At 50.2% G+C, this 55414-nt stretch overlaps 3 protein-coding genes across 3 annotated transcripts; all 3 read left to right on the plus strand.

Moving 5' to 3' along the window:
- Positions 1-437: 437 nt before the first annotated feature.
- On the plus strand, positions 438-6772 carry LOC311189456 (TOG array regulator of axonemal microtubules protein 2-like; the record flags this gene model as incomplete). Its single annotated transcript, XM_084261120.1, has 10 exons — positions 438-577; positions 1269-1374; positions 1896-2131; positions 3547-3705; positions 4087-4204; positions 4808-4911; positions 5104-5254; positions 5466-5682; positions 6222-6308; positions 6531-6772. 10 exons carry the CDS (start codon positions 438-440, stop codon positions 6770-6772), a joined length of 1560 nt encoding a protein of 519 aa, XP_084117246.1.
- A 7303-nt stretch (positions 6773-14075) lies between these two features.
- Positions 14076-20409, plus strand: LOC311189457 (TOG array regulator of axonemal microtubules protein 2-like; the record flags this gene model as incomplete). Its single annotated transcript, XM_084261121.1, has 10 exons — positions 14076-14215; positions 14907-15012; positions 15534-15769; positions 17185-17343; positions 17724-17841; positions 18445-18548; positions 18741-18891; positions 19103-19319; positions 19859-19945; positions 20168-20409. 10 exons carry the CDS (start codon positions 14076-14078, stop codon positions 20407-20409), a joined length of 1560 nt encoding a protein of 519 aa, XP_084117247.1.
- A 5231-nt stretch (positions 20410-25640) lies between these two features.
- On the plus strand, positions 25641-43142 carry LOC311189459 (TOG array regulator of axonemal microtubules protein 2-like; the record flags this gene model as incomplete). Its single annotated transcript, XM_084261123.1, has 14 exons — positions 25641-25725; positions 27274-27441; positions 27713-27854; positions 28546-28651; positions 29173-29408; positions 30788-30946; positions 31327-31444; positions 32381-32484; positions 32677-32827; positions 33038-33254; positions 33793-33879; positions 34102-34304; positions 42294-42333; positions 42976-43142. The coding sequence occupies 14 exons, from the start codon at positions 25641-25643 to the stop codon at positions 43140-43142; spliced, it is 1983 nt and encodes a 660-aa protein (XP_084117249.1).
- Positions 43143-55414: the final 12272 nt, after the last annotated feature.

Consider the following 55414-nt stretch of genomic DNA (forward strand, 5'->3'; position numbering starts at 1 on the left):
TCACCTACCACCTATCAAGGGGGCAGTTTGCAGTGACCCCAGCACGAGCGATGCGTGCAAAGAGCAGAGCTCTCTTTCTGCCTCCAGGAAGGGTGTCACCAGGTGCCCACTCCCCAGCATCCCTGTCACCCACCAGCGTGGCAAGTTCCAGCACAATTCCTCAGGTGAGCCCACTCCACTGCAGCCCCACCACCAGCTCTCTCCTTGCACAAGAAGCACAAACTGCCTCATCCCAGAAACAACTTCTTTCCCAAGAGCACGCTAAAATGTATGTGCACTCAGCTCCCTGCGTTCTAGAACATTTGAAGCAAATGGAAACAGAGGCACTCTCAGATTCAGAGGGTGACACATCACACTGTGCCCTGGGAGCTGCTCCTCAGGTGGGATGCCTTGCCCCGGGGTATGCGATGCTGATGCCTGACCCTGTCCTAACAGGGATGTCGCAGCCTGCCACTGCTCTGGACTTCCTGGACTGGGAAGAGGAGGCAGAGGAGGGAAGTGCCTGGGAAGTCAGACCCTTTGCTGAACCACAGCAGGAGCTCCTCAATGCCCTGACATGGCTCAGCAGCGATGACTGGTAAGAAAACACCTTGTTTGCTCTTTCTCCCTGTCAGTGTGCAGGTAAATGAGAAGCTTTTTTCTAGTGCCTCCGAGGCCAGGCAGCTCAGATGTCCAAAAGGAACTAGTGAAACCACTCCAAAGCAGTCCCAGTATAAGCCTTTGATTTGCTTCCCTATGTCCTCCTGCAAGTGAGTCCTGCAAGTGAGCGCCTGCAGGGAGTTGCTTTTTCTGAGAAATGCACTAAGCCATGGTGCAGAGATGCCCAGCCTGTCATTTCCCCTGAAGGAGGGAAGAAAATTTTTTTAAAAAAGGTAGACACAGACAAGAGTAGAGTCCTGAGAATTCCAGAGGCATGTTGTTTGTCCTTTTGATTTCTGGGTCAGCATCGAGTCACTAGGGCTCCATTCACACTGAGATAACGGTGAAACCCCTTCCACAATCCTTCTCCTTGTGCAGCCTCTTTGTCTGGCCCCTCTCCCTTTTCTCTTCCCCCTTCCTTTTTGGTGCCCTGTGAGGTGCAGAGAACTGCTGCAAGTGTGGGAGTCTGGGTTAACACTCAGGGACCGCAGTGGGGAAGGGTCCCCAGTCCTGGCCTGCAGTCCCAGCGAAACAGTGAATGTATCACATGCCAGCTGACAGCCTGGGCATTTCACTGCCCAGTTCTTGGGTGGGGAGAAAAATGAATCTTTCTTGAAATGGCTTTTCAGGGAGCAAAAGGCAAAGGGACTCTTCAGCATCAGGTGCCTGGCTATCCGCCACTCCGAAGTCCTTCTTCCCAGACTTCGTGATGTTTCTTTGGCAGTTAGCAAAGAGGTAAGAACAATGTGTTGAACTGTGTCCCCTGTGCCTCATCCATGGGGCGTAGAGTAGACACGTGCTTCTTCCTTTACTTCTCTACTCAGTGTCTGCCTCGTAGCTATTAAGAAAATGAGGCCTAAAAATGGCAATATGTCACTTGTTCTGTAGGATCTGTCTGTACATATAGATATCCTGACTGGCACGGAGGGCATCTGTCTGCCTCCTCTTTGAGCTATTTAGCATCTTGTCCCTCGATCTTAAAACCCAACCCTTGCTTTAATGAATTTGCTTGTCTTCATAAAAGGGCCTAAAATCCAAGCAGTAAGCATTATGGGCTGAGCAGCACACTTTATGCTTAGGCGTTCGGTCTCCTTCAAATTGTATTGTAAAAGTGAAGTTGTTTGTGTCAGAGTAAGTGTGTTTCTGTGCCTGTGGTCTCTTCTGCTTGCTCTTACTGTGCTTCCTTGGCCTTTTCCTGGGGGGAAGTGAGTACCTTTACCGGGTGATTCTTACATTTCCCTTCATGACTTCCCCAGGTGAACAACCTGCGGTCCAAGGTATCTCGCTTTGCAATTGGCACACTCGGAGAGCTCTTCAGGACCTTGAAGAAGAAAATGGACCATGACGTTGATATGATATGTCAGGCCTTGCTCCAGAGGATGGGGGACTCCAGTGATTTCATCCAGAAAGGAGCCAGTCGATCCTTGGGGCTCATGGTGCAGAATGTGACTCCTGCACGAGCCATGACTGCTCTCATGGCGAGTGGAATCCAGTAAGTAGTTCTTCTCTTCATGCTATCGTTTGCCTTTGTGTGTGTGTGGGGAAAGGATGGGAGGCAGAAGGGGAATGCTGGTCGGGAAGGGTCCTTTCTCCTGCACCATGCGTGAACTCAGTGGTTAGGTTTTCTGGTACCCCTCACTCCCTTTCTCTTGTATCAAGTTGTGTCCTACTGCAGCCACTTTGTTTCCACAAAGGGGGGAGGGACAGTGGCAGTTCCAGCAGTGAGCAGCCTTGGACCTTTAGCAGTGCTAATCACAGAGGCACAAGTTAAAACCCAGCATCATTATCCCATTAACTTGAGAAATAAGGAGGTTCATTGCTGGCACACAGAGCGTGTGGGGGAGAACCTGCTAGGTGCAGCACAGCCTGCTCAACAGGCGGGGCCCCTGCTGAGAGAAGCCTGACCACCACTGTCGTTCCAGCTCCATTTTCTCTCCAAAGTGCTGCTGCAGGTTAGCCTTAACCTGGTAAGCCATTTTACAGGCAGCTTCCCAGGCTGACACCCAAGGGATAGCTGAAGCAAGTGCTGACCATCAGATCTTTGTGCCGGGCCTGTTTCAAACAGGCTCCCCACCCTCTGGAAAGGACAACGTGGCTAAAACAACTGCTACCCTTTCCTCAGCTTTGGAAAAGGGCAAAACATTGCAATGTACCTCTTGCCAAAGCTCAAAGCGGTTGCATGGCTGGATATTCTGCAGCTTCCTGCCCCACAGGGATTTTTCCCGCCATTTTTTGTCCTCGGCTGTGCAGATTTGCAGGTTTCTCTCTGGCGCCTGCAATGGGCCTCCCCACCCCTCTGCGGTGACTGTGGTGCCTGCAGACTTTGTTACGTTTTCTCACTCACTTCTCTGGGGGCAAAAAGCTGCTGCTTGTGGGGTTTTTTTCTCCTAAATGTGATTCCCAGAGGCACTGTGGCCGTTGTTCATGGGCTCGGCCTTGCTCAGCGGCACGTCCGGCCTTGCGCCCGGCTGGCGGTTGCTCTCTTGGGCCTGCAGTAGCAGCTTGCTGCTTCTTGCAGAAGCTGCCCCTGCTCCCTGCCCCTGCAAAAGCAGAGTGGAGATAAACAGGTGGGATAAGCCTGAATCCTGCTGCAGTTCTGTCAGTGTCCTGGGAGCCCCCTGACCGGTCAGGATGAATTGTCTTTCCCAGAATTGCCTCTCAGACAGAGGGAAATGAAAGGAACTGAGCTGTCACATAGTCCAGGGAGCTGGAATTCCTCCCTTTTCCTTCCTTTGTAAAATGCCAACGTTTGTATTTATCTGAGGCCAGGATCTTGTGCAGGTGGCAAAAGCTGCAGCGAGAACACATGCCTCCTCCTCAGCTAGGACAGGGAGCATGCTGTGAGCAAAGCCTGTGCTCCTGGCTTTCCCTTTCCCTCTGTTCCAGTGCTTGTTCTCTTGTTTGCAGGCACCGCAATGTCATGGTGCGGAAGTGTGCGGCTGAACACCTCCTGACGACGATAGAAACAATCGGGGCTAAGAAGCTCCTCTCAGGCAAACACATTAATACCGACGAGCTGGTGAACACGGTGGTGAGGCTCGCTCAGGATTCTCATCAGGACACAAGGTGGTGATCTTGATCAGTTACAATTTCATAGCGCCAAACCCAACCCCCCCTTACTTTGATTCTTAGTTTAAATTACTAGATGCTAAGAACACACAAGCAGCTAGCTGCCCCTCTGCATACATGTAGTACAGAATCGTAACTAGCAAGCGTGAGGCGATTTAGCCCAGTTTCTCCCTCAGCCAGAGAAGGGTGGCTTCCTTGGCAGTGGCAGTAAGTGGAACTAAGTATCTCTTTGCTGAATAGGTAATAGGCATTACACGTGACGAGTTTAAGATCTCAGCTTATTTCATGGGCGCGTTTTCCTGGCTTATTGCCAGGGGAGAAGAGAGAGGAACGCTCAGATGCAAAAGCAGCCATTCCTTTTTCTCTTTCCTGTGTCAGGTATTATGGACGGCAGATGCTTAATGTATTGATGAGTCATCCAAAGTTTGCCAAGTATTTGAACCAGTCTGGCCCCTCACATGATTTGAAACAAGTCATGGAAACAATCAAGAAGAAAGTAAGTACTTGGCAGGAGAAATGCCTCTTTTCTGCAAGAAGTGAGAATACTCATGTGAGATTATAGATACCCGATCTTATTTCTTCTTCCACTGAATCGTTTTGATCTTGGGAATGAAGTGTTGCACCTCAGCCTGTTTATCAGCCCCAAACAGGAAAGGGAAGGAGAAATTGCAAATATACAAAAGGTGCACAGGGCAATCACAATCCTGCTGTGTTGTCATGTGCTGTGGAGCTGGAAGAAGCTTCATCAATTCAGCATCCAGAAGAAACTCTCTCCCCTGCCTCCATTTTCCCCAACCCTCACCCCCATTCCTTTCGACTTACTCTGCAGGAACAGGGAGAGTGAGTGTGAACCAAATTCCTCTTTGTGCTCAAGACTAATGAATTCAGGATTTTCTACTGCTGCTCATTATGGTAGCCCTTACAGCCTTGGGTTTTTGGAAACAAAGAGCAGACATCCCTGAATCGCTGGCATCTCTCCCTCTCTCTATAACGTGTTTCCCTAAGCATGTCTTGGTAGCCTTGATCCTGGTTTTTACTTGTGTTCTAAGCAAATACTTTAAAATTTGATAGTCTATAGCTTCATGTTTTTCTTCTATAGGGAGTGGAAAGTCCTAAATGTGCGGCTCCATCTGACAAGGTCCACAAGAATCCTAGGAAGAGCAGTTCAATGATGCCTCAGGACGAGCTGCCTACTACTGGAGGGTACTGAGCACTTCCATTCTATCCGACAAAGCAGATGACAAGCTTTACCAGCCTGTTCCTCAGGAAATTCTTTCTGGTAGAGATGAGGCGGGACAGAGGTTGTTGCCTTGTCCTACACATCTTCCTTTTATTTTTCAGCTTGAGATGTGGCTCTGACAGACGCCTCTTACCCCGTCGGGCTGTGTGTCACAGGTCACTTCAGACTGCGGAAGAAACCAACCAGCTGCAGGAGCTTTACAGGCTCCTGTCAGACAAGGATTTTGAATCAAGACTGGAGGGAGTGGGGCTCCTACTAGAGTACTGCAAGAGCAGCCCCCAGCTCCTTTCCAACAACATTGTCCAGGTACATAGGGGATCTCTACTGCTCCTTCCCCCTTAAGGCCCTTCCCAGCCCTTAGTAGCCCCCCGGGAAAGCAGTGACATTGTGCTAGCAAGTGCTGCCCTGACAGGAAGGATTGAGTTACCCGGTTATCTTGCTGGGTACTTGTTTCTACATCCCTTCTTGAAAGAAAGACATTTGAATCCAGCTTTCATCTTCTTTGTTTTCTGAACAGATTTTTGATGTGTTTGGCCTGAGACTTCGGGATTGCAACAAAAAAGTGAACCAGCAGGCACTAGAGGTCCTGGCTTTGATGATACCCATGCTCAGAGATGCCTTACACCCAGTGCTGGTCTCCCTGGTGCTAGCGGTCACTGAGAACCTGAACTCAAAGCAGTCGGGGATTTATGCTGCAGCCACGAAGGTGCTGGAAGCATGCATTGCTCACCTAGGTAAGGCTGAGCTCTGACTCCTCTGCCTCGGAGCCAACTCAACCCCGAGTCTGCTGATAGCTTGTGCTGTCTGTGAAAAAAGTTCTGATGCTGCAAGGAAAACTTTGCTTGGCTGATCAAACTGGTGAGGCTGGACTCTTGCAGACCAATGCAGGCAACAGTTATGGACATGGGGACGTGTCAGCTTTCTCACCCTTGTCCTTTGAGGAGAGAGAAGGTTGCTTCTGCAAAGCTCCAGGAGGTTCAAGCTCTTCACTGCTTACATGTGATTTCAATTGTGAGGGCTCTGATGTGCAATGTTTAACACAGCTGCTTGTAGAGCACTCAGGTTTGGATTGACAAATGTGAAAGGAGAAATTTTCTTTTTTAATTTCATAATCCTCAAAGTAAGCTTGAGGAAAACCAGAAGAAAAGGACTCAGAAACTGGAAGAATTTTATTGTAGAAAGTGCCCTTACCCTTGCCCTCCCTTCCCCCCTCTTTATATTTGGTGCCTTAGAACCTCAGAAGAGTGAGCAGAAATGACTGTTTCTCTTTCAGATAACACGCTGATGCTGCAAGCCCTGGCCCAACGAGTGCGGTCGCTCAGTGGCCAAGCTCTGCTCGACGTCACAGCACACATCTCAGGTATCACCTGCTGCAGCTGCTCTCCCCTTCTGAGTCAAGAAGTGTTGGAGGGACTATTTAGAGGGAATGCCTTGTCATAGTGGAACAGCTGATAAAGCGTGTCCCTCCTGCAGAAGGCATATACCAAAATGTATTTGGCAGGGGTTTGTCTGTTCTGAAGTGGGGTATAATACTGTTGTTTGCTTTAAGGTTGTTAAGAAGCTTTTCTTTCTTGCCCGACAGAGCTTGTGACATGGGTTTATCCCCGGAGACCCCAAGCTGCCAAGCTCTACGGCCTGCCCACTCTCTGGTTCCTCTTGGGAAGAAGCGTCCTGCCTCTGTGGAGTGGCAACATCAAGGCTGTGGTGACCAAGCTTGCAGTGGCCCTCTACCGGCTGATGGGCTCCGAGCTGCAGGAGTGCGCTGCCAGCCAACCTCAGCATGTGGCAAAAAGCCTCACTGACATCTTAAGAGCTGAATGCTGAGCAAAGGCTTGGAGTGCTCAAGCAGCGACGCAGAGGTGTGGAGAGCGGGACGTGAAGGCAACGGCAGATGTGCTGGTTTTATTCTGCCTGCCTGAGGAACAGAATTTATCCAAGAGTTTATAGCTTTTGATTTGAGATATTTTTTAAGGATAGTATTTAATATTTGTAGTCATTAAAAGGCTAATATTTTCCAAAAGTTTTGTACCTTGAGTTCCTCTTCCTGAAGAAGCTGCAGAGACACCAAAGAAATAAAACCCGTGCGTAAACGCAATTTGTAACTGTGAAAATGAAAAGCCTGTATTTGAATGCAGACTGAGAAAGCAAGAGACATGCAAACACACCTACATGTTTATACTGACACACATTTGCCCGTGAAGTAAGAGATGGGTTTTGGAAGCGCTGGAAGTAAAGGATTAGGCGGCTTCTTGAGCCAGACAAGAAGCAGAGACCTGCCAGGTGGGCCCTTTCCAAGTCTCTGGGAGCTGCGGGTGCACTGGCAGATACCTGAGATGTCCTGGCCAAGCTCAGAGTCCCAGTCTCATGACAGGAGAAATCACCCCCTCCCTGGAGCTGAATTTCTCTTCCCATTTCAGGAGATGTCTCTTGCCTGTTGTCCCTTGTGTCCCTCACCCTATGCAAGGGACTGGTGAGGCGCGGTGACCAGTGCCATTGGATTGCCTCCCAGTGCTTTGGGGCAGCCCTGGAGAGGTGAAGGAGAGGGGCTCAGGGCAGCGGGTTTCAGGGGGACATATGGGGTGCCGGGCAGTAAGTGGGCAGAAGGTGTCCTACAGAAGCTGTGGAGAGGTAAGCTGTGGCCTCATAGGAAAGGGGATATTGGAAAAATAGAAAAGAAATGGTTTTCGTGCCCATGTTGTGAGAAATGAAGGGTTTGCCTTACATGGGGACCGAGAAAGCACTTCTGACCCTGAGATTCAAGGAACAGAGGGAGGGAGGCACATGCCAGTCCCTCACCATACAGAAGGGAGAAGTGATGAGAGAAGAGAGGGAGGGCTGAAAGCAGCAGGTGTTGGTGCATCCCTACACTAAGAGGTGAGAACCGAGCAGCCTGATCTAAACCTTCTGAAGCTTTTTTTAGCAGGGATTGTTTGCTTGCTTGTTTTTAACTCCTGCTTTTTGGTAGCAGGGCGCACTCAGGGACTCATCTCTCTAGATTGCATGATCTTGGGACCTGGCTCTGGAACGCTGGTGTCTGGGGATCTTGCAGAGCCTGGTGGAAGTCGTAGTCCTTGCAGATGTGCTGGATCATTTGAGTTTCCCAGCTCGAGAAAGTTTTCAAACAGCTTAACAGGAGCAGCGTGGGACCATATAGTTGTTTTGTGGGCAGGATGGAGCTGCACAAAGTGTGTGTGTGTGCACCCAAATGCTAAGGCTCAATCGCTCAGAATGTCAGAGGGTGCTGAGGTTAAACATCAGATCTTGAAGCCTGTCACTTCATCATGACCTGCAGTTTGCTACCACCTGAGATCTGTTTTACCAGATGTTGTAGTTTTGTGTGGCTGGGTTCTGGTGGAGAAGGGGGGCTGCAGGGGTGGCTTCTGCAAGAAGCAGCTAGAAGCTCTCTGCAGGCCCAAGAGAGAGAAAACACCAGCCGAAGGGAGTGAGAAGATGTAAGCAACCGTGCAGGCACCAAGGTGAGTGAGGAGGAGGGCAGAGACACTACAAGCACTGAGGAGACAGATTGCCCTGCAGCCCATGGAGACAAGCATGGTGGAGCTGGTGTTGGTATTTCTAGTGCCAGTGGGAGAGCTGCGTGTACCTGCTCTCCTCTGAGAGCAGAGTGCATTGCTTTAGCTCTATTGTGCGCAGCAGTGGCAGGAAGGTGACCACACACCTCACTGGCATGGTTAGGATCTCCCCATGCTTACGGCAGAGAGAGATTGATCCAAGAGCGTATCTTTTATCTGGTATTTTTGCCACCTGCCGTGGACTGATTTGTTCTACAGCAATAACTGAGCGGCTGTCCTCAACTACTGAAGGGTCCATCCCTGGAGATACTCAAGGTCAGGCTTGGTAGGGCTATGAGTGACCGGATCTAGTGCAGATGTCCCTGCTCACTTAAAAAGTCCCTTGCAACCCAAGACATCCAATGAAAGGAGAGGAAAGAAATCTTGTGGTTGTGGATGGGCAACTAGCAACACACATGCAAATTTGAGTATGTTGTGGTTGTGCTGTAGTACTGTGAGGTCACGTAAGGCTAGGGCTTAGAGCCCCAGGGCACCACTGGTGTCTCAGTCTTCCTCTTTGCTGTGGTGAGGAGAGGAGTGTGTTTTCACCTCTCGGTATCAGATCCCGCAGATTTCAGCAATTTGTGCTGTCCTCATTTGGAAGACAAGTACCACGCCCCAGTTGCTGTCTACCGTGGGAGCATTCCCAACTTCCAACCCAGATACACAGCTCTGCGCGGCGGAAGCACTGACTCAGACTTGCAGTTTTGTGGCAGTTGTTGGATCCCTGAAGAAGGAGGTAAGGATGGGAAGGGCTGGAATATGCACTGATGGCCCAGCCAAATGTAAAAAGCACCTTGATTTCAGAGAGAAATGGTTCTTGGAGGCTGGTCCTCATGTGCTGGCTCTGTGTCAGTGTAGGTTGGCTTTATGAAGGATACAAACAAGCTGAGCTTCCTTGACTGACTGAAGAATCTTGAGTGCCCGGCTCATCAGATGGGTTGATTGTAAAGGCGCGAGGTCAGCTAACTCAGCTCTTCCCTTCGACCTCACCTGCAGCTTCTTCTCAGTCCATATTCACAACCCGGGTGATGGAGCCTCTGAGTTCGTGGGCTGGGGATGGAGCACTTGTGGTGCAATCCCTGGGAAGTCACTGAGTGAGCCAAGGAAGGGCTCAGCGCGACAGTGCGCTGCTTGAGTTCTAGAGCCACGTCCCCCTGCACAGTTCTCTCTAGTACTGTTTCTAGGTTTCAGAGACCCCCCTTCATTCTCTTCGATGGATCTGCCCAGGAGCGAGTGATGGGAAGGGGCAATTCTGGTCCTGATCTGGCTCTCTGTCTGTGACAAGGATGTTGGGATAGTAAGGAAGGGTGCACGTCACACCCTGCTCCCTCCACCCCCCTTCCTAGCAATGGCATGGGGAGCCTGAAGTGATTTCATCAGGCAGAGGGTCCTTACACAGAGCAGTAGGGTAAGGAGCCAGCCAGATAGATGCCAGGTGGGAGTCGAAGGGGGCAGGCTGGATGCTCAGGCTGAGCGCTGTGTTCTGGTCTTTCCAGGCATCTCTGCTGTGCTGCAGAAGTGGGCCTTGGGAGAAGTGGCCGCCTTTGCTCTCCGCTATCCCTGTGTCACCAGGTCCATCTGACAGGGCTCCTGGCAGCACTGCAGTGCCTCCCCACAGGGCTCAGCACCTGCCTTGCCAAGAGACCCTGAAGATGTGGTAAGTCCAAGCGCCTGATCCTCCAAGAAGCCGTTCACCTCGCACTTATTGTCCACAGTCAGCTCTCCAGTATCTTTAGGGAAACTTCTCTGCATGCACCATTTTGTGTATCTCTGTGGATCCAGCACGATGTCAAAACCTGCCTCAAACGCTCTTCAGATCAGGGCTGGTGGTGGGCAGGAGGAGGCAGGATTTAAGAGTACCTTAAAAGCAGGTCCTCACTGGACTCCAAAACCCCTTTTTCTTTGTGAAAGAGCAGCGAGCTGTAGTATTACTCTCGGGAGACAGCAGTGGTACTACCACGTGGAACAAGATACTGTCATCAGTTTAAGGCGTGGGCAGACAAAGGGAGGCTTGTGGAGCAGCATAAAGGTAGTCGCCCTCAGTGCAGACTCCGGACTGCCTTCCCATCTCTTGCTGCTTCAGAGGGGATGTATGTAACAGCGTGAGGCGCTTGGCTGCAAAAGGAGAGAGAGCAGAATTGGATAGGTAAGGCCCAAAGTGAAAAATGACTCCTGTGTTTCAGCTAGAGCTTGGTGAGCAATCAACAACTGGAAGTGTAAAGGCAATTAATCCGCCTCGTATAGTGTTGGTTTTATGGGTTGCATCCCCTCCTTCATCAGAATGGCCATGCTAAGAGAGGTTAGCTCCTTGAATGCTGTACCCCGCTTCTCTTTCTCTCTCCTCACATATTCTTTTATCCTTCATTTTCTTAAGGCCAAGATCAGGCAGGAGAAATGAAGAGAAGACCCTTCAACCTGGTGGTAGGTACAGGGAGTGGCTGTCCCAAAATGACCCATGGGTGGCACTGTGGAAGTTTGGTTGGTTGGTTGAAACGCATCCTGTCCCTGTGCAGCTGCTGAAACTGGAAAGCAAAAGAAAGAAAAGCCCTACCGAGTTTTCCTAATGCTTTCTGAGGGAAAGCATAACTGCACTGGAGGTGTTGGAAGTCAGGTTAGACAGAGCAACCTGATGTAGCTGAAGATGGACTAGATGGCATTTAAAGGCTCCTCCCAACCCACAGTGTTCTACGATTCAACGATTTTTGGGGTCAATCTCTCATGTTAGTGTGCACTTGGAGTTGTTTGGGACGACAAAGGGATTGGACCCAGCTAAATCTGGGAGGAATTATATATATAAATATTATATTATATATATATAATTATATATATATATATATAAAATAAAGCGCCTCTCACTGTATTGATAAACATTCTTTGCAATCACTCTGCCCTCAGAGGTAAGAGCAGGAGTCAGCCTGTCAGTACCTCAGCACTGCTGCTTCCAACTGATTAAAAACTAAGGAAAAATAAAAAGCCCTTTCTAAGCCCCCAGCCACCCTGCCCACCACTCTCCACTTACAAGGTCCTTTTTGGTCTCTGCAGGCATTCACCTACCACCTATCAAGGGGGCAGTTTGCAGTGACCCCAGCACGAGCGATGCGTGCAAAGAGCAGAGCTCTCTTTCTGCCTCCAGGAAGGGTGTCACCAGGTGCCCACTCCCCAGCATCCCTGTCACCCACCAGCGTGGCAAGTTCCAGCACAATTCCTCAGGTGAGCCCACTCCACTGCAGCCCCACCACCAGCTCTCTCCTTGCACAAGAAGCACAAACTGCCTCATTCCAGAAACAACTTCTTTCCCAAGAGCACGCTAAAATGTATGTGCACTCAGCTCCCTGCGTTCTAGAACATTTGAAGCAAATGGAAACAGAGGCACTCTCAGATTCAGAGGGTGACACATCACACTGTGCCCTGGGAGCTGCTCCTCAGGTGGGATGCCTTGCCCCGGGGTATGCGATGCTGATGCCTGACCCTGTCCTAACAGGGATGTCACAGCCTGCCACTGCTCTGGACTTCCTGGACTGGGAAGAGGAGGCAGAGGAGGGAAGTGCCTGGGAAGTCAGACCCAGAAGTGGGCCTTGGGAGAAGTTGCCGCCTTTGCTCTCCGCTATCCCTGTGTCACCAGGTCCATCTGACGGGGCTCCTGGCAGCACTGCAGTCCCTCCCCACAGGGCTCAGCACCTGCCTTGCCAAGAGACCCTGAAGATGTGGTAAGTCCAAGCGCCTGATCCTCCAAGAAGCCGTTCACCTCGCGCTTATTGTCCACAGTCAGCTCTCCAGTATCTTTAGGGAAACTTCTCTGCATGCACCATTTTGTGTATCTCTGTGGATCCAGCACGATGTCAAAACCCGCCTCAAACGCTCTTCAGATCAGGGCTGGTGGTGGGCAGGAGGAGGCAGGATTTAAGAGTACCTTAAAAGCAGGTCCTCACTGGACTCCAAAACCCCTTTTTCTTTGTGAAAGAGCAGCGAGCTGTAGTATTACTCTCGGGAGACAGCAGTGGTACTACCACGTGGAACAAGATACTGTCATCAGTTTACGGCGTGGGCAGAAAAAGGGAGGCTTGTGGAGCAGCATAAAGGTAGTCGCCCTCAGTGCAGACTCCAGACTGCCTTCCCATCTCTTGCTGCTTCAGAGGGGATGTATGTAACAGCGTGAGGCGCTTGGCTGCAAAAGGAGAGAGAGCAGAATTGGATAGGTAAGGCCCAAAGTGAAAAATGACTCCTGTGTTTCAGCTAGAGCTTGGTGAGCAATCAACAACTGGAAGTGTAAAGGCAATTAATCCGCCTCGTATAGTGTTGGTTTTATGGGTTGCATCCCCTCCTTCATCAGAATGGCCATGCTAAGAGAGGTTAGCTCCTTGAATGCTGTACCCCGCTTCTCTTTCTCTCTCCTCACATATTCTTTTATCCTTCATTTTCTTAAGGCCAAGATCAGGCAGGAGAAATGAAGAGAAGACCCTTCAACCTGGTGGTAGGTACAGGGAGTGGCTGTCCCAAAATGACCATTGGAATCCTGACCCATGGGTGGCACTGTGGAAGTTTGGTTGGTTGGTTGAAACGCATCCTGTCCCTGTGCAGCCGCTGAAACTGGAAAGCAAAAGAAAGAAAAGCCCTACCGAGTTTTCCTAATGCTTTCTGAGGGAAAGCATAACTGCACTGGAGGTGCTGGAGGTCAGGTTAGACAGAGCAACCTGATGTAGCTGAAGATGGACTAGATGGCATTTAAAGGCTCCTCCCAACCCACAGTGTTCTACGATTCAACGATTTTTGGGGTCACTCTCTCATGTTAGTGTGCACTGGGAGTTGTTTGAGATGACAAAGGGATGTGACCTAGCTCCATCTGGGAGGAATTATATATATACATATAAAATATGACATATATATATATAATGTTATATATATATATAAAATAAAGCACCTCTCACTGTATTGATAAACATTCTTTGCAATCACTCTGCCCTCAAAGGTAAGAGCAGGAGTCAGCCTGTCAGTACCTCAGCACTGCTGCTTCCAACTGATTAAAAACTAAGCAAAGACTAAAAAAAGCCCTTTCTAAGCCCCCAGCCACCCGGCCCACCACTCTCCACTTACAAGGTCCTTTTTGGTCTCTGCAGGCATTCACCTACCACCTATCAAGGGGGCAGTTTGCAGTGACCCCAGCACGAGCGATGCGTGCAAAGAGCAGAGCTCTCTTTCTGCCTCCAGGAAGGGTGTCACCAGGTGCCCACTCCCCAGCATCCCTGTCACCCACCAGCGTGGCAAGTTCCAGCACAATTCCTCAGGTGAGCCCACTCCACTGCAGCCCCACCACCAGCTCTCTCCTTGCACAAGAAGCACAAACTGCCTCATTCCAGAAACAACTTCTTTCCCAAGAGCACGCTAAAATGTATGTGCACTCAGCTCCCTGCGTTCTAGAACATTTGAAGCAAATGGAAACAGAGGCACTCTCAGATTCAGAGGGTGACACATCACACTGTGCCCTGGGAGCTGCTCCTCAGGTGGGATGCCTTGCCCCGGGGTATGCGATGCTGATGCCTGACCCTGTCCTAACAGGGATGTCGCAGCCTGCCACTGCTCTGGACTTCCTGGACTGGGAAGAGGAGGCAGACGAGGGAAGTGCCTGGGAAGTCAGACCCTTTGCTGAACCACAGCAGGAGCTGCTCAATGCCCTGACATGGCTCAGCAGCGATGACTGGTAAGAAAACACCTTGTTTGCTCTTTCTCCCTGTCAGTGTGCAGGTAAATGAGAAGCTTTTTTCTAGTGCCTCCGAGGCCAGGCAGCTCAGATGTCCAAAAGGAACTAGTGAAACCACTCCAAAGCAGTCCCAGTATAAGCTTTTGATTTGCTTCCCTATGTCCTCCTGCAAGTGAGTCCTGCAAGTGAGCGCCTGCAGGGAGTTGCTTTTTCTGAGAAATGCACTAAGCCATGGTGCAGAGATGCCCAGCCTGTCATTTCCCCTGAAGGAGGGAAGAAAATTTTTTTAAAAAAGGTAGACACAGACAAGAGTAGAGTCCTGAGAATTCCAGAGGCATGTTGTTTGTCCTTTTGATTTCTGGGTCAGCATCGAGTCACTAGGGCTCCATTCACACTGAGATAACGGTGAAACCCCTTCCACAATCCTTCTCCTTGTGCAGCCTCTTTGTCTGGCCCCTCTCCCTTTTCTCTTCCCCCTTCCTTTTTGGTGCCCTGTGAGGTGCAGAGAACTGCTGCAAGTGTGGGAGTCTGGGTTAACACTCAGGGACCGCAGTGGGGAAGGGTCCCCAGTCCTGGCCTGCAGTCCCAGCGAAACAGTGAATGTATCACATGCCAGCTGACAGCCTGGGCATTTCACTGCCCAGTTCTTGGGTGGGGAGAAAAATGAATCTTTCTTGAAATGGCTTTTCAGGGAGCAAAAGGCAAAGGGACTCTTCAGCATCAGGTGCCTGGCTATCCGCCACTCCGAAGTCCTTCTTCCCAGACTTCGTGATGTTTCTTTGGCAGTTAGCAAAGAGGTAAGAACAATGTGTTGAACTGTGTCCCCTGTGCCTCATCCATGGGGCGTAGAGTAGACACGTGCTTCTTCCTTTACTTCTCTACTCAGTGTCTGCCTCGTAGCTATTAAGAAAATGAGGCCTAAAAATGGCAATATGTCACTTGTTCTGTAGGATCTGTCTGTACATATAGATATCCTGACTGGCACGGAGGGCATCTGTCTGCCTCCTCTTTGAGCTATTTAGCATCTTGTCCCTCGATCTTAAAACCCAACCCTTGCTTTAATGAATTTGCTTGTCTTCATAAAAGGGCCTAAAATCCAAGCAGTAAGCATTATGGGCTGAGCAGCACACTTTATGCTTAGGCGTTCGGTCTCCTTCAAATTGTATTGTAAAAGTGAAGTTGTTTGTGTCAGAGTAAGTGTGTTTCTGTGCCTGTGGTCTCTTCTGCTTGCTCTTACTGTGCTTCCTTGGCCTTTTCCTGGGGGGAAGTGAGTACCTTTACCGGGTGATTCTTACATTTCCCTTCATGACTTCCCCAGGTGAACAACCTGCGGTCCAAGGTATCTCGCTTTGCAATTGGCACACTCGGAGAGCTCTTCAGGACCTTGAAGAAGAAAATGGACCATGACGTTGATATGATATGTCAGGCCTTGCTCCAGAGGATGGGGGACTCCAGTGATTTCATCCAGAAAGGAGCCAGTCGATCCTTGGGGCTCATGGTGCAGAATGTGACTCCTGCACGAGCCATGACTGCTCTCATGGCGAGTGGAATCCAGTAAGTAGTTCTTCTCTTCATGCTATCGTTTGCCTTTGTGTGTGTGTGGGGAAGGGATGGGAGGCAGAAGGGGAATGCTGGTCGGGAAGGGTCCTTTCTCCTGCACCATGCGTGAACTCAGTGGTTAGGTTTTCTGGTACCCCTCACTCCCTTTCTCTTGTATCAAGTTGTGTCCTACTGCAGCCACTTTGTTTCCACAAAGGGGGGAGGGACAGTGGCAGTTCCAGCAGTGAGCAGCCTTGGACCTTTAGCAGTGCTAATCACAGAGGCACAAGTTAAAACCCAGCATCATTATCCCATTAACTTGAGAAATAAGGAGGTTCATTGCTGGCACACAGAGCGTGTGGGGGAGAACCTGCTAGGTGCAGCACAGCCTGCTCAACAGGCGGGGCCCCTGCTGAGAGAAGCCTGACCACCACTGTCGTTCCAGCTCCATTTTCTCTCCAAAGTGCTGCTGCAGGTTAGCCTTAACCTGGTAAGCCATTTTACAGGCAGCTTCCCAGGCTGACACCCAAGGGATAGCTGAAGCAAGTGCTGACCATCAGATCTTTGTGCCGGGCCTGTTTCAAACAGGCTCCCCACCCTCTGGAAAGGACAACGTGGCTAAAACAACTGCTACCCTTTCCTCAGCTTTGGAAAAGGGCAAAACATTGCAATGTACCTCTTGCCAAAGCTCAAAGCGGTTGCATGGCTGGATATTCTGCAGCTTCCTGCCCCACAGGGATTTTTCCCGCCATTTTTTGTCCTCGGCTGTGCAGATTTGCAGGTTTCTCTCTGGCGCCTGCAATGGGCCTCCCCACCCCTCTGCGGTGACTGTGGTGCCTGCAGACTTTGTTACGTTTTCTCACTCACTTCTCTGGGGGCAAAAAGCTGCTGCTTGTGGGGTTTTTTTCTCCTAAATGTGATTCCCAGAGGCACTGTGGCCGTTGTTCATGGGCTCGGCCTTGCTCAGCGGCACGTCCGGCCTTGCGCCCGGCTGGCGGTTGCTCTCTTGGGCCTGCAGTAGCAGCTTGCTGCTTCTTGCAGAAGCTGCCCCTGCTCCCTGCCCCTGCAAAAGCAGAGTGGAGATAAACAGGTGGGATAAGGCTGAATCCTGCTGCAGTTCTGTCAGTGTCCTGGGAGCCCCCTGACCGGTCAGGATGAATTGTCTTTCCCAGAATTGCCTCTCAGACAGAGGGAAATGAAAGGAACTGAGCTGTCACATAGTCCAGGGAGCTGGAATTCCTCCCTTTTCCTTCCTTTGTAAAATGCCAACGTTTGTATTTATCTGAGGCCAGGATCTTGTGCAGGTGGCAAAAGCTGCAGCGAGAACACATGCCTCCTCCTCAGCTAGGACAGGGAGCATGCTGTGAGCAAAGCCTGTGCTCCTGGCTTTCCCTTTCCCTCTGTTCCAGTGCTTGTTCTCTTGTTTGCAGGCACCGCAATGTCATGGTGCGGAAGTGTGCGGCTGAACACCTCCTGACGACGATAGAAACAATCGGGGCTAAGAAGCTCCTCTCAGGCAAACACATTAATACCGACGAGCTGGTGAACACGGTGGTGAGGCTCGCTCAGGATTCTCATCAGGACACAAGGTGGCGATCTTGATCAGTTACAATTTCATAGCGCCAAACCCAATCCCCCCTATTTCGATTCTTAGTTTAAATTACTAGATGCTAAGAACACACAAGCAGCTAGCTGCCCCTCTGCATACATGTAGTACAGAATCGTAAATAGCAAGCGTGAGGCGATTTAGCCCAGTTTCTCCCTCAGCCAGAGAAGGGTGGCTTCCCGGGCAGTGGCAGTAAGTGGAACTAAGTATCTCTTTGCTGAATAGGTAATAGGCATTACACGTGACGAGTTTAAGATCTCAGCTTATTTCATGGGCGCGTTTTCCTGGCTTATTGCCAGGGGAGAAGAGAGAGGAACGCTCAGATGCAAAAGCAGCCATTCCTTTTTCTCTTTCCTGTGTCAGGTATTATGGACGGCAGATGCTTAATGTATTGATGAGTCATCAAAATTTTGCCAAGTATTTGAACCAGTCTGGCCCCTCACATGATTTGAAACAAGTCATGGAAACAATCAAGAAGAAAGTAAGTACTTGGCAGGAGAAATGCCTCTTTTCTGCAAGAAGTGAGAATACTCATGTGAGATTATAGATACCCGATCTTATTTCTTCTTCCACTGAATCGTTTTGATCTTGGGAATGAAGTGTTGCACCTCAGCCTGTTTATCAGCCCCAAACAGGAAAGGGAAGGAGAAATTGCAAATATACAAAAGGTGCACAGGGCAATCACAATCCTGCTGTGTTGTCATGTGCTGTGGAGCTGGAAGAAGCTTCATCAATTCAGCATCCAGAAGAAACTCTCTCCCCTGCCTCCATTTTCCCCAACCCTCACCCCCATTCCTTTCGACTTACTCTGCAGGAACAGGGAGAGTGAGTGTGAACCAAATTCCTCTTTGTGCTCAAGACTAATGAATTCAGGATTTTCTACTGCTGCTCATTATGGTAGCCCTTACAGCCTTGGGTTTTTGGAAACAAAGAGCAGACATCCCTGAATCGCTGGCATCTCTCCCTCTCTCTATAACGTGTTTCCCTAAGCATGTCTTGGTAGCCTTGATCCTGGTTTTTACTTGTGTTCTAAGCAAATACTTTAAAATTTGATAGTCTATAGCTTCATGTTTTTCTTCTATAGGGAGTGGAAAGTCCTAAATGTGCGGCTCCATCTGACAAGGTCCACAAGAATCCTAGGAAGAGCAGTTCAATGATGCCTCAGGACGAGCTGCCTACTACTGGAGGGTACTGAGCACTTCCATTCTATCCGACAAAGCAGATGACAAGCTTTACCAGCCTGTTCCTCAGGAAATTCTTTCTGGTAGAGATGAGGCGGGACAGAGGTTGTTGCCTTGTCCTACACATCTTCCTTTTATTTTTCAGCTTGAGATGTGGCTCTGACAGACGCCTCTTACCCCGTCGGGCTGTGTGTCACAGGTCACTTCAGACTGCGGAAGAAACCAACCAGCTGCAGGAGCTTTACAGGCTCCTGTCAGACAAGGATTTTGAATCAAGACTGGAGGGAGTGGGGCTCCTACTAGAGTACTGCAAGAGCAGCCCCCAGCTCCTTTCCAACAACATTGTCCAGGTACATAGGGGATCTCTACTGCTCCTTCCCCCTTAAGGCCCTTCCCAGCCCTTAGTAGCCCCCCGGGAAAGCAGTGACATTGTGTTAGCAAGTGCTGCCCTGACAGGAAGGATTGAGTTACCCGGTTATCTTGCTGGGTACTTGTTTCTACATCCCTTCTTGAAAGAAAGACATTTGAATCCAGCTTTCATCTTCTTTGTTTTCTGAACAGATTTTTGATGTGTTTGGCCTGAGACTTCGGGATTGCAACAAAAAAGTGAACCAGCAGGCACTAGAGGTCCTGGCTTTGATGATACCCATGCTCAGAGATGCCTTACACCCAGTGCTGGTCTCCCTGGTGCTAGCGGTCACTGAGAACCTGAACTCAAAGCAGTCGGGGATTTATGCTGCAGCCACGAAGGTGCTGGAAGCATGCATTGCTCACCTAGGTAAGGCTGAGCTCTGACTCCTCTGCCTCGGAGCCAACTCAACCCCGAGTCTGCTGATAGCTTGTGCTGTCTGTGAAAAAAGTTCTGATGCTGCAAGGAAAACTTTGCTTGGCTGATCAAACTGGTGAGGCTGGACTCTTGCAGACCAATGCAGGCAACAGTTATGGACATGGGGACGTGTCAGCTTTCTCACCCTTGTCCTTTGAGGAGAGAGAAGGTTGCTTCTGCAAAGCTCCAGGAGGTTCAAGCTCTTCACTGCTTACATGTGATTTCAATTGTGAGGGCTCTGATGTGCAATGTTTAACACAGCTGCTTGTAGAGCACTCAGGTTTGGATTGACAAATGTGAAAGGAGAAATTTTCTTTTTTAATTTCATAATCCTCAAAGTAAGCTTGAGGAAAACCAGAAGAAAAGGACTCAGAAACTGGAAGAATTTTATTGTAGAAAGTGCCCTTACCCTTGCCCTCCCTTCCCCCCTCTTTATATTTGGTGCCTTAGAACCTCAGAAGAGTGAGCAGAAATGACTGTTTCTCTTTCAGATAACACGCTGATGCTGCAAGCCCTGGCCCAACGAGTGCGGTCGCTCAGTGGCCAAGCTCTGCTCGACGTCACAGCACACATCTCAGGTATCACCTGCTGCAGCTGCTCTCCCCTTCTGAGTCAAGAAGTGTTGGAGGGACTATTTAGAGGGAATGCCTTGTCATAGTGGAACAGCTGATAAAGCGTGTCCCTCCTGCAGAAGGCATATACCAAAATGTATTTGGCAGGGGTTTGTCTGTTCTGAAGTGGGGTATAATACTGTTGTTTGCTTTAAGGTTGTTAAGAAGCTTTTCTTTCTTGCCCGACAGAGCTTGTGACATGGGTTTATCCCCGGAGACCCCAAGCTGCCAAGCTCTACGGCCTGCCCACTCTCTGGTTCCTCTTGGGAAGAAGCGTCCTGCCTCTGTGGAGTGGCAACATCAAGGCTGTGGTGACCAAGCTTGCAGTGGCCCTCTACCGGCTGATGGGCTCCGAGCTGCAGGAGTGCACTGCCAGCCAACCTCAGCATGTGGCAAAAAGCCTCACTGACATCTTAAGAGCTGAATGCTGAGCAAAGGCTTGGAGTGCTCAAGCAGCGACGCAGAGGTGTGGAGAGCGGGACGTGAAGGCAACGGCAGATGTGCTGGTTTTATTCTGCCTGCCTGAGGAACAGAATTTATCCAAGAGTTTATAGCTTTTGATTTGAGATATTTTTTAAGGATAGTATTTAATATTTGTAGTCATTAAAAGGCTAATATTTTCCAAAAGTTTTGTACCTTGAGTTCCTCTTCCTGAAGAAGCTGCAGAGACACCAAAGAAATAAAACCCGTGCGTAAACGCAATTTGTAACTGTGAAAATGAAAAGCCTGTATTTGAATGCAGACTGAGAAAGCAAGAGACATGCAAACACACCTACATGTTTATACTGACACACATTTGCCCGTGAAGTAAGAGATGGGTTTTGGAAGCGCTGGAAGTAAAGGATTAGGCGGCTTCTTGAGCCAGACAAGAAGCAGAGACCTGCCAGGTGGGCCCTTTCCAAGTCTCTGGGAGCTGCGGGTGCACTGGCAGATACCTGAGATGTCCTGGCCAAGCTCAGAGTCCCAGTCTCATGACAGGAGAAATCACCCCCTCCCTGGAGCTGAATTTCTCTTCCCATTTCAGGAGATGTCTCTTGCCTGTTGTCCCTTGTGTCCCTCACCCTATGCAAGGGACTGGTGAGGCGCGGTGACCAGTGCCATTGGATTGCCTCCCAGTGCTTTGGGGCAGCCCTGGAGAGGTGAAGGAGAGGGGCTCAGGGCAGCGGGTTTCAGGGGGACATATGGGGTGCCGGGCAGTAAGTGGGCAGAAGGTGTCCTACAGAAGCTGTGGAGAGGTAAGCTGTGGCCTCATAGGAAAGGGGATATTGGAAAAATAGAAAAGAAATGGTTTTCGTGCCCATGTTGTGAGAAATGAAGGGTTTGCCTTACATGGGGACCGAGAAAGCACTTCTGACCCTGAGATTCAAGGAACAGAGGGAGGGAGGCACATGCCAGTCCCTCACCATACAGAAGGGAGAAGTGATGAGAGAAGAGAGGGAGGGCTGAAAGCAGCAGGTGTTGGTGCATCCCTACACTAAGAGGTGAGAACCGAGCAGCCTGATCTAAACCTTCTGAAGCTTTTTTTAGCAGGGATTGTTTGCTTGCTTGTTTTTAACTCCTGCTTTTTGGTAGCAGGGCGCACTCAGGGACTCATCTCTCTAGATTGCATGATCTTGGGACCTGGCTCTGGAACGCTGGTGTCTGGGGATCTTGCAGAGCCTGGTGGAAGTCGTAGTCCTTGCAGATCTGCTGGATCATTTGAGTTTCCCAGCTCGAGAAAGTTTTCAAACAGCTTAACAGGAGCAGCGTGGGACCATATAGTTGTTTTGTGGGCAGGATGGAGCTGCACAAAGTGTGTGTGTGTGCACCCAAATGCTAAGGCTCAATCGCTCAGAATGTCAGAGGGTGCTGAGGTTAAACATCAGATCTTGAAGCATGTCACTTCATCATGACCTGCAGTTTGCTACCACCTGAGATCTGTTTTACCAGATGTTGTAGTTTTGTGTGGCTGGGTTCTGGTGGAGAAGGGGGGCTGCAGGGGTGGCTTCTGCAAGAAGCAGCTAGAAGCTCTCTGCAGGCCCAAGAGAGAGAAAACACCAGCCGAAGGGAGTGAGAAGATGTAAGCAACCGTGCAGGCACCAAGGTGAGTGAGGAGGAGGGCAGAGACACTACAAGCACTGAGGAGACAGATTGCCCTGCAGCCCATGGAGACAAGCATGGTGGAGCTGGTGTTGGTATTTCTAGTGCCAGTGGGAGAGCTGCGTGTACCTGCTCACCTCTGAGAGCAGAGTGCATTGCTTTAGCTCTATTGTGCGCAGCAGTGGCAGGAAGGTGACCACACACCTCACTGGCATGGTTAGGATCTCCCCATGCTTACGGCAGAGAGAGATTGATCCAAGAGCGTATCTTTTATCTGGTATTTTTGCCACCTGCCGTGGACTGATTTGTTCTACAGCAATAACTGAGCGGCTGTCCTCAACTACTGAAGGGTCCATCCCTGGAGATACTCAAGGTCAGGCTTGGTAGGGCTATGAGTGACCGGATCTAGTGCAGATGTCCCTGCTCACTTAAAAAGTCCCTTGCAACCCAATACATCCAATGAAAGGAGAGGAAAGAAATCTTGTGGTTGTGGATGGGCAACTAGCAACACACATGCAAATTTGAGTATGTTGTGGTTGTGCTGTAGTACTGTGAGGTCACGTAAGGCTAGGGCTTAGAGCCCCAGGGCACCACTGGTGTCTCAGTCTTCCTCTTTGCGGTGGTGAGGAGAGGAGTGTGTTTTCACCTCTCGGTATCAGATCCCGCAGATTTCAGCAATTTGTGCTGTCCTCATTTGGAAGACAAGTACCACGCCCCAGTTGCTGTCTACCGTGGGAGCATTCCCAACTTCCAACCCAGATACACAGCTCTGCGCGGCGGAAGCACTGACTCAGACTTGCAGTTTTGTGGCAGTTGTTGGATCCCTGAAGAAGGAGGTAAGGATGGGAAGGGCTGGAATATGCACTGATGGCCCAGCCAAATGTAAAAAGCACCTTGATTTCAGAGAGAAATGGTTCTTGGAGGCTGGTCCTCATGTGCTGGCTCTGTGTCAGAGTAGGTTGGCTTTATGAAGGATACAAACAAGCTGAGCTTCCTTGACTGATTGAAGAATCTTGAGTGCCCGGCTCATCAGATGGGTTGATTGTAAAGGCGCGAGGTCAGCTAACTCAGCTCTTCCCTTCGACCTCACCTGCAGCTTCTTCTCAGTCCATATTCACAACCCGGGTGATGGAGCCTCTGAGTTCGTGGGCTGGGGATGGAGCACTTGTGGTGCAATCCCTGGGAAGTCACTGAGTGAGCCAAGGAAGGGCTCAGCGGGACAGTGCGCTGCTTGAGTTCTAGAGCCACGTCCCCCTGCACAGTTCTCTCTAGTACTGTTTCTAGGTTTCAGAGACCCCCCTTCATTCTCTTCGATGGATCTGCCCAGGAGCGAGTGATGGGAAGGGGCAATTCTGGTCCTGATCTGGCTCTCTGTCTGTGACAAGGATGTTGGGATAGTAAGAAAGGGTGCACGTCACACCCTGCTCCCTCCACCCCCCTTCCTAGCAATGGCATGGGGAGCCTGAAGTGATTTCATCAGGCAGAGGGTCCTTACACAGAGCAGTAGGGTAAGGAGCCTGCCAGATAGATGCCAGGTGGGAGTCGAAGGGGGCAGGCTGGATGCTCAGGCTGAGCGCTGTGTTCTGGTCTTTCCAGGCATCTCTGCTGTGCTGCAGAAGTGGGCCTTGGGAGAAGTGGCCGCCTTTGCTCTCCGCTATCCCTGTGTCACCAGGTCCATCTGACAGGGCTCCTGGCAGCACTGCAGTGCCTCTCCACAGGGCTCAGCACCTGCCTTGCCAAGAGACCCTGAAGATGTGGTAAGTCCAAGCGCCTGATCCTCCAAGAAGCCGTTCACCTCGCGCTTATTTTCCACAGTCAGCTCTCCAGTATCTTTAGGGAAACTTCTCTGCATGCACCATTTTGTGTATCTCTGTGGATCCAGCACGATGTCAAAACCCGCCTCAAACGCTCTTCAGATCAGGGCTGGTGGTGGGCAGGAGGAGGCAGGATTTAAGAGTACCTTAAAAGCAGGTCCTCACTGGACTCCAAAACCCCTTTTTCTTTGTGAAAGAGCAGCGAGCTGTAGTATTACTCTCGGGAGACAGCAGTGGTACTACCACGTGGAACAAGATACTGTCATCAGTTTAAGGCGTGGGCAGACAAAGGGAGGCTTGTGGAGCAGCATAAAGGTAGTCGCCCTCAGTGCAGACTCCGGACTGCCTTCCCATCTCTTGCTGCTTCAGAGGGGATGTATGTAACAGCGTGAGGCGCTTGGCTGCAAAAGGAGAGAGAGCAGAATTGGATAGGTAAGGCCCAAAGTGAAAAATGACTCCTGTGTTTCAGCTAGAGCTTGGTGAGCAATCAACAACTGGAAGTGTAAAGGCAATTAATCCGCCTCGTATAGTGTTGGTTTTATGGGTTGCATCCCCTCCTTCATCAGAATGGCCATGCTAAGAGAGGTTAGCTCCTTGAATGCTGTACCCCGCTTCTCTTTCTCTCTCCTCACATATTCTTTTATCCTTCATTTTCTTAAGGCCAAGATCAGGCAGGAGAAATGAAGAGAAGACCCTTCAACCTGGTGGTAGGTACAGGGAGTGGCTGTCCCAAAATGACCCATGGGTGGCACTGTGGAAGTCTGGTTGGTTGGTTGAAACGCATCCTGTCCCTGTGCAGCTGCTGAAACTGGAAAGCAAAAGAAAGAAAAGCCCTACCGAGTTTTCCTAATGCTTTCTGAGGGAAAGCATAACTGCACTGGAGGTGTTGGAGGTCAGGTTAGACAGAGCAACCTGATGTAGCTGAAGATGGACTAGATGGCATTTAAAGGCTCCTCCCAACCCACAGTGTTCTACGATTCAACGATTTTTGGGGTCACTCTCTCATGTTAGTGTGCACTTGGAGTTGTTTGGGACGACAAAGGGATTGGACCCAGCTAAATCTGGGAGGAATTATATATATAAATATTATATTATATATATATAATTTTATATATATATATATAAAATAAAGCGCCTCTCACTGTATTGATAAACATTCTTTGCAATCACTCTGCCCTCAGAGGTAAGAGCAGGAGTCAGCCTGTCAGTACCTCAGCACTGCTGCTTCCAACTGATTAAAAACTAAGGAAAAATAAAAAGCCCTTTCTAAGCCCCCAGCCACCCTGCCCACCACTCTCCACTTACAAGGTCCTTTTTGGTCTCTGCAGGCATTCACCTACCACCTATCAAGGGGGCAGTTTGCAGTGACCCCAGCACGAGCGATGCGTGCAAAGAGCAGAGCTCTCTTTCTGCCTCCAGGAAGGGTGTCACCAGGTGCCCACTCCCCAGCATCCCTGTCACCCACCAGCGTGGCAAGTTCCAGCACAATTCCTCAGGTGAGCCCACTCCACTGCAGCCCCACCACCAGCTCTCTCCTTGCACAAGAAGCACAAACTGCCTCATTCCAAAACCAACTTCTTTCCCAAGAGCACGCTAAAATGTATGTGCACTCAGCTCCCTGCGTTCTAGAACATTTGAAGCAAATGGAAACAGAGGCACTCTCAGATTCAGAGGGTGACACATCACACTGTGCCCTGGGAGCTGCTCCTCAGGTGGGATGCCTTGCCCCGGGGTATGCGATGCTGATGCCTGACCCTGTCCTAACAGGGATGTCGCAGCCTGCCACTGCTCTGGACTTCCTGGACTGGGAAGAGGAGGCAGACGAGGGAAGTGCCTGGGAAGTCAGACCCAGAAGTGGGCCTTGGGAGAAGTTGCCGCCTTTGCTCTCCGCTATCCCTGTGTCACCAGGTCCATCTGACGGGGCTCCTGGCAGCACTGCAGTCCCTCCCCACAGGGCTCAGCACCTGCCTTGCCAAGAGACCCTGAAGATGTGGTAAGTCCAAGCGCCTGATCCTCCAAGAAGCCGTTCACCTCGCGCTTATTTTCCACAGTCAGCTCTCCAGTATCTTTAGGGAAACTTCTCTGTATGCACCATTTTGTGTATCTCTGTGGATCCAGCACGATGTCAAAACCCGCCTCAAACGCTCTTCAGATCAGGGCTGGTGGTGGGCAGGAGGAGGCAGGATTTAAGAGTACCTTAAAAGCAGGTCCTCACTGGACTCCAAAACCCCTTTTTCTTTGTGAAAGAGCAGCGAGCTGTAGTATTACTCTCGGGAGACAGCAGTGGTACTACCACGTGGAACAAGATACTGTCATCAGTTTAAGGCGTGGGCAGACAAAGGGAGGCTTGTGGAGCAGCATAAAGGTAGTCGCCCTCAGTGCAGACTCCGGACTGCCTTCCCATCTCTTGCTGCTTCAGAGGGGATGTATGTAACAGCGTGAGGCGCTTGGCTGCAAAAGGAGAGAGAGCAGAATTGGATAGGTAAGGCCCAAAGTGAAAAATGACTCCTGTGTTTCAGCTAGAGCTTGGTGAGCAATCAACAACTGGAAGTGTAAAGGCAATTAATCCGCCTCGTATAGTGTTGGTTTTATGGGTTGCATCCCCTCCTTCATCAGAATGGCCATGCTAAGAGAGGTTAGCTCCTTGAATGCTGTACCCCGCTTCTCTTTCTCTCTCCTCACATATTCTTTTATCCTTCATTTTCTTAAGGCCAAGATCAGGCAGGAGAAATGAAGAGAAGACCCTTCAACCTGGTGGTAGGTACAGGGAGTGGCTGTCCCAAAATGACCATTGGAATCCTGACCCATGGGTGGCACTGTGGAAGTTTGGTTGGTTGGTTGAAACGCATCCTGTCCCTGTGCAGCCGCTGAAACTGGAAAGCAAAAGAAAGAAAAGCCCTACCGAGTTTTCCTAATGCTTTCTGAGGGAAAGCATAACTGCACTGGAGGTGTTGGAGGTCAGGTTAGACAGAGCAACCTGATGTAGCTGAAGATGGACTAGATGGCATTTAAAGGCTCCTCCCAACCCACAGTGTTCTACGATTCAACGATTTTTGGGGTCACTCTCTCATGTTAGTGTGCACTGGGAGTTGTTTGAGATGACAAAGGGATGTGACCTAGCTCCATCTGGGAGGAATTATATATATATACATATAAAATATGACATATATATATATAATGTTATATATATATATAAAATAAAGCACCTCTCACTGTATTGATAAACATTCTTTTCAATCACTCTGCCCTCAAAGGTAAGAGCAGGAGTCAGCCTGTCAGTACCTCAGCACTGCTGCTTCCAACTGATTAAAAACTAAGCAAAGACTAAAAAAAGCCCTTTCTAAGCCCCCAGCCACCCGGCCCACCACTCTCCACTTACAAGGTCCTTTTTGGTCTCTGCAGGCATTCACCTACCACCTATCAAGGGGGCAGTTTGCAGTGACCCCAGCACGAGCGATGCGTGCAAAGAGCAGAGCTCTCTTTCTGCCTCCAGGAAGGGTGTCACCAGGTGCCCACTCCCCAGCATCCCTGTCACCCACCAGCGTGGCAAGTTCCAGCACAATTCCTCAGGTGAGCCCACTCCACTGCAGCCCCACCACCAGCTCTCTCCTTGCACAAGAAGCACAAACTGCCTCATTCCAGAAACAACTTCTTTCCCAAGAGCACGCTAAAATGTATGTGCACTCAGCTCCCTGCGTTCTAGAACATTTGAAGCAAATGGAAACAGAGGCACTCTCAGATTCAGAGGGTGACACATCACACTGTGCCCTGGGAGCTGCTCCTCAGGTGGGATGCCTTGCCCCGGGGTATGCGATGCTGATGCCTGACCCTGTCCTAACAGGGATGTCGCAGCCTGCCACTGCTCTGGACTTCCTGGACTGGGAAGAGGAGGCAGAGGAGGGAAGTGCCTGGGAAGTCAGACCCTTTGCTGAACCACAGCAGGAGCTGCTCAATGCCCTGACATGGCTCAGCAGCGATGACTGGTAAGAAAACACCTTGTTTGCTCTTTCTCCCTGTCAGTGTGCAGATAAATGAGAAGCTTTTTTCTAGTGCCTCCGAGGCCAGGCAGCTCAGATGTCCAAAAGGAACTAGTGCAACCACTCCAAAGCAGTCCCAGTATAAGCCTTTGATTTGCTTCCCTATGTCCTCCTGCAAGTGAGTCCTGCAAGTGAGCGCCTGCAGGGAGTTGCTTTTTCTGAGAAATGCACTAAGCCATGGTGCAGAGATGCCCAGCCTGTCATTTCCCCTGAAGGAGGGAAGAAAATTTTTTTAAAAAAGGTAGACACAGACAAGAGTAGAGTCCTGAGAATTCCAGAGGCATGTTGTTTGTCCTTTTGATTTCTGGGTCAGCATCGAGTCACTAGGGCTCCATTCACACTGAGATAACGGTGAAACCCCTTCCACAATCCTTCTCCTTGTGCAGCCTCTTTGTCTGGCCCCTCTCCCTTTTCTCTTCCCCCTTCCTTTTTGGTGCCCTGTGAGGTGCAGAGAACTGCTGCAAGTGTGGGAGTCTGGGTTAACACTCAGGGACCGCAGTGGGGAAGGGTCCCCAGTCCTGGCCTGCAGTTCCAGCGAAACAGTGAATGTATCACATGCCAGCTGACAGCCTGGGCATTTCACTGCCCAGTTCTTGGGTGGGGAGAAAAATGAATCTTTCTTGAAATGGCTTTTCAGGGAGCAAAAGGCAAAGGGACTCTTCAGCATCAGGTGCCTGGCTATCCGCCACTCCGAAGTCCTTCTTCCCAGACTTCGTGATGTTTCTTTGGCAGTTAGCAAAGAGGTAAGAACAATGTGTTGAACTGTGTCCCCTGTGCCTCATCCATGGGGCGTAGAGTAGACACGTGCTTCTTCCTTTACTTCTCTACTCAGTGTCTGCCTCGTAGCTATTAAGAAAATGAGGCCTAAAAATGGCAATATGTCACTTGTTCTGTAGGATCTGTCTGTACATATAGATATCCTGACTGGCACGGAGGGCATCTGTCTGCCTCCTCTTTGAGCTATTTAGCATCTTGTCCCTCGATCTTAAAACCCAACCCTTGCTTTAATGAATCTGCTTGTCTTCATAAAAGGGCCTAAAATCCAAGCAGTAAGCATTATGGGCTGAGCAGCACACTTTGTGCTTAGGCGTTCAGTCTCCTTCAAATTGTATTGTAAAAGTGAAGTTGTTTGTGTCAGAGTAAGTGTGTTTCTGTGCCTGTGGTCTCTTCTGCTTGCTCTTACTGTGCTTCCTTGGCCTTTTCCTGGGGGGAAGTGAGTATCTTTACCGGGTGATTCTTACATTTCCCTTCATGACTTCCCCAGGCGAACAACCTGCGGTCCAAGGTATCTCGCTTTGCAATTGGCACACTCGGAGAGCTCTTCAGGACCTTGAAGAAGAAAATGGACCATGACGTTGATATGATATGTCAGGCCTTGCTCCAGAGGATGGGGGACTCCAGTGATTTCATCCAGAAAGGAGCCAGTCGATCCTTGGGGCTCATGGTGCAGAATGTGACTCCTGCACGAGCCATGACTGCTCTCATGGCGAGTGGAATCCAGTAAGTAGTTCTTCTCTTCATGCTATCGTTTGCCTTTGTGTGTGTGTGGGGAAGGGATGGGAGGCAGAAGGGGAATGCTGGTCGGGAAGGGTCCTTTCTCCTGCACCATGCGTGAACCCGGTGGTTAGGTTCTCTGGTCAACTTCACTCCCTTTGTTTTCACAAAGGGAGGAGGGACAGTGGCAGTTCCAGCAGTGAGCACCCTTTGATCTTTCGCAGTGCTAAGCACAGAGGCACAAGTTAAAACCCAGCATCATTATCCCATTAACTTGAGAAATAAGGAGGTTCATTGCTGGCACACAGAGCGTGTGGGGGAGAACCTGCTAGGTGCAGCACAGCCTGCTCAACAGGCGGGGCCCCTGCTGAGAGAAGCCTGACCACCACTGTCGTTCCAGCTCCATTTTCTCTCCAAAGTGCTGCTGCAGGTTAGCCTTAACCTGGTAAGCCATTTTACAGGCAGCTTCCCAGGCTGACACCCAAGGGATAGCTGAAGCAAGTGCTGACCATCAGATCTTTGTGCCGGGCCTGTTTCAAACAGGCTCCCCACCCTCTGGAAAGGACAACGTGGCTAAAACAACTGCTACCCTTTCCTCAGCTTTGGAAAAGGGCAAAACATTGCAATGTACCTCTTGCCAAAGCTCAAAGCGGTTGCATGGCTGGATATTCTGCAGCTTCCTGCCCCACAGGGATTTTTCCCGCCATTTTTTGTCCTCGGCTGTGCAGATTTGCAGGTTTCTCTCTGGCGCCTGCAATGGGCCTCCCCACCCCTCTGCGGTGACTGTGGTGCCTGCAGACTTTGTTACGTTTTCTCACTCACTTCTCTGGGGGCAAAAAGCTGCTGCTTGTGGGGTTTTTTTCTCCTAAATGTGATTCCCAGAGGCACTGTGGCCGTTGTTCATGGGCTCGGCCTTGCTCAGCGGCACGTCCGGCCTTGCGCCCGGCTGGCGGTTGCTCTCTTGGGCCTGCAGTAGCAGCTTGCTGCTTCTTGCAGAAGCTGCCCCTGCTCCCTGCCCCTGCAAAAGCAGAGTGGAGATAAACAGGTGGGATAAGGCTGAATCCTGCTGCAGTTCTGTCAGTGTCCTGGGAGCCCCCTGACCGGTCAGGATGAATTGTCTTTCCCAGAATTGCCTCTCAGACAGAGGGAAATGAAAGGAACTGAGCTGTCACATAGTCCAGGGAGCTGGAATTCCTCCCTTTTCCTTCCTTTGTAAAATGCCAACGTTTGTATTTATCTGAGGCCAGGATCTTGTGCAGGTGGCAAAAGCTGCAGCGAGAACACATGCCTCCTCCTCAGCTAGGACAGGGAGCATGCTGTGAGCAAAGCCTGTGCTCCTGGCTTTCCCTTTCCCTCTGTTCCAGTGCTTGTTCTCTTGTTTGCAGGCACCGCAATGTCATGGTGCGGAAGTGTGCGGCTGAACACCTCCTGACGACGATAGAAACAATCGGGGCTAAGAAGCTCCTCTCAGGCAAACACATTAATACCGACGAGCTGGTGAACACGGTGGTGAGGCTCGCTCAGGATTCTCATCAGGACACAAGGTGGCGATCTTGATCAGTTACAATTTCATAGCGCCAAACCCAATCCCCCCTATTTCGATTCTTAGTTTAAATTACTAGATGCTAAGAACACACAAGCAGCTAGCTGCCCCTCTGCATACATGTAGTACAGAATCGTAAATAGCAAGCGTGAGGCGATTTAGCCCAGTTTCTCCCTCAGCCAGAGAAGGGTGGCTTCCCGGGCAGTGGCAGTAAGTGGAACTAAGTATCTCTTTGCTGAATAGGTAATAGGCATTACACGTGACGAGTTTAAGATCTCAGCTTATTTCATGGGCGCGTTTTCCTGGCTTATTGCCAGGGGAGAAGAGAGAGGAACGCTCAGATGCAAAAGCAGCCATTCCTTTTTCTCTTTCCTGTGTCAGGTATTATGGACGGCAGATGCTTAATGTATTGATGAGTCATCAAAATTTTGCCAAGTATTTGAACCAGTCTGGCCCCTCACATGATTTGAAACAAGTCATGGAAACAATCAAGAAGAAAGTAAGTACTTGGCAGGAGAAATGCCTCTTTTCTGCAAGAAGTGAGAATACTCATGTGAGATTATAGATACCCGATCTTATTTCTTCTTCCACTGAATCGTTTTGATCTTGGGAATGAAGTGTTGCACCTCAGCCTGTTTATCTGCAGACAGTGAAGGAACTAGTATGGTTAGAAATGATGTGTGTGGATTCTGAAGATCAGCCCCAAACAGGAAAGGGAAGGAGAAATTGCAAATATACAAAAGATGCACAGGGCAATCACAATCCTGCTGTGTTGTCATGTGCTGTGGAGCTGGAGGAAGCTTCATCAATTCAGCATCCAGAAGAAACTCTCTCCCCTGCCTCCACTTTCCCCAACCCTCACCCCCATTCCTTTTGACTTACTCTGCAGGAACAGGGAGAGTGAGTGTGAACCAAATTCCTCTTTGTGCTCAAGACTAATGAATTCAGGATTTTCTACTGCTGCCCATTAATGTAGCTTCATCAATTCAGCATCCAGAAGAAACTATCTCGCCCGCTGCCATTTTCCCTACCACTATCCGCCCAGCCCCCCGCCACCCTTCCTTTTCACTTACTCTGCAGGAACAGAGTGCGTGTGAACCAAATCAACACGTAACACAATGGGCCAACCTCCAGAGAGTCAAATACTTTCCCACTGTTCCCTTTAAGAAGGCCTGTCCCCTACCAGATTCCTTTATTCCTATTTGTGCTCAAGAGTAATGAATTCAGGATTTTCTACTGCTGCCCATTATGGTAGCACCTACAGCCTTGTGTTTCTGAAACAAAGAGTAGACATCCCTGAATCGCTGGCATCTCTCCCTCTCTACGACATGTTTCCCTAAGCATGTCTTGGTAGCCTTGATCCTGGTTTTTACTTGTGTTCTAAGCAAGTACTTTAAAATTTGATAGTCTATAGCTTCATGTTTTTCTTCTATAGGGAGTGGAAGGTCGTAAATGTGAGGCTCCATCTGCCAAGGTCCACAAGAATCCTAGGAAGAGCAGTTCAACGATGCCTCAGGACGAGCTGCCTTCTGATGGAGGGTACTGAGCACTTCCATTCTATCTGACAAAGCACACGACAAGCTTTACCAGCCTCTTCCTCAGGACATTCTTTCTGGTAGAGATGAGGCAGGACAGAGGTTGTTGCCTTGTCCTACACATCTTCCTTTTATTTTTCAGCTTGAGATGTGGCTCTGACAGACGCCTCTTACCCCGTCGGGCTGTGTGTCACAGGTCACTTCAGACTGCGGAAGAAACCAACCAGCTGCAGGAGCTTTACAGGCTCCTGTCAGACAAGGATTTTGAATCAAGACTGGAGGGAGTGGGGCTCCTACTAGAGTACTGCAAGAGCAGCCCCCAGCTCCTTTCCAACAACATTGTCCAGGTACATAGGGGATCTCTACTGCTCCTTCCCCCTTAAGGCCCTTCCCAGCCCTTAGTAGCCCCCGGGAAAGCAGTGACATTGTGCTAGCAAGTGCTGCCCTGACAGGAAGGATTGAGTTACCCGGTTATCTTGCTGGGTACTTGTTTCTACATCCCTTCTTGAAAGAAAGACATTTGAATCCAGCTTTCATCTTCTTTGTTTTCTGAACAGATTTTTGATGTGTTTGGCCTGAGACTTCGGGATTGCAACAAAAAAGTGAACCAGCAGGCACTAGAGGTCCTGGCTTTGATGATACCCATGCTCAGAGATGCCTTACACCCAGTGCTGGTCTCCCTGGTGCTAGCGGTCACTGAGAACCTGAACTCAAAGCAGTCGGGGATTTATGCTGCAGCCACGAAGGTGCTGGAAGCATGCATTGCTCACCTAGGTAAGGCTGAGCTCTGACTCCTCTGCCTCGGAGCCAACTCAACCCCGAGTCTGCTGATAGCTTGTGCTGTCTGTGAAAAAAGTTCTGATGCTGCAAGGAAAACTTTGCTTGGCTGATCAAACTGGTGAGGCTGGACTCTTGCAGACCAATGCAGGCAACAGTTATGGACATGGGGACGTGTCAGCTTTCTCACCCTTGTCCTTTGAGGAGAGAGAAGGTTGCTTCTGCAAAGCTCCAGGAGGTTCAAGCTCTTCACTGCTTACATGTGATTTCAATTGTGAGGGCTCTGATGTGCAATGTTTAACACAGCTGCTTGTAGAGCACTCAGGTTTGGATTGACAAATGTGAAAGGAGAAATTTTCTTTTTTAATTTCATAATCCTCAAAGTAAGCTTGAAAAAACCAGAAGAAAAGGACTCAGAAACCGGAAGAATTTTATTGTAGAAAGTGCCGTTACCCTTGCCCTCCCTTCCCCCCTCTTTATATTTGGTGCCTTAGAACCTCAGAAGAGTGAGCAGAAATGACTGTTTCTCTTTCAGATAACACGCTGATGCTGCAAGCCCTGGCCCAACGAGTGCGGTCGCTCAGTGGCCAAGCTCTGCTCGACGTCACAGCACACATCTCAGGTATCACCTGCTGCAGCTGCTCTCCCCTTCTGAGTCAAGAAGTGTTGGAGGGACTATTTAGAGGGAATGCCTTGTCATAGTGGAACAGCTGATAAAGCGTGTCCCTCCTGCAGAAGGCATATACCAAAATGTATTTGGCAGGGGTTTGTCTGTTCTGAAGTGGGGTATAATACTGTTGTTTGCTTTAAGGTTGTTAAGAAGCTTTTCTTTCTTGCCCGACAGAGCTTGTGACATGGGTTTATCCCCGGAGACCCCAAGCTGCCAAGCTCTACGGCCTGCCCACTCTCTGGTTCCTCTTGGGAAGAAGCGTCCTGCCTGTGCGGAGTGGCAACATCAAGGCTGTGGTGACCAAGCTTGCAGTGGCCCTCTACCAGCTGATGGGCTCCGAGCTGCAGGAGTGCGCTGCCAGCCAACCTCAGCATGTGGCAAAAAGCCTCACTGACATCTTAAGAGCTGAATGCTGAGCAAAGGCTTGGAGTGCTCAAGCAGCGGCACAGAGGTGTGGAGAGGGAGACGTGAAGGCAACGGTGGATGTGCTGGCAGCGGCGTTGGTTTTATTCTGCCTGCCTGAGGAACAGAATTTATCCAAGAGTTTATAGCTTTTGATTTGAGATATTTTATAAGGATAGTATTTAATATTTGTAGTCATTAAAAGGCTAATATTTTCCAAAAGTTTTGTACCTTGAGTTCCTCTTCCTGAAGAAGCTGCAGAGACACCAAAGAAATAAAACCCGTGCGTAAACGCAATTTGTAACTGTGAAAATGAAAAGCCTGTATTTGAATGCAGACTGAGAAAGCAAGAGACATGCAAACACACCTACATGTTTATACTGACACACATTTGCCCGTGAAGTAAGAGATGGGTTTTGGAAGCGCTGGAAGTAAAGGATTAGGCGGCTTCTTGAGCCAGACAAGAAGCAGAGACCTGCCAGGTGGGCCCTTTCCAAGTCTCTGGGAGCTGCGGGTGCACTGGCAGATACCTGAGATGTCCTGGCCAAGCTCAGAGTCCCAGTCTCATGACAGGAGAAATCACCCCCTCCCTGGAGCTGAATTTCTCTTCCCATTTCAGGAGATGTCTCTTGCCTGTTGTCCCTTGTGTCCCTCACCCTATGCAAGGGACTGGTGAGGCGCGGTGACCAGTGCCATTGGATTGCCTCCCAGTGCTTTGGGGCAGCCCTGGAGAGGTGAAGGAGAGGGGCTCAGGGCAGCGGGTTTCAGGGGGACATATGGGGTGCCGGGCAGTAAGTGGGCAGAAGGTGTCCTACAGAAGCTGTGGAGAGGTAAGCTGTGGCCTCATAGGAAAGGGGATATTGGAAAAATAGAAAAGAAATGGTTTTCGTGCCCATGTTGTGAGAAATGAAGGGTTTGCCTTACATGGGGACCGAGAAAGCACTTCTGACCCTGAGATTCAAGGAACAGAGGGAGGGAGGCACATGCCAGTCCCTCACCATACAGAAGGGAGAAGTGATGAGAGAAGAGAGGGAGGGCTGAAAGCAGCAGGTGTTGGTGCATCCCTACACTAAGAGGTGAGAACCGAGCAGCCTGATCTAAACCTTCTGAAGCTTTTTTTAGCAGGGATTGTTTGCTTGCTTGTTTTTAACTCCTGCTTTTTGGTAGCAGGGCGCACTCAGGGACTCATCTCTCTAGATTGCATGATCTTGGGACCTGGCTCTGGAACGCTGGTGTCTGGGGATCTTGCAGAGCCTGGTGGAAGTCGTAGTCCTTGCAGATCTGCTGGATCATTTGAGTTTCCCAGCTCGAGAAAGTTTTCAAACAGCTTAACAGGAGCAGCGTGGGACCATATAGTTGTTTTGTGGGCAGGATGGAGCTGCACAAAGTGTGTGTGTGTGCACCCAAATGCTAAGGCTCAATCGCTCAGAATGTCAGAGGGTGCTGAGGTTAAACATCAGATCTTGAAGCATGTCACTTCATCATGACCTGCAGTTTGCTACCACCTGAGATCTGTTTTACCAGATGTTGTAGTTTTGTGTGGCTGGGTTCTGGTGGAGAAGGGGGGCTGCAGGGGTGGCTTCTGCAAGAAGCAGCTAGAAGCTCTCTGCAGGCCCAAGAGAGAGAAAACACCAGCCGAAGGGAGTGAGAAGATGTAAGCAACCGTGCAGGCACCAAGGTGAGTGAGGAGGAGGGCAGAGACACTACAAGCACTGAGGAGACAGATTGCCCTGCAGCCCATGGAGACAAGCATGGTGGAGCTGGTGTTGGTATTTCTAGTGCCAGTGGGAGAGCTGCGTGTACCTGCTCTCCTCTGAGAGCAGAGTGCATTGCTTTAGCTCTATTGTGCGCAGCAGTGACAGGAAGGTGACCACACACCTCACTGGCATGGTTAGGATCTCCCCATGCTTACGGCAGAGAGAGATTGATCCAAGAGCGTATCTTTTATCTGGTATTTTTGCCACCTGCCGTGGACTGATTTGTTCTACAGCAATAACTGAGCGGCTGTCCTCAACTACTGAAGGGTCCATCCCTGGAGATACTCAAGGTCAGGCTTGGTAGGGCTATGAGTGACCGGATCTAGTGCAGATGTCCCTGCTCACTTAAAAAGTCCCTTGCAACCCAATACATCCAATGAAAGGAGAGGAAAGAAATCTTGTGGTTGTGGATGGGCAACTAGCAACACACATGCAAATTTGAGTATGTTGTGGTTGTGCTGTAGTACTGTGAGGTCACGTAAGGCTAGGGCTTAGAGCCCCAGGGCACCACTGGTGTCTCAGTCTTCCTCTTTGCGGTGGTGAGGAGAGGAGTGTGTTTTCACCTCTTGGTATCAGATCCCGCAGATTTCAGCAATTTGTGCTGTCCTCATTTGGAAGACAAGTACCACGCGCCAGTTGCTGTCTACCGTGGGAGCATTCCCAACTTCCAACCCAGATACACAGCTCTGCGCGGCGGAAGCACTGACTCAGACTTGCAGTTTTGTGGCAGTTGTTGGATCCCTGAAGAAGGAGGTAAGGATGGGAAGGGCTGGAATATGCACTGATGGCCCAGCCAAATGTAAAAAGCACCTTGATTTCAGAGAGAAATGGTTCTTGGAGGCTGGTCCTCATGTGCTGGCTCTGTGTCAGAGTAGGTTGGCTTTATGAAGGATACAAACAAGCTGAGCTTCCTTGACTGATTGAAGAATCTTGAGTGCCCGGCTCATCAGATGGGTTGATTGTAAAGGCGCGAGGTCAGCTAACTCAGCTCTTCCCTTCGACCTCACCTGCAGCTTCTTCTCAGTCCATATTCACAACCCGGGTGATGGAGCCTCTGAGTTCGTGGGCTGGGGATGGAGCACTTGTGGTGCAATCCCTGGGAAGTCACTGAGTGAGCCAAGGAAGGGCTCAGCGGGACAGTGCGCTGCTTGAGTTCTAGAGCCACGTCCCCCTGCACAGTTCTCTCTAGTACTGTTTCTAGGTTTCAGAGACCCCCCTTCATTCTCTTCGATGGATCTGCCCAGGAGCGAGTGATGGGAAGGGGCAATTCTGGTCCTGATCTGGCTCTCTGTCTGTGACAAGGATGTTGGGATAGTAAGGAAGGGTGCACGTCACACCCTGCTCCCTCCACCCCCCTTCCTAGCAATGGCATGGGGAGCCTGAAGTGATTTCATCAGGCAGAGGGTCCTTACACAGAGCAGTAGGGTAAGGAGCCTGCCAGATAGATGCCAGGTGGGAGTCGAAGGGGGCAGGCTGGATGCTCAGGCTGAGCGCTGTGTTCTGGTCTTTCCAGGCATCTCTGCTGTGCTGCAGAAGTGGGCCTTGGGAGAAGTTGCCGCCTTTGCTCTCCGCTATCCCTGTGTCACCAGGTCCATCTGACAGGGCTCCTGGCAGCACTGCAGTGCCTCTCCACAGGGCTCAGCACCTGCCTTGCCAAGAGACCCTGAAGATGTGGTAAGTCCAAGCGCCTGATCCTCCAAGAAGCCGTTCACCTCGCGCTTATTTTCCACAGTCAGCTCTCCAGTATCTTTAGGGAAACTTCTCTGCATGCACCATTTTGTGTATCTCTGTGGATCCAGCACGATGTCAAAACCCGCCTCAAACGCTCTTCAGATCAGGGCTGGTGGTGGGCAGGAGGAGGCAGGATTTAAGAGTACCTTAAAAGCAGGTCCTCACTGGACTCCAAAACCCCTTTTTCTTTGTGAAAGAGCAGCGAGCTGTAGTATTACTCTCGGGAGACAGCAGTGGTACTACCACGTGGAACAAGATACTGTCATCAGTTTAAGGCGTGGGCAGACAAAGGGAGGCTTGTGGAGCAGCATAAAGGTAGTCGCCCTCAGTGCAGACTCCAGACTGCCTTCCCATCTCTTGCTGCTTCAGAGGGGATGTATGTAACAGCGTGAGGCGCTTGGCTGCAAAAGGAGAGAGAGCAGAATTGGATAGGTAAGGCCCAAAGTGAAAAATGACTCCTGTGTTTCAGCTAGAGCTTGGTGAGCAATCAACAACTGGAAGTGTAAAGGCAATTAATCCGCCTCGTATAGTGTTGGTTTTATGGGTTGCATCCCCTCCTTCATCAGAATGGCCATGCTAAGAGAGGTTAGCTCCTTGAATGCTGTACCCCACTTCTCTTTCTCTCTCCTCACATATTCTTTTATCCTTCATTTTCTTAAGGCCAAGATCAGGCAGGAGAAATGAAGAGAAGACCCTTCAACCTGGTGGTAGGTACAGGGAGTGGCTGTCCCAAAATCACAGAATCACAGAATCACAGAATCTTAGGGGTTGGAAGGGACCTCAAGAGATCATCGGGTCCAACCCCCCTGCCAAAGCAGGCTCCCTATCTCATATTACACAGATAGGCATCCAGACGAGACTTGAATATCTCCAGAGAAGGAGACTCAACCACCTCCCTGGGCAGCCTATTCCACTGCTCCGTCACCCGCACTGTGAAAAAGTTCTTCCGCATGTTGGTGCGGAACTTCCTATGCTCCAGCTTACAGCCATTGCCCCTAGTCCTGTCCCCACAGACCACTGAAAAGGGGCTGGCCAAATCCCCCTGCGTCCCAAGTCTAAGATATTTATAAACACTAATTAGGTCTCCCCTAAGCCTTCTTTTCTCAAGGCTGAACAGACCCAGCTTACTCAGCCTTTCCTCATAAGGGAGATGTTCCAGGCCCCTAATCATCTTCGTGGCCCTTCTCTGGACTCTCTCCAGGAGATCCCTGTCTTTTTTATACCATGGAGCCCAGAACTGGACACAGTACTCCAGGTGGGGCCTGACCAACGCAGAGTAGAGGGGGAGGATCACTTCCTTCGACCTGCTGGACATACTCTTCCTGATGCATCCCAGGATCCCATTGGCTCTCTTCGCCACCAGTGCGCACTGCTGGCTCATAGCCAACCTGTCATCAACCAGGACCCCCAGGTCCTTCTCCACAGAGCTCCTTTCCAGCAGGTCATCCCCCAGCCTGTACTGATACAGTCGGTTGTTCCTCCCCAGGTGCAAGACTTTACACTTGCTCTTGTTGAACCTCATCTGGTTTCTCCCAGCCCCGCTCTCCAGCCTGTCAAGGTCTCGCTGGATGGCAGCGCAGTGTTCCTGCATGTCAGCCAATCCTCCCAGCTTTGTATCATCGGCGTACTTGCTGAGGGTGGATGCTATACCCTCATCAAGATCGTCAATGAAGATATTAAACAGGACTGGACCCAACACCGAGCCCTGGGGAACACCGCTAGTCACAGGCCTCCATTCAGATTCTACTCCACTGATCACGACCCTCTGAGCCCGGTCTGACAGCCAGTTCTCGACCCACCTCACTGTCCACTCATCTAACCCTTGTTCCCTCAGCTTCTCTATCAGGATGTCGTGGGAGACAGTATCGAAAGCTTTGCTAAAGTCAAGGTAGACGACATCCACTGCTCTCCCTCCATCCACCCAGTTGGTGATGACATCATAGAAGGCTATGAGATTGGTCGAGCACGATTTCCCCTTGGTGAATCCATGCTGACTACTCCTCATAACCTTCTTCTCTTCCAGTTGTTTGGAGATGGCATCCAAAACAAACTGTTCCATCACCTTTCCAGGGACAGAAGTGAGGCTGACTGGCCTGTAGTTACTGGGATCCTCCTTCTTGCCTTTTTTAAAGACTGGAGTGACATTGGCTATTCTCCAATCTTCAGGCACTTCTCCTGTAGTCCAGGACCTATTGAAGATGATAGAGAGTGGCTCCGCAATCACCTCCGCCAGTTCTCTCAGCACACGTGGGTGTATCCCATCTGGACCCATGGATTTGTGTGCATCCAATCCTTTGAGTCGCTCCTGGACTACCCCTACCTCAACTAGAGGTGAGCCGTTCATTCCCCGACCACTGCTACTTTCATCTGGTATCTGTGGGTCCCGAGAAGCCTTCGGAGTAAAGACCGAGGCAAAGAAGGCATTCAGTATCTCCACCTTCTCATCATCTCCCGTTACCAAGATACCCGCCTCATTTAACAAGGGACCTACATTATCCCTGGTTATCCTTTTACTATTCACATACCTGAAAAAACTCTTTTTATTATCTTTTATGTCCCTTGCCAGCTTAATTTCTAAGCAGGCTTTAGCCCTCCTAGTTGCATCCCTGCAGGCCCTGGCAACATCCTTATATTCATCCCATGATCCCAGACCCTGTTTCCACAGTTTATAGGTCTTCTGCTTCCCTTTGAGTTTACTTAAAAGCTCCCTGCTTATCCACGCAGGTCTTCTACCTCTCCTTCCCGATTTCTTACTCAAAGGGATGCACCTATACTGTGCTTGGAAGAAGTGCTGTTTGAATGTTAGCCAGCTCTCGCAGGCTCCCATTCCTTCAAACAGAGCAGCCCAAGGGATAGCCCCTATTTGATTTCGGAGGAGATCAAAGTTAGCTCTTCCAAAATTCAGGGTAGCTGTCCTACTTTTTGGCTTGCCTCTTCCACTCAGGATCTTGAACTCGATCATTTCATGGTCACTTTGTCCTAAGCTGCCCCCGACCTTCACCTCCCTAACGAGCCCATCCTTGTTAGTGAAAACAAGGTCCAGCACCCGCCCTCTCCTCGTAGGTTCCTGCACCATCTGTATCAGGAAGTTGTCTTCCATATGCCGCAGAAATTGCCTGGACTGCATACGACTGGCCGTATTGCTTGCCCAGCAAATATCTGGGTAATTGAAATCGCCCATAATGACCAGCGCCTGCGATCTTGAGGCTACTTCCAATTGCTTGAAAAATGCACTGTCAACCCACTCCTCTTGCTCAGGGGGCCTGTAGTACACGCCCACGACTACATCACACATACTGGCCTGCCTTTTAATTCTTACCCACAAGCTCTCGACAAGTGGTTCGTCCCTACCCAGCTGGAGGTCAATACACTCTAGGTGCTCTCTAACATAAAGAGCAACTCCTCCACCTCGTCTCCCTAGCCTATCTTTCCTAAAAAGCACGTAGCCATCCATGGTAGCATGCCAGTCATCCAGGCTGTCCCACCACGTCTCAGTGATTGCAATGAGATCGTGGCCCTGTGACCGCACAAAGATCTCCAATTCTTCTTGTTTGTTCCTCATGCTACGTGCGTTTGTATAAAGGCATTTTAGTGGGGCAGCAGATGCAGATATCCCCAATAGCTCACAGCGAGTTTTTCGATAGGGGATGGGCAAAAGCGGCTCCACTGAGGAGTTCACGGGGTAATCCACAGATTTATCCCTACTCTCATGTGGAGCAACATCCCCAAGTCTGCCATTGTGTTGTTGGCATTTATCTATTTCCTCCATCAACTCGTGCTGTGACTCCCAAAGCACCTGCCTTACCCCAGCGGCCTTTGTAATATCCCCTTCCCCCTTCCTAACTAGTTTAAAGCCCTATCAATGAGCCCTGCCATCTCCTGAGCTAGGATCCGCTTTCCTCTATGGGACAGGCGAGCCCCATTAGCAGTACTCATGTCCGGAGCAGAGTACACCATCCCCTGGTCAAAAAACCCAAACTTCTTGTGCAGGCACCAGCCTTTCAACCACTGATTCAATTCATGTGTTCTCCTGACCCACTCTGAACCCCACCTCCCACAAGTGGGGATAGAAGAAAATATTATTTGGGCACCCGTCCCCCCAACAAAGCGCCCTAGGTCACGGAATTCACTCTTGATAGTGCGCAGGCTACACTTTGTGATTGCATCCCTGCCTGCTTGAACTACCAACAGTGGGTAATAATCAGAGTGACTCACCAGCCCTGGGAGCCTTCTGGTAATATCCCTGACCCTGGCTCCAGGAAGGCAGCACACCTCCCTACGTGTAGGGTCTGGTCTACATATGGGGCCCTCCGTCCCACTGAGGAGGGAATCCCCAACCACAACTACCCTTCTTTCTTCTTGCTTTGCTGAGGCAGTCACAAGGCGTGCAGATACTCGCCTCGCTCTGGGCTTTCGCTTCCTCTGAGGTAGAGGGACTGTATTCATCTCCTCACATACCTCCTCTTCAACTTCCAGGGCTCCAAACCTGTTGCATATGGGGACCTGGGGGAGCGGGGTAGGTAGGCGGGGGGAGTGCCTACGGCAGCGAGTAGGGATTGCCTTCCAGACCTCCACAGGGTTTGGGACACTCCCATTTACCTGGCTAGGGCTGGGCAGGGGGACCGCCTTCAGTAGTGTGGAATCTACCTGGCACTCTTCCCTCTTGGATGCCAGGGAGCTACACCACCAATCAATCTCCATCTCGCATTCCCGAATGGCTTTCAGCCTTTCGAGCTCTTCCCGCTCCCTTTCCCGGGTGGCTTTCAGCCTTTCGAGCTCATCCCGCTCCTTTTCCCGGGTGGCTTTCAGCCTTTCGAGCTCATCCCGCTCCCTTTCCCGGGTGGCTTTCAGCCTTTCGAGCTCTTCCCCTAGATTGGCAACTAAGCAGAGGAGGTCATCCACCTGCTCACACCTCACACAGGTGAGGCCCTTGCCTCTTTCCCCTGGCAGCAAGAGACTCAGACATTCCCTGCAGCCAGTGACCTGGACCGAGGCGTCCCTAGGCACATCCCCCATTGGGGTTGCCCCAGATTTAGAGAGGGAAGGTCTCCGCCTGGTAGACACCATGGTCCAAATGTATGGACACAGAAGAAACCGGGAACCCTAGGCACAACCTCTGTACTCTGCGCTGGTGCGCTCAATTACCCCTCTGAGCTAGGAGGGGAGGCTCACGCTGCCTGCTTGCCCGAACTGCCGCGCAAACTGACGCGCCACGCCCTACTGACGCGCCACGCCCTGTTTGCCCGTCCTGTTCGCCGCGCTCCGGGTCGCTGGCGCTCCCAGAGACCCCTCTTGTATGGAGTCCGATTGCCGCTGCCGCGCTAAGCTCCGCCCCCGATGAGTCACGCCGACGTGCAGTCTCAACGGGAGGCAATGGCTGCCAGCGGCTGCGTCGTGGGGTCTCTCCTTTTCTTCTTACGTTCTTTTATTTGAAAATATGACCATTGGAATCCTGACCCATGGGTGGCACTGTGGAAGTTTGGTTGGTTGGTTGAAACGCATCCTGTCCCTGTGCAGCCGCTGAAACTGGAAAGCAAAAGAAAGAAAAGCCCTACCGAGTTTTCCTAATGCTTTCTGAGGGAAAGCATAACTGCACTGGAGGTGTTGGAGGTCAGGTTAGACAGAGCAACCTGATGTAGCTGAAGATGGACTAGATGGCATTTAAAGGCTCCTCCCAACCCACAGTGTTCTACGATTCAACGATTTTTGGGGTCACTCTCTCATGTTAGTGTGCACTGGGAGTTGTTTGAGATGACAAAGGGATGTGACCTAGCTCCATCTGGGAGGAATTATATATATATATACATATAAAATATGACATATATATATATAATGTTATATATATATATAAAATAAAGCACCTCTCACTGTATTGATAAACATTCTTTGCAATCACTCTGCCCTCAAAGGTAAGAGCAGGAGTCAGCCTGTCAGTACCTCAGCACTGCTGCTTCCAACTGATTAAAAACTAAGCAAAGACTAAAAAAAGCCCTTTCTAAGCCCCCAGCCACCCTGCCCACCACTCTCCACTTACAAGGTCCTTTTTGGTCTCTGCAGGCATTCACCTACCACCTATCAAGGGGGCAGTTTGCAGTGACCCCAGCACGAGCGATGCGTGCAAAGAGCAGAGCTCTCTTTCTGCCTCCAGGAAGGGTGTCACCAGGTGCCCACTCCCCAGCATCCCTGTCACCCACCAGCGTGGCAAGTTCCAGCACAATTCCTCAGGTGAGCCCACTCCACTGCAGCCCCACCACCAGCTCTCTCCTTGCACAAGAAGCACAAACTGCCTCATCCCAGAAACAACTTCTTTCCCAAGAGCACGCTAAAATGTATGTGCGCTCAGCTCCCTGCGTTCTAGAACATTTGAAGCAAATGGAAACAGAGGCACTCTCAGATTCAGAGGGTGACACATCACACTGTGCCCTGGGAGCTGCTCCTCAGGTGGGATGCCTTGCCCCGGGGTATGCGATGCTGATGCCTGACCCTGTCCTAACAGGGATGTCGCAGCCTGCCACTGCTCTGGACTTCCTGGACTGGGAAGAGGAGGCAGAGGAGGGAAGTGCCTGGGAAGTCAGACCCTTTGCTGAACCACAGCAGGAGCTGCTCAATGCCCTGACATGGCTCAGCAGCGATGACTGGTAAGAAAACACCTTGTTTGCTCTTTCTCCCTGTCAGTGTGCAGGTAAATGAGAAGCTTTTTTCTAGTGCCTCCGAGGCCAGGCAGCTCAGATGTCCAAAAGGAACTAGTGAAACCACTCCAAAGCAGTCCCAGTATAAGCTTTTGATTTGCTTCCCTATGTCCTCCTGCAAGTGAGTCCTGCAAGTGAGCGCCTGCAGGGAGTTGCTTTTTCTGAGAAATGCACTAAGCCATGGTGCAGAGATGCCCAGCCTGTCATTTCCCCTGAAGGAGGGAAGAAAATTTTTTTAAAAAAGGTAGACACAGACAAGAGTAGAGTCCTGAGAATTCCAGAGGCATGTTGGTTGTCCTTTTGATTTCTGGGTCAGCATCGAGTCACTAGGGCTCCATTCACACTGAGATAACGGTGAAACCCCTTCCACAATCCTTCTCCTTGTGCAGCCTCTTTGTCTGGCCCCTCTCCCTTTTCTCTTCCCCCTTCCTTTTTGGTGCCCTGTGAGGTGCAGAGAACTGCTGCAAGTGTGGGAGTCTGGGTTAACACTCAGGGACCGCAGTGGGGAAGGGTCCCCAGTCCTGGCCTGCAGTCCCAGCGAAACAGTGAATGTATCACATGCCAGCTGACAGCCTGGGCATTTCACTGCCCAGTTCTTGGGTGGGGAGAAAAATGAATCTTTCTTGAAATGGCTTTTCAGGGAGCAAAAGGCAAAGGGACTCTTCAGCATCAGGTGCCTGGCTATCCGCCACTCCGAAGTCCTTCTTCCCAGACTTCGTGATGTTTCTTTGGCAGTTAGCAAAGAGGTAAGAACAATGTGTTGAACTGTGTCCCCTGTGCCTCATCCATGGGGCGTAGAGTAGACACGTGCTTCTTCCTTTACTTCTCTACTCAGTGTCTGCCTCGTAGCTATTAAGAAAATGAGGCCTAAAAATGGCAATATGTCACTTGTTCTGTAGGATCTGTCTGTACATATAGATATCCTGACTGGCACGGAGGGCATCTGTCTGCCTCCTCTTTGAGCTATTTAGCATCTTGTCCCTCGATCTTAAAACCCAACCCTTGCTTTAATGAATTTGCTTGTCTTCATAAAAGGGCCTAAAATCCAAGCAGTAAGCATTATGGGCTGAGCAGCACACTTTATGCTTAGGCGTTCGGTCTCCTTCAAATTGTATTGTAAAAGTGAAGTTGTTTGTATCAGAGTAAGTGTGTTTCTGTGCCTGTGGTCTCTTCTGCTTGCTCTTACTGTGCTTCCTTGGCCTTTTCCTGGGGGGAAGTGAGTACCTTTACCGGGTGATTCTTACATTTCCCTTCATGACTTCCCCAGGTGAACAACCTGCGGTCCAAGGTATCTCGCTTTGCAATTGGCACACTCGGAGAGCTCTTCAGGACCTTGAAGAAGAAAATGGACCATGACGTTGATATGATATGTCAGGCCTTGCTCCAGAGGATGGGGGACTCCAGTGATTTCATCCAGAAAGGAGCCAGTCGATCCTTGGGGCTCATGGTGCAGAATGTGACTCCTGCACGAGCCATGACTGCTCTCATGGCGAGTGGAATCCAGTAAGTAGTTCTTCTCTTCATGCTATCGTTTGCCTTTGTGTGTGTGTGGGGAAGGGATGGGAGGCAGAAGGGGAATGCTGGTCGGGAAGGGTCCTTTCTCCTGCACCATGCGTGAACCCGGTGGTTAGGTTCTCTGGTCAACTTCACTCCCTTTGTTTTCACAAAGGGAGGAGGGACAGTGGCAGTTCCAGCAGTGAGCACCCTTTGATCTTTCGCAGTGCTAAGCACAGAGGCACAAGTTAAAACCCAGCATCATTATCCCATTAACTTGAGAAATAAGGAGGTTCATTGCTGGCACACAGAGCGTGTGGGGGAGAACCTGCTAGGTGCAGCACAGCCTGCTCAACAGGCGGGGCCCCTGCTGAGAGAAGCCTGACCACCACTGTCGTTGCAGCTCCATTTTCTCTCCAAAGTGCTGCTGCAGGTTAGCCTTAACCTGGTAAGCCATTTTACAGGCAGCTTCCCAGGCTGACACCCAAGGGATAGCTGAAGCAAGTGCTGACCATCAGATCTTTGTGCCGGGCCTGTTTCAAACAGGCTCCCCACCCTCTGGAAAGGACAACGTGGCTAAAACGACCGCTACCCTTTCCTCAGCTTTGGAAAAGGGCAAAACATTGCAACGTACCTCTTCCCAAAGCTCAAACTGGTTGTGTGGCTGGATATTCTGCAGCTTCCTGCCCCACAGGGATTTTTCCCGCCATTTTTTGTCCTCGGCTGTGCAGATTTGCAGGTTTCTCTCTGGCGCCTGCAATGGGCCTCTGTCCCCCCACCCCACTGCGGTGACTGTGGTGCCTGCAGACTTTGTTACATTTCCTCACTCCCTTGTCTAGGGGCAAAAAGCGGCTGCTTGTGGGGTTTTTTTCTCCTAAATGTGATTCCCAGAGGCACTGTGGCCGTTGCTCATGGGCTCGGCCTTGCTCAGCGGCACGTCCGGCCTTGCGCCCGGCTGGCGGTTGCTCTCTTGGGCCTGCAGTAGCAGCTTGCTGCTTCTTGCAGAAGCTGCCCCTGCTCCCTGCCCCTGCAAAAGCAGAGTGGAGATAAACAGGTGGGATAAGCCTGAATCCTGCTGCAGTTCTGTCAGTGTCCTGGGAGCCCCCTGACCGGTCAGGATGAATTGTCTTTCCCAGAATTGCCTCTCAGACAGAGGGAAATGAAAGGAACTGAGCTGTCACATAGTCCAGGGAGCTGGAATTCCTCCCTTTTCCTTCCTTTGTAAAATGCCAACGTTTGTATTTATCTGAGGCCAGGATCTTGTGCAGGTGGCAAAAGCTGCAGCGAGAACACATGCCTCCTCCTCAGCTAGGACAGGGAGCATGCTGTGAGCAAAGCCTGTGCTCCTGGCTTTCCCTTTCCCTCTGTTCCAGTGCTTGTTCTCTTGTTTGCAGGCACCGCAATGTCATGGTGCGGAAGTGTGCGGCTGAACACCTCCTGACGACGATAGAAACAATTGGGGCTAAGAAGCTCCTCTCAGGCAAACACATTAATACCGACGAGCTGGTGAACACGGTGGTGAGGCTCGCTCAGGATTCTCATCAGGACACAAGGTGGCGATCTTGATCAGTTACAATTTCATAGCGCCAAACCCAATCCCCCCTATTTCGATTCTTAGTTTAAATTACTAGATGCTAAGAACACACAAGCAGCTAGCTGCCCCTCTGCATACATGTAGTACAGAATCGTAAATAGCAAGCGTGAGGCGATTTAGCCCAGTTTCTCCCTCATCAGAGAAGGGTGGCTTCCTGGGCAGTGGCAGTAAGTGGAACTAAGTATCTCTTTGCTGAATAGGTAATAGGCATTACACGTGACGAGTTTAAGATCTCAGCTTATTTCATGGGCGCGTTTTCCTGACTTATTGCCAGGGGAGAAGAGACAGGAACGCTCAGATGCAAAAGCAGCCATTCCTTTTTCTCTTTCCTGTGTCAGGTATTATGGACGGCAGATGCTTAATGTATTGATGAGTCATCAAAATTTTGCCAAGTATTTGAACCAATCTGGCCCCTCACATGATTTGAAACAAGTCATGGAAACAATCAAGAAGAAAGTAAGTACTTAGCAGGAGAAATGCCTCTTTTCTGCAAGAAGTGAGAATACTCATGTGAGATTATAGATACCCGATCTTATTTCTTCTTCCACTGAATCGTTTTGATCTTGGGAATGAAGTGTTGCACCTCAGCCTGTTTATCTGCAGTCAGTGAAGGAACTAGTATGGTTAGAAATGATGTGTGTGGATTCTGAAGATCAGCCCCAAACAGGAAAGGGAAGGAGAAATTGCAAATATACAAAAGATGCACAGGGCAATCACAATCCTGCTGTGTTGTCATGTGCTGTGGAGCTGGAGGAAGCTTCATCAATTCAGCATCCAGAAGAAACTCTCTCCCCTGCCTCCACTTTCCCCAACCCTCACCCCCATTCCTTTTGACTTACTCTGCAGGAACAGGGAGAGTGAGTGTGAACCAAATTCCTCTTTGTGCTCAAGACTAATGAATTCAGGATTTTCTACTGCTGCCCATTAATGTAGCTTCATCAATTCAGCATCCAGAAGAAACTATCTCGCTCGCTGCCATTTTCCCTACCACTATCCGCCCAGCCCCCCGCCACCCTTCCTTTTCACTTACTCTGCAGGAACAGAGTGAGTGTGAACCAAATCAACACGTAACACAATGGGCCAACCTCCAGAGAGTCAAATACTTTTCCACTGTTCCCTTTAAGAAGGCCTGTCCCCTACCAGATTCCTTTATTCCTATTTGTGCTCAAGAGTAATGAATTCAGGATTTTCTACTGCTGCCCATTATGGTAGCACCTACAGCCTTGTGTTTCTGAAACAAAGAGTAGACATCCCTGAATCGCTGGCATCTCTCCCTCTCTACGACATGTTTCCCTAAGCATGTCTTGGTAGCCTTGATCCTGGTTTTTACTTGTGTTCTAAGCAAGTACTTTAAAATTTGATAGTCTATAGCTTCATGTTTTTCTTCTATAGGGAGTGGAAGGTCGTAAATGTGAGGCTCCATCTGCCAAGGTCCACAAGAATCCTAGGAAGAGCAGTTCAACGATGCCTCAGGACGAGCTGCCTTCTGATGGAGGGTACTGAGCACTTCCATTCTATCTGACAAAGCACACGACAAGCTTTACCAGCCTCTTCCTCAGGAAATTCTTTCTGGTAGAGATGAGGCCGGACAGAGGTTGTTGCCTTGTCCTACACATCTTCCTTTTATTTTTCAGCTTGAGATGTGGCTCTGACAGACGCCTCTTACCCCGTCGGGCTGTGTGTCACAGGTCACTTCAGACTGCGGAAGAAACCAACCAGCTGCAGGAGCTTTACAGGCTCCTGTCAGACAAGGATTTTGAATCAAGACTGGAGGGAGTGGGGCTCCTACTAGAGTACTGCAAGAGCAGCCCCCAGCTCCTTTCCAACAACATTGTCCAGGTACATAGGGGATCTCTACTGCTCCTTCCCCCTTAAGGCCCTTCCCAGCCCTTAGTAGCCCCCGGGAAAGCAGTGACATTGTGCTAGCAAGTGCTGCCCTGACAGGAAGGATTGAGTTACCCGGTTATCTTGCTGGGTACTTGTTTCTACATCCCTTCTTGAAAGAAAGACATTTGAATCCAGCTTTCATCTTCTTTGTTTTCTGAACAGATTTTTGATGTGTTTGGCCTGAGACTTCGGGATTGCAACAAAAAAGTGAACCAGCAGGCACTAGAGGTCCTGGCTTTGATGATACCCATGCTCAGAGATGCCTTACACCCAGTGCTGGTCTCCCTGGTGCTAGCGGTCACTGAGAACCTGAACTCAAAGCAGTCGGGGATTTATGCTGCAGCCACGAAGGTGCTGGAAGCATGCATTGCTCACCTAGGTAAGGCTGAGCTCTGACTCCTCTGCCTCGGAGCCAACTCAACCCCGAGTCTGCTGATAGCTTGTGCTGTCTGTGAAAAAAGTTCTGATGCTGCAAGGAAAACTTTGCTTGGCTGATCAAACTGGTGAGGCTGGACTCTTGCAGACCAATGCAGGCAACAGTTATGGACATGGGGACGTGTCAGCTTTCTCACCCTTGTCCTTTGAGGAGAGAGAAGGTTGCTTCTGCAAAGCTCCAGGAGGTTCAAGCTCTTCACTGCTTACATGTGATTTCAATTGTGAGGGCTCTGATGTGCAATGTTTAACACAGCTGCTTGTAGAGCACTCAGGTTTGGATTGACAAATGTGAAAGGAGAAATTTTCTTTTTTAATTTCATAATCCTCAAAGTAAGCTTGAGGAAAACCAGAAGAAAAGGACTCAGAAACTGGAAGAATTTTATTGTAGAAAGTGCCGTTACCCTTGCCCTCCCTTCCCCCCTCTTTATATTTGGTGCCTTAGAACCTCAGAAGAGTGAGCAGAAATGACTGTTTCTCTTTCAGATAACACGCTGATGCTGCAAGCCCTGGCCCAACGAGTGCGGTCGCTCAGTGGCCAAGCTCTGCTCGACGTCACAGCACACATCTCAGGTATCACCTGCTGCAGTTGCTCTCCCCTTCTGAGTCAAGAAGTGTTGGAGGGACTATTTAGAGGGAATGCCTTGTCATAGTGGAACAGCTGATAAAGCGTGTCCCTCCTGCAGAAGGCATATACCAAAATGTATTTGGCAGGGGTTTGTCTGTTCTGAAGTGGGGTATAATACTGTTGTTTGCTTTAAGGTTGTTAAGAAGCTTTTCTTTCTTGCTCGACAGAGCTTGTGACATGGGTTTATCCCCGGAGACCCCAAGCTGCCAAGCTCTACGGCCTGCCCACTCTCTGGTTCCTCTTGGGAAGAAGCGTCCTGCCTGTGCGGAGTGGCAACATCAAGGCTGTGGTGACCAAGCTTGCAGTGGCCCTCTACCAGCTGATGGGCTCCGAGCTGCAGGAGTGCGCTGCCAGCCAACCTCAGCATGTGGCAAAAAGCCTCACTGACATCTTAAGAGCTGAATGCTGAGCAAAGGCTTGGAGTGCTCAAGCAGCGGCACAGAGGTGTGGAGAGGGAGACGTGAAGGCAACGGTGGATGTGCTGGCAGCGGCGTTGGTTTTATTCTGCCTGCCTGAGGAACAGAATTTATCCAAGAGTTTATAGCTTTTGATTTGAGATATTTTATAAGGATAGTATTTAATATTTGTAGTCATTAAAAGGCTAATATTTTCCAAAAGTTTTGTACCTTGAGTTCCTCTTCCTGAAGAAGCTGCAGAGACACCAAAGAAATAAAACCCGTGCGTAAACGCAATTTGTAACTGTGAAAATGAAAAGCCTGTATTTGAATGCAGACTGAGAAAGCAAGAGACATGCAAACACACCTACATGTTTATACTGACACACATTTGCCCGTGAAGTAAGAGATGGGTTTTGGAAGCGCTGGAAGTAAAGGATTAGGCGGCTTCTTGAGCCAGACAAGAAGCAGAGACCTGCCAGGTGGGCCCTTTCCAAGTCTCTGGGAGCTGCGGGTGCACTGGCAGATACCTGAGATGTCCTGGCCAAGCTCAGAGTCCCAGTCTCACGACAGGAGAAATTGCCCCCTCCCTGGAGCTCAATTTCTCTTCCCATTTCAGGAGATGTCTCTTGCCTGTTGTCCCTTGTGCTCCCCTATGCAAGGGACTGGTGAGGCGCGGTGACCGGTGCCATCTGCCTGCCTCCCAGTGCTTTGGGGCAGCCCTGGAGAGGTGCAGGAGAGGGGCTCAGGGCAGGGGGTTTCAGGGGGACATATGGCGTGCCGGGCAGTAAGTGGGCAAAAGGTGTCCTACAGAAGCTGTGGAGAGGTAAGCTGTGGCCTCATAGGAAAGGGGATATTGGAAAAATAGAAAAGAAATGGTTTTCTTGCCCATCTTGTGAGAAATGAAGGGTTTGCCTTACATGGGGACCAAGAAAGCACTTCTGACCTGAGATTCAAGGAACAGAGGGAGGGAGGCACGTGCCAGTCCCTCACCATACAGAAGGGAGAAGTGATGAGAGAAGAGAGGGAGGGCTGAAAGCAGCAGGTGTTGGTGCATCCCTACACTAAGAGGTGATAACCGAGCAGCCTGATCTAAACCTTCTGAAGCTTTTTTTAGTAGGGGTTGTTTGCTTGCTTGTTTTTAACTCCTGCTTTTTGGTAGCAGGGCGCACTCAGGGACTCATCTCTCTAGATTGCATGATCTTGGGACCTGGCTCTGGAACGCTGGTGTCTGGGGATCTTGCAGAGCCTGGTGGAAGTCGTAGTCCTTGCAGATCTGCTGGATCATTTGAGTTTCCCAGCTCGAGAAAGTTTTCAAACAGCTTAACAGGAGCAGCGTGGGACCATATAGTTGTTTTGTGGGCAGGATGGAGCTGCACAAAGTGTGTGTGTGTGCACCCAAATGCTAAGGCTCAATCGCTCAGAATGTCAGAGGGTGCTGAGGTTAAACATCAGATCTTGAAGCATGTCACTTCATCATGACCTGCAGTTTGCTACCACCTGAGATCTGTTTTACCAGATGTTGTAGTTTTGTGTGGCTGGGTTCTGGTGGAGAAGGGGGGCTGCAGGGGTGGCTTCTGCAAGAAGCAGCTAGAAGCTCTCTGCAGGCCCAAGAGAGAGAAAACACCAGCCGAAGGGAGTGAGAAGATGTAAGCAACCGTGCAGGCACCAAGGTGAGTGAGGAGGAGGGCAGAGACACTACAAGCACTGAGGAGACAGATTGCCCTGCAGCCCATGGAGACAAGCATGGTGGAGCTGGTGTTGGTATTTCTAGTGCCAGTGGGAGAGCTGCGTGTACCTGCTCACCTCTGAGAGCAGAGTGCATTGCTTTAGCTCTATTGTGCGCAGCAGTGACAGGAAGGTGACCACACACCTCACTGGCATGGTTAGGATCTCCCCATGCTTACGGCAGAGAGAGATTGATCCAAGAGCGTATCTTTTATCTGGTATTTTTGCCACCTGCCGTGGACTGATTTGTTCTACAGCAATAACTGAGCGGCTGTCCTCAACTACTGAAGGGTCCATCCCTGGAGATACTCAAGGTCAGGCTTGGTAGGGCTATGAGTGACCGGATCTAGTGCAGATGTCCCTGCTCACTTAAAAAGTCCCTTGCAACCCAATACATCCAATGAAAGGAGAGGAAAGAAATCTTGTGGTTGTGGATGGGCAACTAGCAACACACATGCAAATTTGAGTATGTTGTGGTTGTGCTGTAGTACTGTGAGGTCACGTAAGGCTAGGGCTTAGAGCCCCAGGGCACCACTGGTGTCTCAGTCTTCCTCTTTGCGGTGGTGAGGAGAGGAGTGTGTTTTCACCTCTCGGTATCAGATCCCGCAGATTTCAGCAATTTGTGCTGTCCTCATTTGGAAGACAAGTACCACGCGCCAGTTGCTGTCTACCGTGGGAGCATTCCCAACTTCCAACCCAGATACACAGCTCTGCGCGGCGGAAGCACTGACTCAGACTTGCAGTTTTGTGGCAGTTGTTGGATCCCTGAAGAAGGAGGTAAGGATGGGAAGGGCTGGAATATGCACTGATGGCCCAGCCAAATGTAAAAAGCACCTTGATTTCAGAGAGAAATGGTTCTTGGAGGCTGGTCCTCATGTGCTGGCTCTGTGTCAGAGTAGGTTGGCTTTATGAAGGATACAAACAAGCTGAGCTTCCTTGACTGATTGAAGAATCTTGAGTGCCCGGCTCATCAGATGGGTTGATTGTAAAGGCACGAGGTCAGCTAACTCAGCTCTTCCCTTCGACCTCACCTGCAGCTTCTTCTCAGTCCATATTCACAACCCGGGTGATGGAGCCTCTGAGTTCGTGGGCTGGGGATGGAGCACTTGTGGTGCAATCCCTGGGAAGTCACTGAGTGAGCCAAGGAAGGGCTCAGCGGGACAGTGCGCTGCTTGAGTTCTAGAGCCACGTCCCCCTGCACAGTTCTCTCTAGTACTGTTTCTAGGTTTCAGAGGCCCCCCTTCATTCTCTTCGATGGATCTGCCCAGGAGCGAGTGATGGGAAGGGGCAATTCTGGTCTTGATCTGGCTCTCTGTCTGTGACAAGGATGTTGGGATAGTAAGGAAGGGTGCACGTCACACCCTGCTCCCTCCACCCCCCTTCCTAGCAATGGCATGGGGAGCCTGAAGTGATTTCATCAGGCAGAGGGTCCTTACACAGAGCAGTAGGGTAAGGAGCCTGCCAGATAGATGCCAGGTGGGAGTCGAAGGGGGCAGGCTGGATGCTCAGGCTGAGCGCTGTGTTCTGGTCTTTCCAGGCATCTCTGCTGTGCTGCAGAAGTGGGCCTTGGGAGAAGTTGCCGCCTTTGCTCTCCGCTATCCCTGTGTCACCAGGTCCATCTGACGGGGCTCCTGGCAGCACTGCAGTGCCTCTCCACAGGGCTCAGCACCTGCCTTGCCAAGAGACCCTGAAGATGTGGTAAGTCCAAGCGCCTGATCCTCCAAGAAGCCGTTCACCTCGCGCTTATTTTCCACAGTCAGCTCTCCAGTATCTTTAGGGAAACTTCTCTGCATGCACCATTTTGTGTATCTCTGTGGATCCAGCACGATGTCAAAACCCGCCTCAAACGCTCTTCAGATCAGGGCTGGTGGTGGGCAGGAGGAGGCAGGATTTAAGAGTACCTTAAAAGCAGGTCCTCACTGGACTCCAAAACCCCTTTTTCTTTGTGAAAGAGCAGCGAGCTGTAGTATTACTCTCGGGAGACAGCAGTGGTACTACCACGTGGAACAAGATACTGTCATCAGTTTAAGGCGTGGGCAGACAAAGGGAGGCTTGTGGAGCAGCATAAAGGTAGTCGCCCTCAGTGCAGACTCCAGACTGCCTTCCCATCTCTTGCTGCTTCAGAGGGGATGTATGTAACAGCGTGAGGCGCTTGGCTGCAAAAGGAGAGAGAGCAGAATTGGATAGGTAAGGCCCAAAGTGAAAAATGACTCCTGTGTTTCAGCTAGAGCTTGGTGAGCAATCAACAACTGGAAGTGTAAAGGCAATTAATCCGCCTCGTATAGTGTTGGTTTTATGGGTTGCATCCCCTCCTTCATCAGAATGGCCATGCTAAGAGAGGTTAGCTCCTTGAATGCTGTACCCCGCTTCTCTTTCTCTCTCCTCACATATTCTTTTATCCTTCATTTTCTTAAGGCCAAGATCAGGCAGGAGAAATGAAGAGAAGACCCTTCAACCTGGTGGTAGGTACAGGGAGTGGCTGTCCCAAAATGACCCATGGGTGGCACTGTGGAAGTTTGGTTGGTTGGTTGAAACGCATCCTGTCCCTGTGCAGCTGCTGAAACTGGAAAGCAAAAGAAAGAAAAGCCCTACCGAGTTTTCCTAATGCTTTCTGAGGGAAAGCATAACTGCACTGGAGGTGTTGGAGGTCAGGTTAGACAGAGCAACCTGATGTAGCTGAAGATGGACTAGATGGCATTTAAAGGCTCCTCCCAACCCACAGTGTTCTACGATTCAACGATTTTTGGGGT

Source organism: Gallinula chloropus (assembly GCF_964237585.1).
Source record: "Gallinula chloropus genome assembly, chromosome: 3".
NCBI lineage: Eukaryota > Metazoa > Chordata > Aves > Gruiformes > Rallidae > Gallinula > Gallinula chloropus.